This window comes from Diadema setosum, chromosome 7 (genome assembly GCF_964275005.1).
Source record: "Diadema setosum chromosome 7, eeDiaSeto1, whole genome shotgun sequence".
NCBI lineage: Eukaryota > Metazoa > Echinodermata > Echinoidea > Diadematoida > Diadematidae > Diadema > Diadema setosum.
Window position 1 is genome coordinate 23,787,799 of NC_092691.1, and position 72,089 is coordinate 23,859,887.

The 72,089-nt window shown below is 37.8% G+C and overlaps 2 protein-coding genes and 1 long non-coding RNA gene across 3 annotated transcripts in view; all 3 read right to left on the reverse strand.

The window, feature by feature from the left end:
- Nucleotides 1–33,331: 33,331 nt before the first annotated feature.
- Nucleotides 33,332–37,612, reverse strand: LOC140231018 (bcl-2-like protein 2). The gene is made up of 2 exons (XM_072311171.1): nt 36,620–37,612; nt 33,332–36,016 (listed from the first exon to the last, which is right to left on the reverse strand). Exons 1-2 carry the CDS (start codon nt 37,259–37,261, stop codon nt 35,897–35,899), a joined length of 762 nt encoding a protein of 253 aa, XP_072167272.1. The 5' UTR covers nt 37,262–37,612; the 3' UTR covers nt 33,332–35,896.
- Nucleotides 37,613–50,635: 13,023 nt separating this feature from the next.
- Nucleotides 50,636–51,588, reverse strand: LOC140230737 (uncharacterized). The gene is made up of 3 exons (XR_011901408.1): nt 51,496–51,588; nt 51,134–51,259; nt 50,636–50,711 (listed from the first exon to the last, which is right to left on the reverse strand). It is a non-coding gene; the product is annotated as an uncharacterized lncRNA (long non-coding RNA).
- An 18,376-nt stretch (nt 51,589–69,964) lies between these two features.
- LOC140230460 (integrator complex subunit 14-like) overlaps nt 69,965–72,089 on the reverse strand; it is a 13,241-nt gene continuing 11,116 nt past the window's right edge. Inside the window, exon 7 of the mRNA XM_072310614.1 lies at nt 69,965–71,092. Within this exon, the coding sequence (XP_072166715.1) occupies nt 70,868–71,092 (225 nt within the window). The 3' untranslated portion in view covers nt 69,965–70,867. The remainder of the gene's footprint in view (nt 71,093–72,089) is intronic.

Sequence of the window (72,089 nt, forward strand, 5' to 3'; positions counted from 1 at the left end):
GAGAAAGCATAGCGCAGTAAAAGAGCGAGAAAGTAATGATGTATATATAGTTTAGTGCTAAATCCAACAAAAGGACCAGCCTCTGGAGAAATAAACCCTCTTCTATTTTTACCCATGTAGTGCATCTGAGATGGCACGATATCTCGCAGAAAATACTATACTCTTAGATTAATCACTGGGATGTGGAATTATACTCATGGATAAACTTATATCTTTATTTCTTCCTCTTTTTTTTTTGCTAATCATTAACACTGCAAGTCAGTTGGCAACTAAATCAAGTCAAGTCAATCAAGTGTTTATGCTTTGCTGCTTCATTTTAGTCAAGAGCATGAAGCGCCTTTTCGGTTGAAAATGCAATTATGCTCCGTTTCTGCCAACATCTCATGCACTGATCACTACCACATTACTAGTCAAGAGAGAAATTTAACTATATCTTTCATGATGACTGATAATCTATTTGGAACCGCGATATGATAAATTGCACCTCATTTACTTCATCCATACTGAGTTTATTTACGTGAAGGGATTAACAAACCCTTAATATCCCCCAGAAGAAAATAATACATTGGAAAAAAAAACTTCACAAAAAGCTTTTACATGACGTTGTGACGCACGTAATGTGACGCCATTTGCGGAATGTAGGATGATGGGGGGGGGGGCGAATTGTTGGTTCCAGTGATTATTACCTATGATAGTGACTGTTACGGCCAAAAACTGTGGAAAAAAATCATGAAAAAAAAAGATATGTGACACAGGGATACTCTCATCGTTAATTACTATGATATACGATATAGATATACAACACAACCAGAGAACCGCGGGGCGGTGCGAGATCGCCAACACAATGTGGACCTCGCCGTGTTGACAGTGTATAACCTCCTTGGTATAATCAGGTCGCTATTTATCTCGCCTTGTTGTGTCAAAGTCCAACCATCTCCAAGCCAGTATGCAAAGTTTGCCCTCATCTTCAGACTTACACTGTGCCATTGTAAAATCTGAATTGGTGATCAATAGTCAGGTAAATGAGACAGGTGAATACACATCATTATGGGTATTATCAGTGAACTTTATCCCATTGCGAAATGCGTACATTCAGATATTTTATTTCGCCGAACGATAAGTTTGTTTTCGTTCATGTCTCGAGTTTCGAAGATTTTCTCAAACATGATGTGAAAATAGGCAACTTTATTTCCTTACTGATAAAATGGCCTACGTTTACTGAAACCACGCTCGCTTTGGGTAAGTAGTCCGGTTGTAGACACATGTGCACATTGTAGTTGACGATGTTGATGTAAATTGAGATAAAATATAGACTATACACCATATTAAACTCCTCAAAATAAGTTCTGCAATTAAAGTTTGATATATCAAAAATATAAAAATGAGGTGTCATTTTAAAGATGATTAATCAGGCTTTCTTATGATGTCATATTTAATGAAGATAATGCGGGTATAAGAGAAATATGATATGTCAAACTTTAATTGCAGAACTTATTTTGAGGAGTTTAGTAACTTGGAGACGAGTAAACATGCATGAACAAAATATAAAAGGGAGATAAAATTTTGGTTTTACAATTTTCTACTTCACACACACACACAAATACACACACTCAAACAAACAAACAAACAAACAAACAAAAGTACACACAAAACATGCACACACACATGCATATATAAATGTGTGTAGGAAGACTTGGTACCAAACTTATGAAAAACATTTCTAGCTATTTGTGTCGTATTACCTGATTGTAATTAAAAGCATTTTGCATTATTACAATTGTTTTGTTCATTTTGTAAACACCTTTAAAGGGAATTTGTATAAATTTCATCTGTAGTGCTCGGAATCAGAAATAAAGATTATACACACAAAAAAAATACCTGTGTTATTACATTGTACCTGCCATGAGGCCAAGGAAAAGGCAATATAGGTCTGGGCCGTGTTTCGTAAAGCTGTTCGTAAAGTTACGTATGATTTTATGAACAACTGGAATATGAAGTGCCAATATTAGTGCCCATTTTTCCTAACAAAGTATGACTGAATGTCAATATTTCATATATTGGGCAAAAAAAAAAAAAGATTTTAAAAATCGTTCGACAGGAAACGTGTGTTATGATGTAAGAATAGTCATTATGATCTGCAAATTTCAACTCTAGCTATTAAAATCAACAATGATTTTGTAGGAACTCAACTTTGCTTGCCATTAAGTCGTTCGTGAAGTCGTGCGTAACTTGTGTCGGTCCTTATGGACTGATAAGCATACCTGCAACGTGTTGCTATTAACAAAAGACATGTTAACAACATCATCACAATAATCATGTGTGTGTTCCCTGACATTTTAATCTGTCCAAGGAGCTCCTTGATCTGTCTCATTTCTCATGGTTGACAGAGTGACATTGAATATTGAGCGTAAACATCATACTACTGTATAGTTCAGACTGCCAGTTCACTGAGTTCGGTTCGATGATCAGATAAAAGCAAAAAACAAACAAACAAGTCATTAAAATACCTAGCTACAACCGAAGCGTGTAGTTTGTTTACAGTGTAACCTACATTGACGTAAATGAAGCCTATTTCATGCATATTTTTACCACCCACAATTATTGGTACATGTCAGCTGTTAGGTGGTAAATATATTCGCGTTAATCTGAAAACGAAAAAAACAGAAAAAAAAAAGGTTCGTAATTCCGAAGGTTCGTTACGGACCTTCTTTTCATTCTCGGTTTGACGAATCTTTGGAATAACGCCACAAAATTAATGTTCGGATTAATGGTCTTTTTGTTTTCATTTTCGGATTACGGAACATGTATAGAATAGGGAATTTGTGTCTGTGTGTGTTTGTGTGTGTGTGTGTGTGTGTGTGTTTGACGAACAAACTTTCGGAATAACGAACATCATTGATTTCGTTATCATCTATAGCCTAGACTGCTTAACCATCTCACGACCAAACCTCAATAATATCCTCGTCTACATATTACAACATAACAAAATGCGTCCCTTTACCGTGGTGGGAGCCATTGGGGTAAGCCAGTGGACAAAATGAATGTCGAAAATCAAGTCAAGACTCGTCAATGTCCACTTCGCCGGAGGTGATTGCATGAAATACTGTATCGACCTCATCCTTTTAATCTGGTCCGCCAGACCGCCTAAATATCCTGTCAGATAAAATTGTACGCCGCAAGGAAGACGATCATGTTCTATCTATCTATACCAACTAACCAACCACGCCTCATCAGATTTTGCCACCCAGACTCAATCCTCCCAACAACGAACAAAACTAAACTAAGCTCAACTCAAGTCAATTCAGAACTCAACTAAAACTAAACTTCAGTAAAACAAACAAAACAAAACGAAACCCTCGTATGCACAAAACAAAAACGAAAGAGCAGTGACCGAACAAGTTCAAGTTCATTGCCATTCCTGTGCCGAACATAACCATTTAAGACTCAATAAAAGACGTACATGTAAAGCGAAGGAAGACAAAACAGCCAAACACAACAACAATAAAACCCGCATTTCATAAACGGAGATACACTCGACCTTCACAGAACGCCAATATCACTAAACGTGCATGTAAAAACGAGCATTACTGAGGTTTTTAGGAAAGGTTTATAGTAACTGATTGATAAATTGCCCTACATCGACGTAAATAAGCACTGAAAGCTGCGACTTTAACCCCTAGTACAAACGCATCATTACATTAGTTTATCGGTGTGACGTCACTGATATGTGGAATTGGTTTATGAGCAGATGGGTCCTTGGCGGTGGTGTAATTGTTGGCCAGTTGCCCGATGCTTGCCCTCGAAATTTGCAAGGAACGTGATTATAGATTCTCATGGCGTATCTCGATAGCTTGAAGTTGAACGACTTATCAGCGTCTTGAAACTCATTTATCGCTGCATGGGGTAGTTAGGGGTAATACCCTAAATGAACTACAAAACAGCAACAGCAATGGATTGATGTTAGGTTTCTAATAAACATTTAAATAATCAGACATCGCTAGGTTCTATATATATGCACAGTATATTATTCAATGTGAGCCTGTGGCGGGTCATGGTCCAAGTGGGGGTCCGCATACTTTAATAACCTCAAAACCTCAAACAAACAGGAATCAACTGCAGCTGCATGAATTGGCATGAACTTGCTGCTGTCTTCAAGTTATAAAATCACATGTCACTCATTGTTATTCGATCATGTTTACAATCCTGTTTCCTGTTGTTTTCTATAATGAAGGAAATTGTCGTAATATTACTAAATTTGTTTTGAAATATACCAATTATATTTTCTACGATTTTTTTTTTCTTTCTGTTATGGATTGTGAGGGACCGTGTGGATAGTTTTGTATGAGATCGAACGGTCGTTTATATATAGCATGTATTTCCATAATTCATGCACATGGGCACTTGTATGGACTTTAATTTGGCTTTTCAAAGATAATTCAGCCTTTAGAGGTCTGATTTCCTGTCCAACAACATGTTTTTTGGTCAAAAAAGGTATTGACAAGTATAAAAAAGGCCCTGTTAAAGTGCCTAAAGTGTGGATGACGTACTGACGATTGTGATTATCAAGTTCAAGAACAGATTTCGCTGTGGTTCATTTTCTCCGATAACAGTAAAACTCATGCCAGATTCGATAACATTCTTTATAACCTGATTATACATGCGTTAGATTCTCTTTTCTTTTCCCTTGCAATTAGGGTTGTACGGCCGGGGCCCGGGGATTCCCCAACCATGGAGCTACAACAGTGGCTCCACGCCCCAACCAGGTGAGCTTCGAGTTCATCGAATTGCCTCTAGACTTCTAAAATATCATGGAACAGCTGGATTTGCTCGTGAGCTGGTTAGTACGAGCATGGACCTATAGGTCCATGGTACGAGTCACTACGAGTAATTCCGAGCTATTTTCATACCAAATTTCCTGCCAAGTGCCGATGACCGAATGGACGATGTGGGGGAGATATTCAACTTCAGACAACCATCATCAACAGCACTCGGCAGCAGGAAGTTCACATTGTCTTCTTCGTCGGAGGAAAAAGGTGATGTCCTTCACAGTTGTTGTTGTGACGTAGGAAAGCCTTTGGAAAACGCCGCCATTTAACGCCAGTGACTTCAAAAAGGTGTTAATCAGGTGATAGGTGAAAGTCACGTGACAATGCCAAAGGCATGCCGCTGGCGACACTCGCTGGTTGCAAGTCATTGCATGCACTTTGATAGAAAGTACATGAAATTCAGAAGAGGCTGGCCTTGTAACTTTGGTAACTTTAGTTTTGGGATATTAGCAATTGATATAGAAAGGCGAGATATTAATCAGAACATCTTAAGTTCACACAGAGCTTTGAAAAAAAAAAGTCGACGGAGCTGAAACGTTTCAGTTTGTGCAGATGTCAGAGCATTCTGTCAGATTGTCTTAAGCAAATTGTGTTAAGAGACGATGAGATGTAAGAATTACGAGTTGTTTGAAACAGTCGTTCATTCTAGAAACCAACCAACCAAGCGACCACCACCAAACAAACATAAAACCAGTAGAGAACAACAACAAAAACCCTTTATGTATCCCATAGACAGAGCCCACCAAAAAAAAAGCGATTTACATAAAACAAAAATTTGTGCATCATCATTCATCTTCCGTGATTTTCAAATTGAAAGAATTTACTTTAAAGGGGATCGATGGCTAGTAACCGATCAGTGGGAATCAGTGGGAATGCTGAGGGATGATTGTTCCAATCCTTGTGGGATTCATTTAAGAGTACATTAAATATATACTGTTGTGTGAAAATTATTTGCTTCAGAACGGTCTCATATTCAAGTAATGTGCAGATTAATGCCCCGTCACTGACCAGGCACGCTAACCTGGAAACATTAAACTGCACATTACTTGAATAAGAGACCATTCTCAAGCAAATAATTTTCACACAACAATAGATATATAATGTACTCTTAAATGAATCCCACAAGGATTGGAACAATCATCCTCCAGCATTCCCACTGATTCCCACTGATCAGTTACTAGCCATCCCCTTTAAATATGGTTTCGTGTTTTGTTTTGCTTTTGTTTTTCATAAAAGTACGGATTCCTTTGGCTTTGTACTGACATGTACGTTAAGTGTAATTACATGCCTTCTTAAATAGGAAAGTCTAGCGATCTTTCATTATGCTAGATTAAATAAAAGTACGTTGAATCTCCTTTCTATTTTGTTTAAATTGTTGCCCTATTATTGTGATATCACGAATCGTTGTAATTTAGTCGCTCTTCCCACCTCCCTGCTCTATTTAAACAAATTCCGCCAAGACTTCAAAGATTGCGCCACATAGTGACATACCAGTAATCGAGATGCGATTCGACAGGCGATGACAGTTAATACCGTCATCTCACCGACAACCATGGCCTTATAGCGACTTCGACATTGATTGGGGGCAATGATCGTCAATGTTCTCGGAGAAATGCAATGTGCCACGATTCTTGAACCTGCGCCAAGCCCCGTTGTTCGGGTGCGTATCTTGTCTGGTATGATCGGAATTCCACGTACTAACATCTGGCTCGTTAGAGCCAATGGTTAAGGATGGAAGTGAAACAGACATCAGCTGGGATTGTAAAGTTATTCAGCAAAAGGTTTCGAGGTTCGGAATGTATGGTGTCAGACGGTTGACCTCCCTTGACCCGTCTGCGTTCAGTTCAAGTTGACTGGGGTCTTTCTTGCAGGTTGGCATGTTTGACTACACGCATCTTTGAGAGGTTCTCACGCCAACGCAGTGTAAAGAACCACAAACAACAACGCTGAAAAGAGAAAATGTCCTCTTTTATGAGCTGAAAGTCTTATTCCATGACAAAAACAAACAGGAGATGGATCTTTTAAAAAAATCATGTCCATGCAAAGAAAATATGAAGGCAGTTTTATTGTTGATATAGAGATGGGTGAACAGTACACTCCGCGGCGCATCAACAATGGTAACGCCGATGTTGCTGTAGAAAAACAAAACAAAACAAAACACCAGAAAACAGTGAACCCCTAGAGGTCGAGTGATTGTGACATGAACTTAACTCAACTGGACATTATTTTAGGTAGATTCAAGATTTAAGATCCAAATCTATTTTCATTTCCATAAAATAAACAGAGAAATTGTATACAATGTATAAGCAGAGCATATTTGTAATAATTGCAAAAACGTTAATTGACAAAATACATGTGAAAATGAGTAACACTGAAGAAAACAAGGTATAGAAGAAGGTATAGGTCAGCCATGCCAGTCTTTGCTGAGGAATCTTGATATTGACACATCCATATATTACATCAGGAGCTACTTTTTGGTTGAAATATGTTTAATACTAAATTAAATTTCAACCCTCGCCTTCATCTTTGAAATCAACTGGACACCGTGAAAACAGCTTTGAATCTTCCTGACACGCAAAATCGTCTATCACCTCAACTCGGAATGCTTTCCTTCATGAGTATCATGATGACGTTAACTTACAGAAATAAAGTTATGAAAACAACACAATCGAGGCTCTCCGGCTCTCCAACCTTAATTGTGGTTACTGTCTGCACAGAAATAGACAATGATGGACTATTAGCAAAAAAACAAAAAACAAAAACAAAAACAAAAAACAAAACAAAAAATGGGCAAATAACAATTATGTTTGTTGGCCCGAAAATCTGACTGTAATACTAATATTATTGTAACACTTCGTAGCCACCATAATAAAGATCGAATTCAAGCATGGCTATCATAAGTGCATTGGGAAATACGTTTCATATTTATGTCAAGTTCATATTCGTTTCATGATGTTCCTTAACGTCAATGTTTTCAGCGATTGCAAAAGCAAACAGAGTGACACACATACATACAAACACACACACACACACACACACACATGTCTCTCTAATTCATGATCAGTCTTCCCCAAATCCTACCCTAAAACTAGCCTCTTCCTCGCCTTCCGTTCGAGGGTGTTCACCCGTGTGACTCGTTACATCTGACGAGAACGTTCTAGTCTAAATCCAGGCGTCGACAGGAGTAGAAGTCTTTTATTGATTGTCTAGGGGTGCCTCGCTATCACCCTCTTGTTTATTTGTTTGTTATATGAATTCTGTAATGCATTCATTTAACAATTTTTTCATGGATGGCAACATTTTACGATTGCATCAGTTGCAATAACTGCAGTTTCTATGGCAGCAGCCATGCTGCAGCAAGTCGAATGTGAATAACACTAGTCATCACCATGGTAATTGCAATGATGGCAAGATTCGATTATTGCAAACCCCTTTATAAATAGACATCAGATCTGTTATTCATATACACTAGTATTTGCTCACATATCTTATATATTTTCACATGCCTAGTTCCTAAATGTCTCTCTGAACTTCTGATTGTTGTAAATATACATTATATCTGCCAGCTATTCGTAATTCATTCTGTGCGCGCTAATATTCTCTCTTACCCCCTTACCTATCTTATATACAAGATTGAGTGTTGGCCAATTAATTGCCATGGCTTTTTCGAGGAAAGCAGTGATGTTAATTGTTTATCTTTTATAGAACAAAATAAAAAGGACAGCAAAAGTTTCATTAAAATCTAAACAAATATGTTATGCAGTATATCATAGTGGGACTTTTGATATGTCAGATGTTTTTTTAGAACAGTAACATTTCCGTTGGCTGACATAAACATTGGCATCTTCACCAAATTTTCTTTGCTGAATATGAATCTATGTCAGTCCTGTAAAGTTGTTACAGAATGGTAACGCTTGGGCAATAATATATCCATTTATTTTTTTTTTTCTGCTAGGAAACAGGAGTTAAATGTTGTGAACTTTCGACAAAAAAAAAACTGTGTTTGTAATACATCTATAGGCCTTATGTTACAAAGGGAGAGATAAAGCTATGACTTGGTTGCCGCATCTAATTTGTGCGGTTTGTGACGTGATGAACAGCATCACCACTTTTTTTGTGTGTGGAAACTTGTTAAAAATTCAAAATGAATTCACTTTTGTGTGAGACTATATAATAACACGTTCTCAGTTTTGTTTGGTTCTCATCCTCGCCTTGTTATACAGTCAACATGAACAAGGAGTCGAGTTTCCCTTTAACAAGGGCATCGCTTGCACCAGGAGGTGTTTAGTTAAGCTCCATTACCCTACACGATGCTGACAGACAGCTACATTACCATTTATGTTCAGGCTGTTGCTTCCAGTGGGAGTACAGAAGCAGAAGACTCAGAGTACAGTTCGTTATTCCGAAGGTTCATCAATTCGAAAAATTAATGAACTAAGGTTCGTAATTCCGAAGGTTCATTAGTATAATAGGCAATATACGCATCGTCTTTACATGTTCAGATGGGTTAATGAACCTTTTCGAAATAACGAACCTCATTTCATTTTCGGAATTACGAACCTTTGGAATAACGCCACAAAATGTTCGGATTGAAGAATCCTTCTTCACATCCAGATTGACGAACCTCTGGGTATAAAGGGAATTTGGAATTAACGAACCTTCGGAATAACGAACATCGTACGAAAAGAACGCTTGGAATGTTGTTCAAAACATGCAAGAAATCCAAATTGGATGAAATCAAAATGGGTTCTGAAATCTTCCTCGAATTAAAGCTGATCTTTACTAACACATACACACACACACACACGTACACACACATACACAAAGGAGCATGCACACACATTTTCTGGGGTTTTTGTTTTTGTTTTCGTTTTTATTTTAACCAACTTAACATGATGCAGTCATACAAAAATGGACAAGTATTTTTTTTTCAGTTTAAATTTTCACAACAGAAAAGATATCAATCATTCCATGTCCACCGTTACACAGAAATCAACTGAGAAATTCAAAGGAATCGATGAATATCCAACATATCATGGCGAAACGCTGAATGAAATATTTTACAAAAAATCAACAACACACATAAAACACGAAAACCTCCTCCCCTTAGTTCATCCTCTCACTCTTCGCCATTCCTCCCCCTGTCCCCTCTCTCAGTGTCTCTTATGAATCTTCATCCTATCTATGGTGGTCTGTATCCCCCTCCCCACCCTCAATATTCATCATGGTCATCTTCTCGCATCAAAATCTGTAATCCATATGAAAACGAACAAACGTGAAAAACAATATACCAATCCGACAAAATACCTTAGGTTATATCGTAAGACACACACACACACAAAAATCAATACTAATTTCTGACTTTTAAACCATCTTCACTCTCCAACAATATTAAAAAAAAATATCACAATCTTAACTGTTAATATTGCATATCGAAACTCTATCCCTATCTTTAGATATTCCCATTTCAACAAAATAGTTGATGTTCACACATACACAATCATACAAGAACACTCTACATACACACACATTATACACAGAATCATGGATGAAGCACAAGACTGCATGGATCGTCCATTCCACAGCGCATACATCGCTCTCCCTCCATCATCCATTATGGATCAGACTTTTGGCATCTTTTAACTGCTTGATGAATTCTTCACGACGAGTCTGTGCGAGAGGCTCATTAATTCCACGAATATTTCATGTCTTTGACGTCACTTCATTTGCATATCATCAAAATTTCATCGATTCGGGTCGGCATAATCACCCTTGGCCTTTGTATGGTTTTGTTTCAGTCCATGTAACTCCACGGGCTCAGGCCCTCACCCCATTGTGCTCGCTCTTGAGGTAATGAAATTTTGGGAGAAGAGCGTGGGTATGATTAAAATCCAAGGCGATTGAAATCTTCAATATTTAAGGATAGGAATTCTTGTATTGCCGCCTGACTAACCATAATAAGCAAATGTCTTGTCTATACTAGAGTCGTCGATTGTATTTGTAAAAGTTATGACTTTACTCCGTCGTCAAGACTATAGACTGTACGTACTACTGGGGTATCCGTCAATCGATTTCACGATATCGATCAAGAACATTTCGAAGCATTGCGCACGAATTGTCATGATCCATGTAATTTATAGGATATTGCAACTGGAAATACGGCAGCGTATATATAGAAGCATTGTGAATTCAGTGTCATAATCATGTGCTTTCATGTGTGTTCGTTAATTGAATACAAATTTCAAAAGCACAAAAACGACAACAAGTGCAGTGATTTAAAGTGATAATATAATTTTACCTACACAAATAGATAAAACAATAATTAAGCAATATAGAATATACGGAAACATGCAATGCGATTATTTGTACAGTATTTTCCATTAAATAATATAGATAATTGAATGATTAATCTTAATGAAAGCATCATATACATTTCTTTCTTCTTTTTTATAGTATAAAAGCGCACAAAGCATGCACTCTGTATACAGTACATGAGCGTTTTTCTCAAGAATTGTTTACAACATAACCTAAGACTACTGGACTTTTGTGCACGTATTACATGTATACTTTTATCAGGGATTACGATCTATCTCCGAGAAATGTTTATAGTAAGTATATAATTGTTGCCGATCCTTATCTGAGCATCAATCCGGATTGCTCAAGTTCCGTCATTCCTGCTAACACAGATGGCATGAGATACTCAATTCTTGCAACACTCTTTCGCAAAGCATCATGGGATCGCGTGGACGACTCGATCTCTGGAGAGATCTGCCATTGACTCGTTATAGGAAGATTCTGTGAATTTTCGAGGATTTACAAAAGAGGGCAACTGTTTATGCCTATGAAAACAAGCTTTGAATCAACAGAGATATTGGACGGAGAAAGCTACTTGTCAGTGAACGAAATTTTTGAAAGTTTGAACATCTCTGATTATTCAATGGCAAATTGCCTATTTTGTATTTTAAAGTGTAATGTTTCTTTTCTTTTTTTCTTTGAGGTTGCCATCATATTCAAGCGCTTGCTTAAAGATGGCAGGCCCAAGTGTATCGTCAATTCAATCCCATTGACCAATTCCATTGATCTCATAATAGTCGTTTAAGCTTTAATGATTGTTTTGATTGTGAATGTAACACTGTTTTTTTTTTTCTCTCTCTGTTTTGTTGTCAGATATACGTGTTGTCATTTTCAGGTATTATTATTATTTTTTTTAAAAATGCAGAAATAAAATCAAGCTACTGAAACTGAAGATTATCAAGCCTTAAACGCATCGCGCGCGATGTCAATTCCAGTGTATAGAAATGTAATATTGTATCATTGATTTTTATAATCATTATCATTTTATGGCTTATTATTATTATGAATATGGTAATTGTTATTATTCCTTTTCTCATCATTGTCTCCATTATTATCAACCTCATTTCAATTGTCACAAAGTACTATAGAGCTATATATTATAATGATTATCGACGGTCACCTGATTCTACGCCTCCTAAAAAAAAAAAAAAAATGTTCCTTGTTCTGTACACAAATTAAAAGCAAAACAAAACAAAATAAAAACAAACAGAAACAAATGCTCAAAAGCAAAAACACAAACAAAAAGCACTCAACTACTATTACTATTTCCCAAAATAGGACATTTTGACTTCGATCATAATCATATTGATCGCAGTCGTGAATACTATTATGTCCTTGTGTGTGCGTGTCTGTTTGTGTGTGTTTGTGCGTGTGTGTGTGTGTGTTGTTATCAGCCATTTTATAGTCATGGTCAAAGAGATATCGAGTTCTCCGCAAGTTGCGTCACCATGACCTATACTTCGCCAGTGCTGAGATGCCCGCAACATTTAACGGTTAACCTAACGACTTTTTTTTTTCGTCCTAAATTTTATTTTGCTCAAAGAGTCATTGAACTAATCTTCTCATTCCAAGGTCCTCTTTTGGAAGAGCTTCTGCATTGAGAATTGCAAAGGAGTCTCCAGAAAGTATACAGATAAGGAGTCAGAAGATACCGTTTCTTGGAGCTTGCTTTGACCACTACCTTGGTGCAGGCAATCCTCTTTGACCACAGAATCAAGCTTAACTCACCCACACAATCCATAACAGCTGACCATGTTGTTGACCAATCGTTATTTTTCTCACGACATCACTAAAACTTGCGCAATGACCTGGGGCATGATTTTATTTTCATGGACACACAAGACGAAGTGTTCAAAACTTTCCAATGTATGAATTCCGTACAATCATGTTATTTCGGTATATTGCTCTATAATATTATCTAATACAAATGGACCGAAGCTGAGAAAATTTGTGTTCAAGACTCATCTATACCTTTCAGAACTATCGCTTTCTAGTCGAAATTGTGCCTGATGCCGTGTTCCTATAGCACGTAATGTTTATCAGTTTATACAACAGTTCTATCAGATCCCAAAATGTATACATATAAACAATTTTCGTGAAAGTGTTTTTCAGAAACCATTATCGCTGATTGCAACATTTTTATGCTGTTACAGTATTTCATTATAAAATATTTGAGTTAGGATATCTACTGAACTGGGAGAGGCAGAGAAACATGCTTATGAATTTCGTCAACTACTACAACTCTGTTTAGCTACCTGTTTTAACTATCTGTTAAAAGTCGTTCTAAATTAAATATTCGGACATCGTAATTTTTGGAGTTTAGACATGATAAGCTGCAGCGCAACACTCTCCCAAAATGGGCCAATCAGAGTACTTAGTACGGATTATGGCAGTTTATGGTAATACAACAATACGTCATGGTAGAGTGAAATTCGGATCCTTCTCTGACGTATAGTCGTTCCAACGTCAGGTCCGGGCGCGTCCGACACTGACTCGTATAATTTCCGTGGATCAAGGGCGAGGAGAGGCCCTGTGGCAGGCACTGGGAATGTGTGCCGGTGTGATGGGTCACGCGTTAGTGATTAAACCCTGTGCCAACATTGACATTCACAACTTCGAGGCGGTTACCACCGACTTTTTTGTTTTCCATCGGCTTCTGAGAACTTCATTGATGAGTGTTTGTCAACAATCAGTGACGTCATGCGTGGCGCATTTACACGGGTAGTATTGTTTGTGTGTGCGTGCGCGTGCGGGACACAGTGCGAGGCCCCTTCCTTTAATGTTTCATAAACTTCAATAGCTTTCAAATCACGTCACTATCAAATGCAGCTAAATAATTTCTGATGCAATCTTGCCACATCGGATGATTCAGACAAGTCAGGAGAGGTGATGAAAAAAAAAAAGAAAAGAAAAGAAAAGAAAAGAAGAAGACATATCTGGAGGTGAAAGCGACCACATGCATGTTGTAAGTTATAGTGGCATATAGTCACGATTACCTCTTGAATTAGTCTCGCTTATGATTAGCCAACTAAAAGATGCATGAAACCATACAAAGAAATTGATTGATATTACTGGAGAGAAAAACACTTTGCTATAGCCGTATCTGTGCTTCTTAGCAATGCGTATAGAAATTCTGAAGCCAAATGCGATTTCTTGGCAAAATCTCAAAAGTTAGAAGACCTGAAAAGGATTATAGCTATTACTAGAAGTGATGGAAATTGTTGTTTGTTTTTTTTTTCCCTTCAGAATATGACTGCTTTAAAATGAAGGGACCAAGAACGGAGAAAGTCGAAATTTTATAGAAAACGGTTTTCAGTTATACCCTATTACATATAATTTCATAGGTCAACATTCAGTGTCAGTATTTGGATTTTATGAAAATATTTCGTTGATTTATGAATAAGCACGTTTAATTATAGTGTTTGGAATCTAAATGACTTAAACGTTACTCCAAAGGAAAAAAGAAGTGTTATTTGTGTTTCAGTGGTCATGTGAGGCCTTCAAACAATGGTAATGGCATTCCTCTTCACAGGTTGATACTCAAGGGTCTGGTGACCGTCCTCAAGTTGATTCACTGCCACTGGAAATATCGTCATGGGACAAGGCACGTGACCAAGTCATGTGAGAACATCTTCTACAGCAGTGGAGGAATATAACGAAAATCGATATCATGTTTACAGTATACCTCCGTACTCTTTCTATTAATTTTGAAGAAATAAAACCCATATTGTGCATGCACCAAAGGGAAAAAAAAAAACCCATAGTCTGACTTTCTGGCGCTTGTAAAATGAAAGTATTGAAGCAAGAATTATTACGACAGGGTGTTGCGACAAGGGTTTGAAATTTTGTGTGAGGTCAACTTGAGGGACAACATTTCCGAGTGTAGATTTCGTCCTGGTCAGAACCATAAATCTAACTTTAAGTTAATAGTGATAACTTCTCTTCTTTCTGAAAAAAAAAAATCAAACTTTTTAAAGTGTTTGAATTGGAACTCAGGGAACGTCATTTTGAATATTTTGCTGAATCTAAATCAGTATATAATTATTTCATACTTTGTTTTCAAATTTGTGAGACAAGATGACAGTCAGATACTTAGTATAAATTGTATTAAAAGAATATAGCCTTATTTGATGTTGGTACCATATTCACAAAGAGTGACATATCACACACAATTTACAAAAAAAAAAGAAGAAGTTCCTATTGTAAACATGACAACTTTATTTAGCTTGATGGAAGCATAAGTTTAGACAAGATAATATTCATGCAAATAAAAAGTTCATATAAAATATACTGCGTCACGTCCATTTTGTCATAAACTATGTCCTAAGTGTCATTGCAACACAGTACCTCAACTAAAATGGAGACTTGATAGAACGAATAAAGACTGAACGAAGCTAGACAAATAGGAAATCAAGAAATAATTGTTGATCAAGTGATGTGTCAACAATATTGTTCAAAATACACGTGATTATTATCCTAACTCTGTGATAGTACACTGTAAAAACATCGGTGTTAGATTTAACACCACTGGTGTTAAATCTAACACCGATCAAACTTCAATAAAGGACCACACCCACAGGTGTTAAAAATGCACTGTGATGGTGTTGAAAAGTGTTCACCTGACACTTCGTGGTGTTAATTTGACACTGTACCTGGTGTTATTTTGACACTGTACTGGTGTTAATTCAAAAATGACACCACATGGTGTTGATTTGATATTTGCTGGTGTTAATATCAATGGTTTAACACCCGTCCAGCTTCAATAAGGGACCACACCAGCTGGTGTTACTTTGGTGTAAATTTATTTTCACATTTTTTCAAAAATGTAGTATTTTAATGTAAAATTCTTGATCGTCTTGTTTAAATAAAAAATCAACAAGAAGTGCAGTTACTAAGAAACTCTTCAAAAAACAGTTTAAAATTTGGAAATGACACCCGTAGGTGTTAATTTAACACCATAAATGAGCACCGAAAATTTAACACCAGCTCGGTGTTCACTATTTAACACCGGACTTTTTGCAGTGTAGTACAATCACGTGATATGAAAATATGCTAATAAATGTATCGGAGCCATGTCCTCAAGTTTGCATTGTGGTTTATTACAGAATTGTGCATCATGATACGCAGAAATCCATAATATCCAAGTAGAAGGGCGACTGTAAGGTCATTTCATCGTAAGATATAAAATATGACATTGCAAAACTTTGATAACCTCTCTTTGCACACAAACTTGGCTCTGATGAAAGGAGCGATACGTAAGTCTCAATCAGAACACACTCATTGTGACCTGAATGAGATTCTTTTTTTCTTTACACTAATATCTTTCGATGTTCATTCGTCATCACTTCCGCTAGAATGAGCGTTGCCCTTGTCTGTATTTGTTTTTCCAAGTGTTCTCAAAGTCATTTTTCCCCGTTCAAGTCAAGAAATTTTGGCATATAGTTTAATAAACATATCTCCTCTAAGTCTAAGCAGTATTTTTTGTATGAAGAGTGGTTAGACAAAGGAATTGTATATATTAGTGATTTACTTAATCCTCCCCACCCCGGTTACAAATTATTTGAAGGACTTATTCTTGATTATGATATTAGTAAAAAAGACAGGCGCAAATACAATTTCCTATTGAGAAATAAACCAGATGATTGGCTAGTCACTTCCGACTTAACCCCTGACAATATATTTGACGACGCTAAAAGCAAGCTCTTGAAAACTCCCAATATAATTAATTCCTCTTATCAATTGTACGTAACACAAATTCATAATCTATGTTATTTTTGTGTTATCTACTTTTAATTTTCTTTAAGAATATATCGTATCATTTTGTTATACATAGATAATATCTTGTATGAGACAAAGTGACTGCTTTTAAAGCACATCTAGAACTATTTGCTATTACATGGGTATTGCTGTCTGTTTTTTTCTTTTTTTTTTATATCTCTCCTTTTCCCGATGATTGTTCTTATTCACATGTTCATGTATATATTGATTTGTTTTTATTCCAATAAAACACTTTAAAGAATTGGCATTCTTGATGGACTATATACGGTCTTTTTCTGTCTACCACATATTTGTCTCTTTATTATCGTCTCAGACAGTTTCCGTCTCTCTTTCCCTTCTTATGTGTTTTTCCTGCACGATACATTTCTTTTTTTCGTTTTCTCTCAAGTCTTTCACAACGATGATTCCTGAGTAATCGTTTCTGTGTCCATGAACACGATTTATACTTATACTTATGATCACGCGGATGATAATCGTGACTATTTGGGTTCGAAGTTCACCACTGAACAATGCTTACATTCCTAAACTCCTAAACTCATTTCTGCGGCTGGTGTGTCAGTATTGTTTCCCTCTGATAAGATAGGGGTCAGACATGCCATATCCAAACCATATTTGGCTTTATCAAGACTAACTCGAGGACGAGGTAAAAAAAAATATAAGTTCAAACAATCCCGCTTAATGGAGGCGACTCATCACACTCAAACAGTGGTCATTGTCACTCCTCATGAAAGTAAAATCTTTTCATGTCCTTATTCCCTGATATTAAACACGGAAAATTTTTAGGACTGAAATGCATGTTGAAACAAAGCCTTGGAGGAATATTAAAACTGTCATTAGCAAAGACGGTGTTGTTATACGAGATACCAATCAACTCATGGTCTGACACAGACGATTGCTCAGCACTTTGACACACTTCTCGATAGAAATCTGGAATACGCCTTCAGGCGGCAAAACATGTCGTTAATAACACTTCAAGATCTGTAGTTCTCTTTGCTCGACAAGAGCCAAAAAGGCTGGTGTCTGTTATTTTTCGTTCAACCATTACATCTAGATGAATGGGTTACGAATCTTGAGATATTTTTACTTTTGTATTCAATGCAACACATTTTTTTTTATCGTTATTATTATTAATATTTTAAAGCAGCCGAGTCTGGAAGCCAGATTGATTTTGAAAAAGCAACAACAAAAACAAAACACAACAAGTAGAAATCCAAACAGAAATACAAACGAAAAACAAAACAGCAAAACAATCATCGATGTGAGGATATGTAAACTATCGTACAATGGACGGTCGGAGGAATGTAGCGTATTATCAGAACTTCCGCCAAGGCATGATTTTACACTCATTTCCTATGAAAGGAATTGGTATTTGTGTGATGTACATGATTTTTGACGGGTGCTGTAAAAGTGATGATACTATTTAGACACAGCATAATTATGTTCTAGGAAGTTCTAGGAAGTGGTTTAGTATGACACAGGTTCCTGTACTGTGAAATATCTGCCTCTCCGGAGCCAAATCATTGTTACGAATCTAATTTTCTGAAAACGGCGCACAAAGTGACTCGCAGCAATCTGCTGCGCACGCTTTTGTTTTTCGATGATCAATATGATACGGAAAGAATTTATTTCTTGATTTCGGTGCAACGGTTTATTCTGCTTCTTATAGTAGGCCTATGTACCACGGCACGCCCTAAAGATGTTGTATAACCGTTACCAACGTTGGAGTAGGTCGCGATGTTACCTTGATTGCGTAACACGAAATGATTAAAGAGTTCATGCAAATAGACACAGTGACGAAAATGTAAACAGGCACGGCCATAACGAGTTGTGGAGGAGATATCGAGGTGAAAGGTTAGAAAACTTAGCGCCTTGAAAGATAGATGGCTTGTGTAAGGACAGGCGATGAAGAAAGACAGAAGAAGTGGAGGAAGAGAGAGAACATATAGGAGGAAAGAGGGTATACGAGAGAAATCGAGATGGAAGGGGGTGGATAAAGGGGAGGAAGGGGCAAGAACAACAAGAATTAGTATACTACCTTGTTACAGGAATTGTGCACGATTGTATAATGCAGGTGTAACATGTATAAGGAATGCTCTACGGTAACGTTTTTGTCTAATTATTTTTTTTTTCCCTGCAAGAACGTGAGATTGTGTCGAAACACACTGCAAACAACTTAAGTGAAACATTTGTGACACACCCTATATATCCGCTTGTAATCTGTATGATTTTTGACTTATTGATACATATTTGTAATATGAATGTTATAATCCACTGTGGCTCATTTTTTTTTTTTTTTGTTCTGAAAGCAAATTGGACTAAATTTCTGCTCCCACAAGTATTAAGTTCTGAAATAAGGCTCGAAGAGATGAAACTGGTAAAGAGTCTTGAGTATACATACATTCTCTAAGTTCAGATTCTAAATTAAATTTAAATCATTTTGGCTCACAATAATAATATTGTTGATTTTACAAAAATCATATACTATAGCAACATAAATCGAGGGAAAAATCCATGCTTTTGTCATAAATGCAGCAAATCAAATATAAAAATACAGTTGATAACGATCGTGACCTTTGCTGCATGTGTATGTTTGAAACAAATAATGGTTAATTTCCAATTAACATCAATCCTAATAGCATAGAATAGATCTTCTTGGTTAATCGTGGTCATGTTTGCCCAGGTTAACCGCTTCAGTATAAGCATTGCTCTTCCAGAAGGTCCTTGTATTACTAGTATCACCCCAGAATTGATATGATCTCATTACCATATATATATTGTGGATAAAACGCCTCATCCGAGGGTGCAAATACCGGTTCAGGACCTAGACAAACCAGGGAACCTTATACGCATTGTTCCCATCATCATCCGCATCGTCGAAGACAATATGTACATTCGTGAAAACAGTACTAAATTATGTCCATAAGCCCAGAAATTCTATACAAATGAAATCAAGCTTTATTTCCAATATCACATTTTTGTCGATACAGTTACAAAAAGAATGTAATGGAAAAAATATATGAACATATATTTACGGAAATATTTGTTGTGTTGGTGCTAAAAAATTTCGAGAGTAACAATGGGATTTTTTTTTTGAGATGACTTTTTTTCAATGACATCATCGTCATAAGACGTTACTAGGCACAAAATTTATATCCCCATATACATTACAGTCATGTGAGTATGCATAACATATAACACACACACACACATACTCACACACTCACACACACACACATGCACCATAACATTCATAATTTTCATCTCGTGACTATGATGTCATTTGCCAAATCGGTGAAAGTGTTTTTGCTCTCTCTTTTGTATCTTCTCTTGGCACAGCGAAAAACTCCCTCTTGACCGTCGCTTTCCTCCTATAACGGAGACTAACTTCTTTGCCAAGTTACGATTTCATCTCAATCATCCCTCCTCGATGGGCCAATGTCATTGCTAATTTTGCCGCCTGCAGTTGAGATTACTCTCACTTATTATTATCATTTTTTAACAAAGAAATAAAAATTGTCCCTGTGACGATAATACCAACAAAAAAAAAAAACAAAACCCAAAACCAAAACCAAAACAATGACAACAACGAACGCTGGAGGATGCGAAACCAGCGCGACCCCTGAGCTGTGTGAAATCTTCGTGTGCAATACTACGAAGTGGAATGTTTGGTATCCTGCTCATCTTGTCCGTTTATTTTGGCCTCTCTCATCGGGGTGTCTGTATCTGGTCATGGAGCTTGGCATCTTGTTCAACTTTCGTCCCGTGCAAATCCTCTGATGCCCGCTACTTCAGAGAGAGAGAGAGAGAGAAAAAAAAAGTCTTTCCAAGGCAAGAAAGACACTATACCTGCCGAAGAATTGGTAACAAATATTTCAAAACAACTTGATCACGGGAAGTTGCGAAATATCGCAAATTTTACAAATAATGATTATCCATACAGCAGACAAATACCAGAATGACACAAGACACAGATTGATGGTGTAAATGTAGATGGGGAATATCGTCTATTTTCGAAAAATCCCAGTGATTTAAATTGCCAATATTTTGGTGTTCAGCAACATAATTTGCAAAATGTCATATGCCTGTGATGTTCTGTCTTCTTTCCCTATTTCTCTTGTTTTATAGAAGTACTCCAAGCTTAACTGCACAGCCAATTGAGGGCAAAATATGTAAATGAAACAGCATTCTTTTTTTAAAATAATTTATAAAACTCCCTGTATAACACTTCATGGTGGATATTTCAGTAACTATATCAAACATTAACTGTTGAAAGAAAAGGTAAAATATCGCACTTTCGAAGGACAACTCACGACGTTTGAATCACAAAAACTATTGATAAACACTTAGTAACAAGCATTACACGAAAAACCAAAAATCCAGTTTCCCATTTATTGCAACTCATGACTATAAGTGCTGAAAAATCGTTATTCCACGCATCATGTCCTGAAATTTTCCCCGAAGAAGAATGTGAACTCATCCCCTCCTTCGCTTCCTCAATGGATGGAAAACCAACACAAAACAAATGTAGGGAGGAGAAAGAAACTTCGGCATATACCCTGACACGCGAGCAAATCTGGGCTTTTATTGTCTGTTCACTTGAAAAATTTGATTTATATGACGTTCATTGAATGTTTATTTGTCGTTAATATAAGCCTCGTCTTTACTATGTCTTAAATCAAATCATTCTTATTTTCATTTCGTTATATCAAAACGTATCTGAGTGTCGTAGTCTCATTAAAGATATTGTGCAGGCGCTTCGTTCATTGGAAAAAAAAGTCTCAAACTGGCATGGAATTTAAGTATGTAAATATCTAGAGTTTTTGCGAACGATTTGATTTCAGTTCTCCGGGTATAAGTGATGCAGCCAGCCATTTCTTTCTTCTTCTTTTTTTTTTTTTTCAACTCGAAGAGACAGTCTCTAATTGAAGACGGAGGCGAAGACTCGATGAGGAGAATTTGTCTGAAGATGGTGATTATTATGATTATTGTGAGCCATTCATCAAGTAAATCACGCCCTGTCCTCTGGGTGCCCCCTCTCACCCCTGTATGACAAATCCCCCTCTGGAGACAGAAATCTATGCGTCATAAATTCTCATCCATTCAAAATCAAAGAGCTCATCCCATTTCTCGACCCCCCCCCTTCCTTCTTTATTTTTCTCTCTTTAGCCCCCTTCCTTGTTGCTATTCTTGTGCAAGAATATTAACCCAGATATGAAATATGCACGCGTTGATGCAGCTATCCGCACATACCACAAAACTAACTGCAGACAATCAAATCTACACGCACATAAGGCGATGCATGAACAGTAACTGTTATTGATTGGAACAATTCAAATGATTGGTATATTTCGCAGCCCCCTTATACCGCAAACGCATGATTCACTTGCTGTAAAAATATGTCGCTTATAAATTTCTATTGCCACTATGTGTGTGTGTGTTTTTTTTCTTTTGTAGAGCCTTATGTTGAATGGAACAAAAGGATAATTAATCCGTGTTTGGGCGTTGCAGAGATATAGTAACAATCTGGACCAATGAATAGAAACAGATAGATCATTACATCTATTATTGTGTGTCCACAGCTTTTCTTGGAAATTACGAATACTTCGTGTAGTAGTAATAGCATGCCAATGGCACTATAGGCATGCAGTTATGAATTTTTCAATATCAAAGTGCTATCAAATATTAAAAGGGAGGAATTCGGGATGATCAATTCTGTTGAAAGAGATGTTTGTCCAGAAAAGGGTCTCTGATTCAGTTATTCTTCTAATCACGCTTGATTTGGGATAATGTTGAGCGTGAATGATGGTTTCCATCAGACGTTAAGAATTTGTCCCACCAACAAAATATTAACCTGGCGGAAAACCAACACTGATTGTCTTTTGGTGAATGTATTTCAAGTCTTTCAGAGCATTCGAGAAGGCTTGAGAATGAAAGAGATTTCGCCTATAATAAGGACTAACATTAGATTTCATACCGTACTCAAGTTGACTTCGATATGAGTAAACTTGGACAAACAGACTGGTATAGAAATTAAATTGAAATCTGACATAAAACAAGAAAATTGCGGGATCTTCACGTACACAAGTTTTTACTGAAAATGACATTGTGAATCACACACACTTGCCAAATAGAAGAGGCGTTTAAAGGACAAGTTCACCTCATGTGGATTAAGTGAATGCAGCAATATTATTAGAACACATTCGTGAAAGTTTGGGGAAAATCGGACAATCCATTCAAAAGTTATGATTTTTTTAATTATCTGTGCAGTCACTGCTGGATGAGAAGACTACTACAGTGTATGATGTCACATGCGTACAACGATATAAGGAAAATATAAAGAGAATTTCACAAAATGTAACTTTTTGAAAAATGTGCACATTTCTTCAACCTGTCACTGATGTATGTTAAGGGAAATGTTATTCTTCCTCCCTTCTGAAAGAGGCAAGTCAAGCGTTCTTTTATTATGCGAGAAAAATGAAAATATGTTGAATATTTCTGATGTTTTTTTTTTGTATCGTTGTACTCATATGACATCACAAGCTGTAGTAGTCTTCTCATCCAGCAGTGACTGAGCAGAAATTTCAAAAATTCGTAACTTTTGAACGGATTGTCCGATTTTCCTCAAACTCTCATTGATGTGTTTTACTAATATTGCCGCATTCACTCAATCCACATGTCTATGAAGGTGGACTTGTCCTTTAAGTTTTTATACTACATGTATAACAAAACTTTTACAGTAACAGAAAAGTAATGTTTTAATCAATAATTTTAGCAATTACGTCCCCTTTCCTCTTTCAAACCCAAAAGATGGATAGATAATTGATAGACTTGTATATTGATAGACGTGTATAGAATGTGTTGCCATATGGTTGATTCACATAATTATATGTTATTAAACACTGAAGCAATCATAAAAATATGCCAATAAAAATTCATAGACGCTAAAGCAAATATGTAAAAGTGAATCGGGTAATTTTCCAGGCAGGTACTCAGTAGACAGCAAGGCAAATAGCTATGTTAATTATAGAAAGACAGGTATTTTGTAAGATAAAGGGAGTGAGGCAACTTGAGTATAATGCGTGAAAAATCAAATCCTCCCGTATCGTGGTTACATCTTTAATATACGCGCATCCCGTTCATTGCAGGGACTGTTATTTTGTTAACCAATATCCGGGACGACGAATTCCCCCTAACGTTGAGCATTACCGGTGTTATGTATTAGCTAGGATTATGCACGGTCTCACAATGAAATGAGGAAGAACAAAAGGAAAAGTTTAAAACTCCGGAATCCTGTTAAGGAGTACCGGGACTGTTGCATAAGTTTCAATAAGAATCAAGCAGACTGATCTTGGTCAAAATCACGCATTTGGGGACTTTTGGTGATTTGAATGTTATGATAACATCCTTTTAAAATGTATGATACAGTTTACAGTTTTTCATCTTTCTCTATCTATCACCTATCTATCTATCCATCCATCCATCCATCCATATATCTATCTATCTGTCTATCTGTCTATCTATCTTTATCTATTTATCTATCTATCTAACGTTACATGCACACACAAATCTATCTATCTATCTATCTATCTATCTATCTATCTATCGTTCTACATGCACACAATCACAAATCTATCTATCCACCTATCTATCTATCTATCTATCTATCTATCTATCTATATCTTTATCTATTTATCTATATCTATCTAACGTTCTACATGCACACACAAATCTATCTATCTATCGTTCTACATGCACACACACACAAATCTATCTATCCACCTATCTATCTATCTATCTATCCACCTATCTATCTATCTATCTATCTATCTATCTATCTATCTATCTATCTATATGCACGGACACATATCTACCACAGCAGTGATGCTGTATGCAGAACTCGGCAGTCCTGGTGGATAAAGTAGCTCGCAAGATAGCCAGGTTTGAACCCTGTACAAGACCGCCATAACAAGGGATTATGAGGAGGCAAATAGTTTTCAAGTTAAAGTTCCAAGTGGGAGAGGGGGGGGGGGGGGGCAAACAGATTCGGTTGATGAACTCGAATTCCGAGAAGGGATTCAGTCGGAGGGAGATGGATGTGTGCCCGGGGACAGATTCCTTGAGCTGAAGAAGGATCATCGGCTATCTACTTTCACTGTCAATACCTTTCATTGCGAAAACATTCTACACGCCAGCGCACAACACAGATGGGATTATTAATTCTTTCGTATAGCAAGAAGCATCATCGGCATCATCACTCTCAAATTAAAGCATGATCGCTTCAAATTCGCGATGACGAGGATGATGATGACGGTGGTGTCAGGATAGACTGGGACACTGAAAGTGCTGGACATGCATGCATACAAGGTTTGCATGCAGTTTTGGAGGGAATGCACCTAATATAACAACAGAACGAAAGTAACAAAACAACATTACTGAAATAGCGAAATTCGATGCGATGCAACAAAGTCAGGGAGTGAGTTCATATTTTGAGTAAGAATTTTCCCGCGTTTAATGTTGTTGTTGTTGTTGTTTTTTTTTTTTTTTCAGCAATCCATAATACGATGTACGGGATTGGAGTTGCAACGAGTTGCATCATTAAAAACCGAATTTGCTCACAAAACGTTTCTTCGAGCACTCATTCAAGACAGTTCAACTATAAATGCCATCAGTCTCTGTGAGTTGAAAATGTATACAAGATGGCTTTATTAAGATGTTACTAGTCTGATTTCTCAAGATAAGTCTTGCTTCAACGATAAAAATAAAGTCTTGCCTCAACGATATAGAACAGATGTGGAGAAAAAAAAATGAAGATGTGTTTCCAGTGTATTCCACGCTCGACGCCTGACCATTCACACGCCATGCAGCAAACTGATGCATACGGGAATTGAAAATTGAGGTGTTGGGATGCTGTCGGCACGTTATTTTCCCTCGGGACTGCCGCTGTCGAGAAGTCGCCACGCGAACGAAAAATCGATGGGCGACATATCCCGGAAAAAACACGGAATGATATCGGATACTGTATGCATGAAGACCCGTTGGGGAGCAACGAATTCTGCAAATCTTCATCCTGATGTGGGGATGAATACTGACAGGACTTTGGTGAACGTACAGTGTATATGGGAAGATTGGGGGTGGGATGTTGGGGCAGAGATGGAGGGTGATGGGAAAGGGAATTGTGGGGTTGGGAGGTTACGGAGCAAGTTGATGGGGTGTTCCGATGGGGTCTGGTGGGTTAGAAGTGGGTGGTTGATGCGGCTGAATTATACTATTTTTACAATAGAAAAATAATAAATCATAAATTAATCATATATATATACACACACAGACTCTGGATTGGTTTCGATGTTGACAGTCCAAAAAAAAAAGACTAAAGTTCATACACGTGTCAGATTGTTTTCGTTTTCGATGAGCGCGCGGGATATGTGAAATGAATATGAATATGATTGCATTTAGCAGCTTTCATCACTGATATTCTTCAATCTCAGGTGTTATTGGTATCAGGTTCGGACAAAATAATGATATTACATAAATAGCACAAACACACACATAACCACACATTCACTCACTCACTCATAACTGCTTTTATAAAAGTAATCCAATATTTTTAATGCATAAAAATATTGGGGGAAAGCATAACTCGTTATGCATTTTTTTGTATATAAATGCCAAACAAAAACATAAAACATGACAATCCAAGGACGTCCTATGGCTCAAAAGCATTAACTCATGTAAGAATCAACGTTCCTCTTTTTTATTTCACTTTTAGCGGAAATCAACTTGCAAAACCATTTCCATGAACAACCACTAGCTTCACAAATGCACACGACCCCAGTGCGTTCTTGAGCTGCATTGCGTCATACGGCACAATGTACTAATATACCGTATGTCATGACTATGTACACCACGCGACTGATAAATCGAGCGATGACATCATTTCACTATCGTGATCGATGCGGTATCGATCTTATGTCTTACGTCTTGTCGAGTACGCCTTTCGGGAGAGTGGGAGATTTCTAATTTACATAGGGCCTAATAGGTTCCCACGGAAGAATGTCCAAAATAGCGTGATTACCCGTCGTCGCAGCTCTGCTTCGAAATGATCACTGGTGTAAACTTGTATAAGTGAAAGGGCTTGTACACAAGACGTTCCTGCCTGGCAATATAGTATACAGTGGAAAATTACTGGTCTAGAATTGCTAACTGAATTAGAGATTTGGAAAAAGAGACATATTCTTTCAGAAGCTGTACATAACTATGCTATTGATCCCTGGTAAATGTAGCAGGGCTACTGTAAATATCCGATTTCATTATTGGAAGAACTTTCTGTTATCCTTACGTTTGGTTGGAAATATTGTCTAATCACTTGTCCTAACTGACCAAGAAAAAAGAAAAAAAAAAAGAAGTCTATTCTTGGATGAGGAATAGTAAATTCATATCGACAAGAAAGAAATAGTTGATTTGAGTTCCCGTGCATGCAGTCAACGTTTCACATTTATTGCTGAAGCCTCGATCAATCAGTATCTGTTCGGTGCAGATACTCTTATTGTTGTTGTGTTCATCAACAACAGTACATTTACGTCCGATTTTCAAAGAAACGTTGATGTATTTTACGTACAAGTATTAATATAATAAGGTTATTTAATAGGTAATATTTGCCTGCAGGCCTGCTCAGTGCGTATGCTATACGACTATAATCGGGGATGGCATGTTAACTTTACACTATGTAAATATCCATTTGCTAAAACGAAGGCATTTGTCCTGTGATTATACATCGTGGTCATGACAGTTTATTTTTGAAGATTTCTAAAGAATGCCTAGGCCTACTGTGCCAAATGTGATTTGTTTTCACGAATGAGGAGCTGGCAATTAATGAAAAATAGGGTGCCTAAATGGTATAACGTGTCACACATTGGTTCTAAAGGACCATTTATACAGCGGCGCGATTTACTGGTTCTCGCCTAGCTTGCCCCTTTAATGTCCCCATATGGCTTTAGGGCTTTTCCTGTGATGCTAATTAAAGGGTTCCCCGCATAAATTATGCACAAATCTCGCACTGATTGCGATTTCATGCACTGGCATTTGCCACGGTGTCAAACTGCTCATTGTGCGCTCGCAGTACCGCGCGTCGAGTGTTGAAAACACGGGCTATGTACTCAGCCCACACTGCTAACAGGGGAAATACGATGCTACAACAGCTACAGGCGCAGCTACATAACATTCCATGTAGGCCTACAGGCGACTATAGTAAAGATAAGACAAAGCTGAAGCATCGAACATGTAGTTCTGTGGTTCAATTACAGTGTATGTTCATCTTGCTTTTGATGCCCCCCCCCATTTCATTGTTCTTCTGACAATGAAAACGCATAACATCGACCTGCATGCGCCCTGTGTATTTCTCTCTTGATGTAACTATGCTATAAGCATATACTTGTACATATTTAAATATGTATATACTGTACTAGTATTCACCTCTTAGAAATATGCAACCTCATTCACAGGCAAGATCATAATTATGCACTCAATATGTATTACAAAGTTTGATAAATCACACTCCCATAGTGCATGATGTGTTGCTCATGCATGCCACTCTTCAGAGGATATTGCACAATCTGAAAATAACACATGAATCAGATAATAAGGCACAAAAGAGGTCTGGGAATACTGTAAGTATTCTTGGAATATATAATATTCATCTTTTATTTTACAGATTTTGATACAGCATAAACAGCAATTACAAAATTCTGATGACAGTACATCACTCATATACATACACATTATAATATATGCCATTGTATCTGCAAGAGTTGTAGGGAAAATAACTCCTCCAAATCTACTGTTCTAGACCGACACTATAGCATTCCTGAAAAATCATAACTTTTTTTCTCAATCATAATACATCAAAATATCTCTAGTCATACTCATTGTGCACATTACACATACACCATGTATTTTCTATTCTCACACTCAAAAAAAAAAAAAAATTAATAATACATTTCTTGAAGACCCTGAAACTCGTCAACATCAAACTCAACAGAACTGTTGGAAATGATTCCAGTAAAAAAAAGTACTTAAGTCCCTCAAAATAAAAATCATGTTTACTGGTACAGCTGTAGCTCTTAAACATTTATAACTTTGATTCACATACCAAAAATAGGCACCATGCACAGGAATGACCAACCTTGAATACTTTGCACAGAATTACAACAAAGACAACACACACAGCAAAAACAAAACTGCCCAACTGGAGGAAATGATTTGCGGTACACAGAAGAAACATTATTATCTTGCACAAAACTACAATATGAAGCACATGCTCCTCATATTACACAGACTGTGGATAATGTTTGTTCATTGCCATCATTCATATCGTCTTTGCAGTATTAAAAATAGGGCTATACACTCGTTCAATGTGTGAAATTTGTCAAGCCTGCTCCATTCTGAAGTTTGAATAATGTATGCCTTAAAAGCCATTCAAAACACACACACACACACACACACACACACTCACGCACACAGTAATTTGGCCCAAAACGGGATGACTTATTGATGTGGGCAATATCTACAGTAGTTTCCCTGTAGCAAATGCAACATTCTGCATTCACATGACTTGGCACACTCACACACACAAAAAAAAAGATGATTTTTTTTTTTCCTTTCTTTGTCTTTTTCTATGAATAGGCCTACTTATCAGTTACGGATGACTATTTAACTTAAATGTGACTCCAACTTTGTCAAGTTGACTCAGGATCTATCCAGCCTATACCCCCTGGGTCCCCAGCATCTACCTCAGCCCCCCCCCCCCCCCCCGCCCCAACACCTATTATTATAATGCAAATACCTTATTGCTCATCCATTTTGCATCATATAACCTGTATAATGGATATAAAAGGAGAGTCCAAACTTTTGACCAAAAACAAGAGTTGGAAAGGACTGTGGAGTTGCCATGCACATGCTTTGTATACCCCCAATAGGTTGACTATACACTTACATGATGCTGAATGGTATTTTTAAATGCCTGTAAACAGCACTCAAGACTTTTTAATTCATGAACAGCCTTGGAACTGTTTGTGTAAAAGTCTGATGCTCACTGTACATTGTATGTTCTGAATGATCAGTGTTGATTTAAAATAGCAAGAAAAAAAATCATACTTAGAGAAAAACGCTCGTACAAGGCATGTAGGTAAGTCCAAGAACAAGATATACCAAGGATTATGCTAGGCCTACATATATAATAAATGGTACGATTAATCTATAAAAATGTGTTTGTTTCTGCTTTTGTTTTTTTTTGTGTTTTTTTTTTATGGCAAGTGATTTAATGGCAACAATGCAAGCCTTAAGAAGCATCAACACTTTGAGATAAATTGAATGCTCTTATTGGACAATGGGTTAAATTTCTGCACACTAACTTCCTTCTATGAAAACAAATCCATTTATCAACAAGAACATTTTAGGCAAACTATTATAGCTGCATACTCCTACACACACATGTTATGTGCATATTAAATGACAAATCTACTTCCCTCAATTCCTTACCCTCCCTCCCCCAGGGCATTCCCTCTCTAATTAAAGGAAGAGGAAGTGATAACTTCCTAATAGAGAAAGAGGAAGAAGACACTTCCTCTTTATGCAAGAGAGAGAAAGAGAAGTGTTGAAAAAGACAGAAATTTAGCATGCCATTTTGTGAAGCTACATACATATAGATGAATATCACTTATTGTTTGAGACGAAGGCTTTAAAGAACAAGTTCACCTTCATAAACATAAGGATTGAGAGAATGCAGCAATATTAGTAGAACACATCAGTGAAAGTTTGAGGAAAATTGAACAATCGATGCAAAAGTTATGAATTTTAAAAATTTTTGTGTTGGAACTGCTGGATGAGGAGACTTACTAAGATTCGTGATGACATAATGCATTATGAGTACAACAGTGTAAAGAAAATGTAAAGAAAATTCAACATATTTTCACTTTTTTTTAATGCATAATAAATGAGCACTTGACTTGCCTCTTTCTAAAGACAATGCAAATAATATTATCTATAACATACATGTATGTTAGTAACGAGTCAAGGGAATGCGTACTTTTTTCAAAAGATGAAATTTTGTGAAATTCTCTTTATATTTTCCTTATATTGTTGTACGCATGTGACATCATACACTGTCTTCCCATCCAGCGGTGACTGCACAAAAACTTCAAAAATTCATAACTTTTGAACGGATTGTCCGATTTTCCTCAAACTTTCAATGATGTGTTCTACTAATATTGCTACATTCTCTCAATCCTTATGTTAATGAAGGTGAACTTGTCCTTTAATACTCAAACCATTACCCAGTGGAACAAGGCATACATGTACCAGATATTCAGTACAAGAGATATTGTAGTTGCACAGATGTTTATTGATGCTACATGTACCGTACATGTATATCCTGTGTTGCATTACATTTATAGTCAGAAAACAAAAACCGAGAGGGAAATGTCCTTTTCAAAAATACGATTTTCAAAGAAGGTTGTAAACTTACTGGTACACAGATATAGATCAGTGCATCACTTTGTAACAAAGGGAAATTCACCAATATAATCCACTGTACTCAGAACTTAAATATATCAGTGCTTGGTTGTTGTTGTTTTTTTCTTCTTCACAAAGAAGAACACTATAGGAAGAGAGAAACTGAAACCACATCTTTGTAAGTAACATCCCTTGCAAAGAATTCTGGAAACTGCACCAGGAAGGCGACTAAAGTAGATGGGGTCCAGTTTCATTTTGAAACATAAGACATGAAACTGCACTCGAACAAAAGTGTCTGTGTGACGAGTGTGTATCGGTTATCATTGCGGACGAAGGGGAAGAAAGGGGAGGGAAAAAGCCCATTTGAATAGCTATTAAGAACTTCCTTCTTTTGCTCTGCTACAATACTCCCATTCATCAATGGAGTGATATGAAATTGTGTTTTGCCCCTCGGTTAATATGACGGAACGCATTAGCTGCTCCTTTGATGTCATTTCGATAATAGCGGAGCAATAAAGCCCACTGTGGTTTATAAACTTGTCCTCTTGAAACTTGAAAGTATTAAGCGATGCAGAATGACTTACAAGCTGGACATAAAGAAGAAGAAAGAAAAAGAGGAAATGAGTGAGGCTTATCGCCATTTATCAAGAGCCCTGCATGTGCAATGTTATCTTTTTGGCCATTTTGAAGTCTTATCCATAGTATGATACAGAAGTCATGTTGGAAAGACAGTGCGGAAAGGAAAAGGAGAGAAAAGAAGTGAATAAACACACTACATTGTAGAATGTGCAGAAATGTGGGGGACTGCTGTGAATGAAAAACTCCACTCTGTAAAGTGTAAAAACACCAGTCCAAGCACATGTACAAAGTCCACAGCATCATGGCAAGGTTAGGACGTGTGTACAGCAACTGCTACGGTAGGGCAGCAGATGGCATTCACAAAATCACACACCATGCACACGGTACAGAAGGCGCTTATCTCCCTCACTATTGACACGGGCTATTGTGCAGTGTGCGGTGGCTCTGTAGCTGCAGTACCAATACACTGTCTCTACTAGCAGAGGACTGCGGTATGTGTCTCGTGTATACAATGTACCCAATCCTTATATGCACAAGGCACAGTGCTTTCCAGTAACTGCATGAATACTATAGGACAGGATGAGTGTACATGCATAGTTGTGCAACAGGGCCAACCCGTCCATTGTGTACTTACTGTCGATACAGACTACTGAACTAAAAGGCACTGGGGTTTGGAAAAGGAAGTTGTAGCCCTATGGTCATGTGTTTCTGTTAACTGTAGTGGCATTACTTATAGCACATCAATTTCCTGATTCACTGATTAATCAGCATACAAGTGTAAATTGTCAAACCATGCACTACAACATACAAAATGTAGTTCCTCTTTTGGCAAGAATTTGTCAAATGATGTCTAATGGATATTTCTGTAATAATATTGTATGCACATTTTCTAAACCAAACCACATGTCTGCTCATCTGTTATATAGTTGTACATGTACAATGCAAGTTTGTACACCTGTAGTGTACATGTACACCATATACAAGGTTGTACGTGTACAATGTAGGCCTACATGCTCATACATTGTATACACCCAACAAACTGCAATTTACCTAAATAAACGCTGTACAGTGCACTCCCGTTATAACGAACACGGTTATAACGAAATTCCGGTTATAACGAAGTAAAAATTTGGGCTGCAATGTCATCCACTCTATGTATTTCTATTGTTTATTTGTTCGGTTATAACAAAATTCCGATATAACGAAAGAAAACTGCCGGTCCCGAGGACTTCGTTATAACGGGAGTCCACTGTATTTTGATCGCTAATGGAACCTTACAGTACTTTACTGATTTACACGTACAATGTAAAATACCATTAGAGATGTACATAGTATATTATGTGTTTTGGCAGTCAAATGATATAAACATACACACAAAGTACCACTTTTTTGTTATTTATATATTTATTCTCTTATACACATTAAAAATATATCTTTGATAACAGGATTGTGACAAGTCTACTCTCCACTGGATGCATACCCTACAATACCTTCGAGCATGTAAATGAATGTACGTACTAATGATGTGAGCCATGATAGGAGAGTGAAACAGCTTGGTACATGTACACGGCTTTGATGTTGTAACAAGCACTTGGAACCTACAGTAACCCGACTCATTTCACACTTTGACCAGGGTTACAAGCCAGTGGAAAAGAGCAACAATGGCATACAAACTGTACCTATAATATCATCACTTCTTGATTCAGTTCTCTTGTTTCTGTTTGTCGGACAGGAAGTTGCTATTAGATGAAGCACAGCTCATATAAAGAGCTAAGATTTATTGAAGAAGTCATGTGTACAAAAGAAAGCTTTCAGACCCACGCGCCAACTTTGTACCACAGGCAATTCAAACGTGGTATAGGCCCAAGTACCAAGCACATGCAAACAATGAACTTCAGTGCTGGGGCAGAACTGGAACACAAATCTCTTTTCTCATTCATTGACAATGTGATTGGTAAATCAACCTGTTGAGGAAGAGTCACGAGTATACTCAGGCAAGAACCTATGGCAAATGCATGTTGTAGCAACATCAGCCCGTCCTCAATGGGTTAAAGAGCATGTCTTAGAGATGTACCAACATTATACCACATAAATTCACTACACAGCATACATTCAGTTTTGTTGATTTGATGAAATCCATACAAAATGCATGTGTGATGTCAAGCAACCTTTGTGTAACAGACTAATACAAATTTGAAGCGCATACATTGAACAGACAAAACCAACTGAGTTTTCACTACCTGGACATCAAAATGGAACTTAAATTTTTAGAACTGAAAAAAATGAAATCTCACTGTGTGTTTCACTGTAAGCTGACAGAGTACAGGGAAATCTTATCATCACTGAAAGCAAATGGTACCAGTTGCAATTCACAACTAAAAAAAAAAAAAAAGGAAAAATAAATCAAGTGACTCCAAAAGCTGTCAATCAGAACTTTTCTTGCAAACTGAAAGGATGAAGGGACCCAATGCCAATAGTAGATCTGTATTACAATACAAATAGTAGAAACAGAGCTATTCCACTTGTAGAGTAGAAAAAAAAATTCTAGTCAACACACTCCTGCTGGGCAGATGATGAGCAAACTGCACACAGACACAACAAAAATATTTACGTGGAGGGAAAACATCACATCACATCACACTTCACAACATTCACTATCAAAACATAATATTCACTGTTATCATATTAAATATTTATCATCAGCTGCTGGAACATTAGCTCCTTTGGTGTTAAAGAAGCATTTTTTTTTCTATTTTTTCCCTTCTGCTTACTGTTTTTGATAATTGCATCATAAGCCTGACAACTCAACAACTTCTTGCATTGTTTTACAAAACAAAATGTTTGGCAAATGCACAGCATTGACACTTAGCCAAAACAAAGGCGCACTTGTAGCTGACTACACAGATGAGTCACAAACTCTCTGTGCATAAATTTTATGCGATATTTCAGACTTATCACACTGACCTCATTTTGGCATGCGAACCACTGTCCGAGAAAGAAAAGCAGAAACAGTATTTCTGTTTGTCAATAAATCTTTACAGAGCACAGCAGAATACTGATAGATTTCACTAGTCCCAAACATTAACTCTCGTTGAAAACATGTACAATGTTATAGGTGGAACTGTTCTCACTGGCCAACTTTGTCATAGCTACAGTGATGCAAGTACAGCTGGCCAACATATCTGTAGGATAATGGGCAAAGAAGACCAAGGTGACCACTACAAAAATTACACTGTATGCAAATGTAGATATTTGCTACATCATGCATTTGTATATTTTCAGCCACTCTCTATTCATAAACAAATTTACTGAAAGGGATATATCAAGGTCACCAATGAACTTTTGATTCTACAATGATTTTCATAAAATGAATTCACAACCAAATGCGTAGCAAAGCACAGTTCCAAAGAAAGCTCTCATGGCAGTGTATTTTGTATTATTATAAATTACTGCATTACAGACTGTTGATCCTACAAAAGTGACAGGTACAAATTACAGTAGAGTTCTCGACAAATTTGATGAACACTTGGTACAGGTACTTCTGCAGTAGGCAGTTGAGAGTTTAATGTTATTTTTAGTACTGTACACTTAACAGAAATTTATTGTCAGTCGCTGCTCTAGTCGGTAGGTCTGTGCCAGAAATGTTAGCTGAGGGCCACTGCATGAGCAGAAGTTCCAAAGTTACATCGTCATGCTTGATTAACTGCTTATTACATGAGAAAAGTGGTCATGTGAATGTACTGTACACCCAAGAATTGTGCAATGCAATGGGTTGTCTGAAATTTGTCACAAAAGTTCGCTCATAGTTTGAATGTTTTTCAGTTATCTTAAAAGTCTATGGGGCAGACGTGTCCCTATTTCATGAGTAATCTCAACGCTGCAAGACCACCAAGAAAGGCTCCAGTGACAAGAAGAGAATTGAATGCTGCCTTCTCCTTCCAGTCCTTTGCTTTGAAGCTTTCATTGAAGTTATCCTGTAAATGAGACAGGAAAAGACAAGGAAATCACATTTGTTAGTACAGTGTGTACAAATACACTATAGTGTAAATGTTATATGACAGGTAAAACTCCCCAGTTTATCATTTAGCTCTATACAAGTTGCAGAGTATTCGTGGTGTATTTTGTGTAGACTACCATTGAGTCTAGAAAAGAATAGAAAGTAACCCAGAGTCTATCCCATGTTAACAGAAAGTCACCTGATTTGGTTCTTGAAAGATTAATCACACACACACACATGACTGACAAAACTAGTAGTAGTACATGTAGACTGAGTAGATCTATTACTTATAGTGTTGAACTTGAATGGCTTACAATTACAAGACAAGAGATTTGTCAAAATATTACAGTGCTATTCACCACAGACCACGCATCATGACCAATTTTTGAGTAGAGAGAGGAGAGAGATTGGAGAACCCTAAGGCCTAACCACTGGTACATGTCATTGTTATCTACATGTACCCAGTTCAATATGCCCTTCAATATCTACACTGTAGACACACTGAAGAAAGGTAATGCAGCTCTCAAAAAGACCCGCCCCCAGCAAGGAAAAAACACCCGAATGTCAACAAAATACCTACCCATCCTCCTTGCTTATTAATCCATGGTGTTAATCGAGTTGCAACGTATCTCCCTGCAAAGTCTGCTAACTTTCCTACGTGATATCCCTTTCCGTGTTCTTGGCAATATTTCGCGAGACGAGCTGCAAAGACATAAACCATCACTACACGTCCCCAGTTACATGCACCTTCTTCGAACATGGCATTCAGACTTGCTGAAAATGCTTCCTCGCCATCTTTTTCCGGGTCATATTCCAAATTATTTACAAGTCCATTCAGCGTGATGGCATATCTCTCCTCGACTTCGTCCCCAACTCTCCTGAGTGTTTCTGCATGCAGGCAAGGTGGACGACGATTTTTTGCTTTTCCAACTTTGTAGCCGATGTAATCATCCCCCAACTGTCTGGCGATAAACCCCGACTCGCCTTCTTCATGCGACGAGGCCAAGCATTGACCCCCATTCAGTTCAGTATCCGGACTAGGCGGCTGTTCCTTGGTGACGCCACCGCTGAAAAACAGTTTAGAAATACTGTTCTTTTGAGGGGAAGGGTGTCCAAGAATTGATTCCGACATGGCTGTTGGTCTTTCACATCCACTGGGCCATCCAAGACAGCACCAAATGCCTGTCTGCTCTCCTTCACTCGTACGATTTTCCTCGCACATTCAAAAGCCGCAAGCCCTACCCAGCAACCAAACAGCTAGTCAAACAGCGACACAACCCTCCTTGTGCTGCCTCGCCGATCAACTGACGGTTTATACGGTCGACGCCGAGTAGGGAGTTAGCGGAGGTACGAAGTGTGTGATACGAGGCCAGAGTGCGATGTGGTTGTACGAAGAGCTAGATGGGAAGGTACGTGTACGTAGTATCCGAGGTTTGTGGATTCAGAGGACGGTGACTAAGCACTCAAACAAGCTTTCCTCTGTGCTGTTAGTTACCGAGCTTCACCGTACAATTCGTATTGCAAAATTCCCAATGCTTCACTGACGCAGTCGTGTTGTAGTCAAGTCTTCTTATCACGAAAGTGAATTCGGAAATAATCGTATTGATATTCGGCCATTCGTGTCTATCACGAGTCCCAACGAAGGGCCAGAGATGACTAAAATTTACCGATGACGTCGCTATGCTGTGACGTCACAATAAACATGCAACTGGATTGGTCTGGCAAAATTTACTTCTCCGAAACAGGATAGAAGATTCCATTTACTGATATAGGTATATCGAGAAACTTCTTGAAGGACGTAGTCATGTGTTCATGTTTATCGTACTTTCCAGATGTTTAAAGTGATTAAAAAACAACCCACAGCATATTAAAACAACATTCTTATGAGGAAACTGACTGTGTATGGTAGAATTCACACTATGCTATCTCGAAATACATTTCTTTTACTTCAGCATGCTGTCCCCGTCCCCGGGCCTGCTGCTGTCCTATGATATGGAACGTGTCTTTCTGCACGAGACGGGAAAATCCCTTACAATTGTGTTGTGCAATATTCGGCAAGGAAGTTGAAGTGGTGGCAGAAGTTTGGCAAAATTTTACTGGTTTCGAAGCGGTGAACACTCCATGTTTTCTCTCTTGTACCGCTTAAAATTGTGTTGATCAAGATAGCCTCTTGTTGAATTGTTATTTGGTGGATTTGAGAAAGCAGTCGTGAGTACTTATATACCCATGTTCTAGTTCATTGAGAGTGTACGTAATGTAGAATATTTTGTAATCGCCACGGTAAAATCTCGTGTGGTGAATGTAAAGTCTCTCTGATTTCGTTGTTCAGTACGACCGTGTGTAATATGTGTATGGCATACACTTTGCAGAAGCTCTTGTTTAAACACTGCTTTATGTGTTGCCTTTGTGTCTGTGACTCATTGTACTCTCGTAGTCGTACTGTGCACTGCAGCAGATTTAAGCATTCATAAGAGTTATGGTAATTTTGCTATATTTTGTTCACCCCCAACAACAAAAGAAATGGTTCCATGACATTCGCGCCATTGATAATTGCTCCCATGGAATATCTGCACGCTAAGCCAAACATAATTTCTACCCACAAACATAACCCTATCCCTAATCCTAATCCTCACATCAAACGAAACCTAAACCCGAATCACAACCCTTTTACCCTAACTCAGCGTCCTTGGAGAAAGTAAGACCGGAGCAATTGTCACAGGAGCAAATGTTGTTTTACAAAGAAAAAAAAAGTTACTAAATGTTTCCCAGAAACCTATAATGGCTCAAACAGATCTACCTACTCTCAAGTTTTCATAGCCATTACTTTTAATTGCATTTGCATGCCACACAACACCAGGATTGTACATTCTGTAGCCCATGGAATGCATCACAAACAAGGTCTATTGGACACATTGTTGATGTTAATCAAAATTTGTCCCAAGCATGAAAAGTCACATACAGTTCCTTATCCAGTTCTCTTCTTGTCCTCTGATTGACCGTCAGGTATACAGGCTGATCATATATTGGTGTTGGTACCGTTCAGAGAAGAACGCACCTGCCAGCCTTGACCAAAATGGTGCATCAGGTTCGAACAGACGGCTTGACATCATCATCATCGTTGTCAAACTCTGGTCATCTTGCGGAGCGTGGCAACCAGATGACAACAAGATTCAGCCATCACGAATCTTCATTACAGTGCAACAGGACTGATCATCCATCAGAGCGAGTTAGTGGGACCGAGGAGGACCTTCCCCACTACTTTCGCCACGACACAGAACACCGTCCCTGCCTTTCACGAGGGGGGCCTAGACTTACATGTGTGCATGACCTGAGCAGGACTGTGATCCCTGGAGGAAGGTGGACCATTTTCCGTGAGACTGGACTGGGGCTGGGCAGGATCGCAGATGAACTGGAAAGGAAAATGTCTCGGTTACATCAGATGGCGGAGGCTGGAAGAGGGTTGCAAATATTGGCAGACGAGTTCTGGGTAGAGCTGCATCCCCCGCCAGATTCATTGACAGAGGATCAAGAGATAACAGTCAGAAAAAGAAAAAATTCTTGACGAACAGAAATTGAGTCCGAACTAGCTTGAAGTTAACAATCTTCTCCCCTGACGTATTACAGACATTATAAATGGCCATGTTTTTTTTTTTCTTTAAAGGTCTGTGCATCTGCAGCTTTGATTCGTTGTAAATGGCCTTCTAAAAGAATCTATTTTGCATGACAGCTACCGTGGTGAAATACAATTGTAAGTCATGATATAGTAGTCTTACAGATGATGTTTAGTACTTACTATCAAGAAACTCTAGTCTGCAGAATACTGCCAAAATGTTATCGTTTGTCAGACAAATTGAGATGTACAGATATTTTCATGTGAACAGAAAATTTCTTGGGAATATCTGTATACAGCATACAGTACCAAAAGCTGATTTTTTTTTCTTGTTGATCACTTATGTAACATGAACTGCTGTATCCTAATAGAAATTTTCATATAACAGTAAAGCTTCGCATTCATATTGGCATTTGTGAGACTGATATGAGTGTTGATTGGTGGGATTGCATACTAAGCAGTGATTTCATACTGTCTTTGGGAAATCTCCAAATTTTTCCATGCTAATTATCAGATGTTGAACATGAAAGCTGAAAGTCACAGCTGCAGCACTTTGCAAAAGTTCATGATTTACCAGTGAGCCATATCACATACAGCGTAAACTAAAATGGTCAGTCCAAAGGGATTTGATTCAACCCTTTTATACCAATGAGGCAAATGTGCACAAATTTCACATAAATACCTTTGGACAAGATTTTAATATGGCATGCAGAGTTTTTCCCTTGTTGAAGACGAGTCCCGATGTTAAAAGCTTAGAGAGTTTTTTTTTTTTTTTTTTTTTTGGGGGGGGGGGGAGGGGACTGCTATCTTTACCACTATTTATTCATTTGATTAGTTATACATATTATTCATAAGTCTATACACTCCCTTCATCCTTTTGTTGCTGTATTGTTCCTAAAGCAAGTAAAGCATATCAAGGCACCCCAAGGAATATTTCATGTGAATTTATGTGATGCATTCATTTTTGTTTGAGAACTCTGAAAAGTGGCACTATGGCATAAAAACTTTTGTGAAACTAATTTCCCATAATAGCCACTTTCACTGAAACTTGCAGTAGTACTCACATTCTTTATTTCTATAGTTCTGATAGTACACATAATCTTTGATTTTCATTACCTACATTGTACTCCCAATACCTCCTCCAACGGTTATCAAAGCCTGGAGTCAAGCGTTTTTGTGTGTATATATGCATAACTGATCAATAGGTGGCGCTATTTCAGTAATGTCTCTGAGACTACAGTTGTTATCTACTGCACAGTGCTTGTACATGTACAGCAAATTACGGTACATTGTACTTATTAGCACAGAATTTTACTTGGTCACACACCCTGTCGGAAAACCACTTCGCAGCGTAAGATTTAGTTGATAATTTTGCTAAAAGATACATTTAGAAATATATTCAGTTGCTATATTTTCACTCTACCCCAGTAATTTAAGAGTGCATACGTGCAGATACACCTTTGCCAGAAATGACAAGAAATTGCTACAAAAATACTGAATGTCACAGAAGTAAAGGCTCAATGGATTATCAGTTTGCCGATTGAAAATATCGACCCCAAAATCTCCCAAATGCCAAAATGGAATTATAAGGCGTGAAGTGCAAATAGTTTGTTGATATCAGTAGCCTGTTACACGTCTGTCAGGGTGATGTGAGTGGTAAAGTTGGGTATCATTTTCGTCATTTATTCATGATAAGTTGCATCTTATGATAGCAATAAATCTGTAGCTTATCTAGTTTCCCTGCAATATTACTATGTTGCTCTAGCATCTTTAAGGGTGATTTTTTCCTTTTCTTTCTGACAGCACATTAGCAAACAAAACCAGATTTTAAGTGTATGCATGAAATGATATCGTGAGCATAGGCATGGATTATGAAATAAGAAAGCGACGGGTAACGAGAGAACTCATGTACAGGATTGTAATTTGTTTGTTTGACCTGCCATCCCGTTTCTATTCGCGTGCAGTTGGTGTTTGTGTATCCTCTATCGTTGGGTACGTTTTCTGCTACCTGTGGGGTTTCTGCTGAGAAATTATGTAAACTGAAGTAAACTACTTGTAGGTTTTTCTTATTATGCTGTATGTAATCAGATTCCCATTGTAATGGATTATTTCAGCTAGTTGCACTCACAAATCTGGTGACGTCTTTCAAGATTGATTGAAAGCCTCTATTTTGTGCTTTTAAAATTCATCTTTGAAGTAACGTGCAATTTTTGCCAGTGACAACAAATCTTTTCAGATGCAGTTTATTTGTTACAAAATTTTGAAAGAAAGATCAGGTGGTACCCTTTGATGGACCACAAAAAGTCAGAATTTGAGAGTCATCCCATGATCCAAAAGGGGAGAAGAGCAGTACGAAATTTGTCGTGAGTGAAATATGCCAGATCATGATAACGTGCAATTATTATTGTTTTGTTGTTTTTTTTTTATTGTAAAAAGATAATCACAAACGGGCAGCTGCAAATGTCATGTAACAACATTATATTATGTGTGATTTATAACCTTAACTCTACATGTTGATTGAAGTGTGTGAACGATGTCAATTTTGGCGACGATAACCTCAATAATCAGTCTTTCATTTGTTTAAGTGTGAGGGATTATAATTAATTGATCACAGAAATATGATCACGCACTATATAGTCTTTCATATTTTCAGGGGTATAAAATTATTTCACCCAAGAAGAGAGTGGACTGTACATACATTGTAAATTTGTATCATAACTGGAATTTTTGCTGAAAGGGTATTTTTGTATAGATGCTATGAATAAACAAAACATGCCACTGTTTGATGATACAATGTAAATGTTTGTTGTTATTCTTGTTATATTTCCTGACCACAATGACCTTATATGAAAATTAGTAATAGAGGAGTGTGTCGGTGAAGTCATTACGCTGATTGATTTGTGTATTAGTGACAATGTCGGATATTGTGACTCTGAGGCTTCCCCCCCCCCCCCCCCCCCACCGAGGAAGCATTACATCCTGGAACATTGTGTTTGTGTGTGAGTGAGTGTGTGCGTTACTATGGGGTGAATCTATACTTGTTCACTCAAACCGAAGATATAATCATTCCATTACGTCATTTCTAATGGCAAAGCGGAAATGTGTTTGATCTCTAAGTTTAGACTTTAATGTCAATGTATTTTGTCAAAAAATCCACAATTGAGGAAGTAAACATAATGGTTATGATGATGAAAGATAAAGCTATACACTTACAGAAGATTACCTTCGGCATCAATTTATGAACTGCATTTTCATTCATGAGAATCAAAATACTCTTTAAATCCACTTGTTGTGAACAACACAATCTCAGTGGCTGAATTTGATGGAATATTTAACAACTGCAACACGGGGCACACATGTAGAGGTTGATCAGTATTCATCAATTTTAATGACATCTCAAATGCACAAGTACATGTGTAAATCAAAATTTTGATTCATATAATTCAATTCAACATGAGGTACATCCGGTCAGCGCTGTCATGCTTTCGTATACATTTCAGTTCTCAAGAACTACAGATTCGTCTGCTTTTTCGAATAGGTTGATTGCAGCAATCAAACTGTTTGTTTGGTTTTTTTTTTTCCTTTCACATTTTTGTTTACTTTTGTTTGTTTATTTTTGTTTTTTATTTTTTTTTTTGTAAGATGGAGACATTAGCATTCATTAAACTTTGCTGTTGATTTCAGGTAGCGGCCGATAATTTGATTGATACAGTGTATCGCGCTCTTGACCATTTTTTATCTTCTTCAGAATTTCAAAAATATACCGGTATCTTTTTTTTTTCATGAGGTTTTAAACATGACTTCATAATGGCAGTGAAAATTCAGATATCGAAATAAAAATAAAAGCACCGATCTGACTTGTTTGAAGCTAAAATATTATCCTTATAGCTTCGCAAAACCGAGTAGATTAAACTCACTGCCTTCTTATTTTTCAGGGTGCGCAAAAGTTATGAATACTTAGCAGAATGTTATTTTTTCTCTCTCGTGAGAAAAACAACAAAGATACTTTATTTTCCCTTAGATATAAATAAAATCGACATTACTATTCCTGGCATTTTGTCCCAGGGGAAGAGGGGGTGGGGAGGGTTACTCAAAAAGGCCCATGTCATCATCTTTTAACTATGTTTATACTTTTGTCGTGGTTCTATCGAACCACTATTCGCGCCAAATTCCTCTTAACCGAGTCCTGGCATAAGTCGAGGAAATTCGTTAAGTATGCCAGAACTTCCGACCACGTGATCTCCCAGTTTCCTTCCCGCCTTGAAAACCTGACCCCGAAATCTGCCCTTTTGTCTACTTTCAAGAAAGTATCAAAAAGGGCTAGATTGGGACGAGATTTCCTGCAGTACTAAAGAATCTGGCGAAATCACTTTCATAGGGTGTGGTCAGACTCTTATCTTAAAATTCGCTTATACATGTATTTTCCCATCATTGTCCTACCACATTTCATAGCCGCTCCACATAGTAGTGATTATCAAAAACCCCTTTTCACGATTATTATCCCCGTATTTTCGGAAAAGATCTGTATAGATGGTTTAAGGGAACGGAGCGCCATCCTAAGAATGTCGTAAGAATACGGTTTGACGTTCCGTTTTGACGGCGACGACGATATAGTTGGGGGTGTCACGTTTTTACCCGCAAACTCTTTTCCATAATTATTCTGAACAACAACCGCCACGTTCACCATTCTTCGTGATACTAGTATGTGCAGTCACAAACGCCAGTAAGAAATTAGTAAATTAGTAAATGATTAAGCCATATATGTGGCGCTCCGTTCAATTCTCTGTCGGCTTGGCCCATGGTTTATCAAGACACACCTTTTCCGAGAATATAGGGATTCGAGAAAAGACATGATTATAGCATTTCACAGGGGTAAATGATTCAATTCCTCTCCCCAACCCCCCTCTCCAGCGACCTTGAAGTCACCTAACAAACTGTATGTACATTAAAACTAAATTATGTGTGACATTTCTGCCGAGCCCTATGAACAGTTTTCTCAATGTGTCTCCAGGCGGGTCTGAGATGCGGCTTGGAAGCCGTCATCTCCGTGGCCAAGTGCCGCAGAACGTCGTCGCGAATTCGGCGCGCGATCAAGTCCAGCAATTTCCCGAGAGCATAGATGTCCGTCTGGATTGACGTGGACTCCTGACCCAAAATGTACTCTGGTGCCAAATGCTGATAGATGGTCCCAGTCTTGTACCCTTCCAGCTCATCTTTGGCCATGGCGCGGTGTTTGATGGGGACGATGATGGTGGAGACTTTGCCCATGTCGATGATGACTCCTCGCCAGCGCTGTACCTCGTCGTCCCACTTCATGAGGACGTTGTTGGCTTTGAGGTCGTTGTGGAGAAGACCTTTATCATGAAGGGCTTTCATTCCTCGCATGATGTCCAGGACGATGTCGAACCAGCCGTCCTTCGAGACAGACTGGCTTTGGAATTGGAGTGCCTGGCAGAGCGGGAAACTTGTCCCCGTCATCAAATCACCCACGAATTCTACGACGAGTGACGGGCAACCCTGGGCATCGGCCACGCCGAAGAGCTTTGGGAAGGATGGATGATCTTGGAGGACGCCATGGACGATGGCCTCCATGGTGATGCGAGCGTTGTTCATCTTCTCGCGACACACCCTCTTAACCTCGTCGTCACCCATGTCTTGGAATTTGTCATACGGCACCTTCACCGCCACCACGTCGCCTCTGTACCGCTTCAAGAAGACTTTGCCGAAGGAGCCCTGACCGATAGGAACTTCGTCCTCCCCGTCTTCCGGTTCCTGTCCGTAAGGTGAAAGGTCATCGGGAGGAATGGTCTCGACTTCTGCCAGAGATACAAACTGCTGGACAACGGCTCTGTCGATGTACGTCATGTCACCGTAGAGAGAACCTCGCTTTTCCAGGACATCCTTCTGGAAGCTGTAATAGATCACAAACACACAAGTCAGTCTGATAAGATGATGTGCATACTTTTCTCCCTTGACTCTGCCCTTTGAGAGTTTCATGCAGGGCAATTCTTTAGTTATACTGGATTCACTGCGTCTTGATTTTGATAAAAACTGATATTTTTCTCTTATCAATTACTTAATGGAACGGTGTTTCAAAAACCTAGAAATAAACACATTACTACCATATCTTCTCTGAGCATTTTTTTTTTTTGCCTTCAAGTATGAAGTTTTCTAGAGTTTAACTATATTTAATTTGCAGCAGTAATAATACAGAGGCGAAAGAGGATATTCTGATGAGAATTAAAGACATTCCATATATTCACTCTATGCTTCTAAAACAAGTCACTTGACCAGTGATCTAGACTCTTACAATGATTAAGAAAAAAAACCCCGAAATAAACCAGCAATTTGAGCTACGCAGAGTTGTACATCAGATCAAAGACATTCCACGATCGGGATAAATTTTTAATGGCGTATTGAAGCGGCAGTAACGTGGCGCCAGTATTAACCTCTTAGTGCACGAAGAAATTGGCATGAGGCTATATCTCTCAGCGACATGACTCAATGTGTGATGATAATGTCTGTACCAAAGAGTTGCCAGACTCACCAGGTCACCTGGTACCGAAGTTTCTTGATCATGAGTTCTTGTCGGTTGGTCTTGAACCTGAGAGCGTCAATGGTCTCTTTCAACATTGCCATCCCTTTCTTCTCATAGTCTCTGTGGGACAAGGAGACGAAAAAAATTATATTTTCATTAGGTCGTCGTCATTTCTGTCGAGTCTTTTCTGTTTGGTGCAATACAGTATGATATCATCACCACAAAGAAAAGAACTGCTACGATGAAATATTAGTTTTTACCAAACATACTGCCTAAGACATGACGGTCAGTTTCGCAAACATTAATTTGATACGTGTATATTTGTTTCTAAAAATGCATATACATGGTATTTAGATGAATAAGCAGTAAGTCTCAATGATGTAATTTATATAATATCGTTTGGAATCATTTACTTCTCCTGTGATGGGTGGTAAACAAAAATCTCATTTATATTATTAAGTAAAGTGAGACAATGAGCTGCATGAAGTAATAGTGGAACCACTTGCACATCTAATCCAAATTAACTTCTGTTATAAAGTTGATATACACTGTATTAAATCAATGAACGGAGTCTTTTTCTTTTTCTTCATCATCTCTCTCTCAAACAAAATACTAAGTACATCTGAATTTCTTACACTTCATCGTCATCGTTGATATCAGCACTATCAATGGTCGGAGCACACATCTTCATCTGTTAAGTTGAGAAGGAGAGAAATAAAGAATGAGAGAAAAAGCAGGCTTAGGCGTGCAATGGGTTGCAAAGGGACAGATATGAAACAGCGGTGTTTATCAGTTTTTAACAAAGTATGGAAATAAAGAGAAGGGAACAAAGTGTCTGGACTGCTTCGGTTTGGTCAATTCTCAGATGTGAATGATTGAATCGTTGCTGTATCGATAACATGTTGTCATTGAGGTCTATATTAACAATTTTCGGCTGATGAGCATCGAAACAATGCATTCAGTATAGAATATCATATAAATTTCCAGTCTCATTTTTAATTTCATATGCGACGACACAAATCAAGACCAAACAAAGTCTATTAGTGCCATCATGTATTAACTAGGAATCTCGATGAGAAAAAGTGACAAAAACAAAAACGTGTTGCAATGCGAGTGAGTAAATGTGTCATGATCGGCAAAAGAATAGAAAGGTACCGTCAGCGTTCTGTTTGACGACAGGCATAAGATGATATCTTATGCCTGTCGTGATAAGTTTGTGGAGCATTTATATATTATTGAATCTTATGCCTGTTGATGATGTCTTATGCCTGTCGTGATAAGTTTGTGGAGCATTTATATATTATTGAATCTCACACGCCACCTGATGTGGAAGGCAGCAAAGGAAAAGAGTGAAAGAGATTGATATATTCGTAAGTAATATTCCTTCATTGAGAAATATTGAAATAAATTGAATTGAATTGAATTGAATTGATATAACTGTCTTAGCACTGACCATCTCGTCAAAGAGTGCTTTGGTCCTCTTCAAGTCATCCAGTTCACCCTGCATCGCCGTGCAATGCTGCTTCATCTCGTCAAACGAGCGGCAGAGGCCCTCCACACTGATCGTCTCCCCCACTGTAGACAGGAGGCCGAACTGGATAGCAGCAGCCGTCATCGACGCCTTCATGTTCTAAGCCGAAAGACAGAAATTCAAAAGCACGTCAGAACCAGCGACTGAAGGAAGACACGTGGGTGACGAAAACTATTAATTTTATCCGAGAGACCGGCACACACATCACACGACTGAAATTTTCAGTGCGCCCGCAACGAAAAGAAAGAAAGAAGAACATTGAGAAAAAAAAAATATGCGCATGGCATCGAGGTGTACTTTGAATAATTTCCTCACCAGCTTATGTTTGCTTTCACACTAAAATCCTTATCAACAGTAACAGTACGTCATAGACACGCTGTTACTACAACTGGACAGGTATAATATCCTAAGTATACACCTTTTAAACTACATAATGATATAGTAGACTTCCACGTTGGACGTAAAAAAAAAAAGTCTGTGAAGGAAATGAATTCTCACAAACAATGAAAAAAGTCCTATTTCATCAACAAGGAAGACATTTATTTCATAAAGAAGTTGTGGGAACATCGTAAGTTGGTGAGTTTCTTATCTTTTCTTATATCATACCTCAAGTTCTTCGGCCATTTGTTGCTCCCTTGCCTCTGCATGGCTGGTCCTCATGTCCAACAAATCCACCATCTCCTTAAACATAGCCACCTTCTTATCCGCCTCCTGATGTTGTGTGGATGACGTGAGTTTGACGGGGGAAGAGGAGAGACGATGTATGACAAGGGATGATTAGATTAAGCGATGGGAAGCATTTTAACTCCGTCACTACCAGTATAGAAAGTAAACTGCATAGAACGTCAGTGGTATCTATGACTGGCAATCGTGAAAGGGTTGAATTTATTCATCTATTTTCAGGTGATAATGCGATAAGAAAGAGCAAGAAGTGTGCATCGTTTTGTGTAAATTGAATAAAGATAGATTACATTTGTTCCAAAATGTCGCATTAATCTATGTTAAAATGAAATAATACAGTGATAAACACGGATGCACAGCATTGTATTTCAAGTTCTTCTTGTGTTGTACATTATTGCCAACTCTTTATCATAAAGTGTATCTAACTAAGACACATGAAAATATTCTTACATAGCTGAAAAATAATCATTCAAAGGTACTAATGATAAAATTAATTCGTCATATAACCAAACTGACTTAACTTGATTCATAAAAGAGGTGACAAAATGAATCAATCAGTATTATTAGGCATTCTCTTAATTCTTATCTAAATCGCCTCTGTATAAGCTTACCTCACATTGCTTGGTTTTGAGGTCGACCTCACTTTTCCACCCATCGATTTCCACCTTCAGCTGGGTGACCTCATGCCTGAAGTCTCGTGCCTCCGCAGTTAGAACTGCAACCTCGCCTTCCACAGTTAGAACTGCAACCTCGCCTTCCACAAACTTTGTTGATGAAAAAAAAAAAGAAAGAAAATTGTGAAGCGTAAGTACGCGTTTGAGTTCAACAGATTAGTTTTTGTTCTTTAAAAAAAGCAATGAGAAGACGTTACTGTAATAGTCTTAAGAAAAAAAGTCATTTAACAGTGATAATATGTTTAAAAGACTGTTAGCAGTTTGTGAAAATAATATTTAGACCTGTATTGGTGTTGGAAAATGATAACAGTTATCATCACTGAATTTTATTGACACTTTACGTCTCTGAACAGTCATAATGATTCTTTATGCGCTAATTACTGTATTCATAAGATGTTATCAATTCTAAAAATGATGAAATTAAAACACATATATATTACGATTATAACAAAACGCACCACAACGATGATGAAAAGAACAATTTTGAACGGTTGTTAGTCTCTCACCAGACGGGTTTCTTTTTCTTCTTTGAGTTGTTCTCCAAGATGATCTAGGGCAGTCTCCTTTTCTTTGATCTGAGTCGCAAGCTTCTCACCGAGTTCCTCCGATGTTCTCAACTTGACTTCTGTCATCTGCGGAAGTAATTTTTGACACAATACTGTCGAATTTGAGGAGAATTTGATCAACATGTTTGGGTGTTTTGTATTTTTCAGAGATTCATAAATTGACATGATATTTTGGATCTTAAAGCGGCATGATTTATCTAACCAAGCCGGAAAGTCTGGAAATTCTGAGATAACGTCCTTACGATGACAGTCTTTTGGCGGCTGGAAATGGAGTTTAAAAGAGGTTTAAAACACTGGTCCAATATCATCTCTGACATAACTTATTACTAGTATCTGTCTATAGAATTGAAAACAGCTATAGCTTTCTATAGATTGTCGATTGTCACGGCGATATGTTTTTATTTTGCCTGTACAGATATCAAACGCGAGTCGATAACCTACATCAACTTTGGCTTGGGTGACACAGAGTTGTGTTGAAAGGTGCTCCCTCTCTTGGCTCAAACTGGCAACGGAAGCTCGAAGGTTCATGTTCTGCCGAGTCCTCTCACTCACTTGCTGCATGAGATCCTGTCGGTCATAAAGTAACGTTTTACAAGGGTAGCTTATAATGTTCTCTTCACACTAGAATCATTTTGCTCATAGCAGGAAGCGGAGGAGAAAAAAAAAGTGAGACGGAGTTACCCAACAGGTTGACGTTTTAGCAATCTCCTTAAGAATATATATATATATATATATATATATATATATATATATATATATATATAGTAATTATGACAAGATCGTACTTATCAGCCATATCTGTAGTCATGATGATAAATCTCACACAAAATACAATTGGTGTATCATTGTTTTTAAACTGTAAAATAAAAGTTGGAATAAACAAAATTGAAATAAAATTTGGGCCTATCAACGTTATCATTTGCATGATTTGACATGTCATTGATACCTGGAGTTCAGAATCGTTCTTCGATAGCTTCTTGGTCATAAGGTCATTATCCTTCTTCAAACCGGCAACAGTTGTATCGAAGTCGTCACAAAGTCTGATGGCTTCCTTCAGTCGCTCACCGAGAGTCTACATGTTTCATTAAAAAAAAATGCATTAGAAGTCACGAGTCGCATCAAACAAGTTTGAATATGACGACATCAAATATTTGGTTCATTAATGACGTGAAAGCTTTATTTTATTTTGTTGTTGTTGATGTTGACAACTGTCCATTATATCTGACGCCTTTCGGCAGAAGGAAAATATATGAGGGAGCACTACAAGAGTAATAAAGTAAGAAAAAGAACCAAGGGAATATGAAAAAAGAGGGATTGAGAGAGATAACGAGAAGAGGAGATTACAGCAAGGTAACAAGAACGAATGAAAGTAAATTGTGTAAAGATCGTGAGATTTTCAAGTCTTATAATCACTTTATCATTCGACATTGTGTCTTTCATACCTAATATACAGTATATATCACATCAGTTTTATCCACATAAATCAACACTTACCTCAATCTCAGTATTGCTTTTGCCAAGTTGCTCCGAAATCTGAGCCTTATCTTTCTCCAAGCTGGCAATGGCATCTTTCAGGTCCTCGTTTTGTCGAGCAGTATTTCTAAGTTGCTCGGTCAGCCCCTGTGAGAATAGAGTTAGAAAGAAACGCTACAACCCAGAAACCATACAGACTGGAATAAGACTACATTGCGATTGTGGTACATCATTATGTATTTCGTCATATTTGATTCCAGTTCACGTCTTCGTTAACACTTTGGAAAGATATAACGCCAGTCTATACATTGCGTAATTGAGAGGAGCTACGCAAATGAAACAAGTCTCCGGATAATCTCACAATGATTGGTCCCTTTCCTTACCTGCTGTTTTTGGCGGGTCCTCTGTTCACTCTGGATCACCTCGTTTCGCTCGCTCTCCAAGTTGGCCACTTGGATTTGAAGTTCTTCAGTCCGCTGCATCGCTGCTAGGAGCTTCAGCTCCATTTCCTAAGAATGTATAATATGATTCAAGTCCAAGTCAATTTATTGGGGTATAGAATATCGAGACTAAGAACGATCGATGTGTTACCACAAAGATTTGAGACACACATGTATCATTATTTGCAGCAAACATCTTTGCCTACTCAGTACTACAACAGAAGAAGATAGATGATGATGATGATGATGATGATGGTGATGGTGATGATGATGATGGTGATGATGATGATGATGGTGATGATGATGATGATGGTGATGATGATGGTGATGATGGTGATGATGGTGATGGTGATGATGGTGATGATGGTGGTGATGATGGTGATGATGGTGATGATGGTGATGATGATGATGGTGATGATGGTGATGATGGTGATGATGATGGTGATGATGGTGATGATGGTGATGGTGATGATGATGATGGTGATGATGATGATGATGGTGATGATGGTGATGATGATGATGATGATGGTGATGGTGATGATGATGATGATGGTGATGATGGTGATGGTGATGATGATGATGATGATGGTGATGATGGTGATGATGATGATGATGATGGTGATGGTGATGATGATGGTGATGATGGTGATGATGGTGATGGTGATGATGATGGTGATGATGATGATGATGGTGATGATGGTGATGATGGTGATGATGATGGTGATGGTGATGATGATGATGATGGTGATGATGATGGTGATGATGATGATGATGATGGTGATGATGATGATGATGATTAGAAGGAGGTGAAGGAGGAAGAGGATGAGATGATGGAGGAGAAATGAAGGAGAAGAAGACTGAAGAAAGAGAGGAAGATAGATGAGGATGGGAGGAAGAAGAAGAGGAAGAGAAGACAGTAGACGAGAAATCATGGAGGAGAAGATTGCAAACATTTTATCTTCGTTCTCAGCACTCGTCTACCTATCAAGGTGATGGAATATGGCGATGTTACCGTACCTGTAGCTCTTTGCAGCTCGCCTGATGTTGTTCACTGATCTCATTTCTTTCAATGGTCTTCGCACTGACGTCAATTTGCAGAGCTTCGATCTGCCGCGCCGAAGCTGCCAACTTGGTCTCTGCGTCCTGTCGAGTTACATTGGGAACAGGTCACTGTAGTATGACTGTTTGTGAACTCACCATTAACATGTAAAGCGATATTTCTTTTTTTTTCTCCTCTCATTGTTGATTTATGATTGCACATAAACACATTTTATGTGTATATAGATTTTTGTGAATGCATGTACGTTTGCTTGTTGGTTTGTATTGATGTACGTATAGGAGCGCGTAAAGTTTTGGCACTTAGTTCGACGACGTTTTTTCAGTGTGTGCGATTTGAGCTTGTTAACAATGCTAATAATTTTAAGGTATGAAAAAAAACTATTTTGACAGAGGCAACACGATATGTTTTGCCACTCTCAAAGTTTGCTTACGTAGGGCTTTGTTTACCCGTAGAATCACTATTGTCGAACAAAAAAAAAAAAAAAAAAAAAAAGAGGAAGAAAAACTGAACATGAATTTTGATTAAGTTGGAAGAAACAATGTGGTCTTAATGAATCCGTGACAGCCTTTAAAAATGCTCAAGTAGAGTGTTACCTCCAAGTTGGACTTGAGATCTTCTTGCCGAGTCCGAAGCTCCGAGATTTGGGAGGCGTGGTCGGTGGCAAGACATTTCTTGGCTTCCTCTGAGATCTGTCACATGACCAGGTATTAACCATTAATTAAAGGAGGGGTGTTAATCTGAACCTAGTCTGTGAAGATGATATCGTGTTGAATGTGATGCATAACTACACTTCTGTGTTTGTCAAACAATAATGAATGTGCTTGTGCTTAATTACTCATAATTCTCGAAATTCTTCACGAGTGGCATGGACTCTTTATCGTCATCCATCATTATCAATTACCGTTATACGTTGGTTTATAGTTACAATTCGTTGGTACAGCATGATGCTGTTTGATATAATGTCTAGAAGCTACAGTCGATAGTGTAAGACAATTGGTACTGTTAAAACTTCATGATAATCCGCTGTATATGAAAGAAATAATTGGAAAAATCTTGTGCAGATCTTTGATGACTTCCTATATTCCCAAATCTTGTTATTCATTGCAATATAGACGTAACATATAACCATGAAATCACTGTAAAATGTGAAAGTAAAGCAGTATTCAGAAAAGTGATTTCAAGACATAAACATTGCTTCGCAGATCTTACCTTTAACTGGTGTATAAGCTCTTTGGTAAGTTTTTCCCATCTTGCCGTCTCGTTAGCACACTGGTCGATGAGGGTATGTGATACGCGATACTGGCTAATCACACTCTGTATAGAAGACAAAATCATTAATTTAAATTTTATACGCTTATACAGTGAATGATCTGTGGACATACGAAACCAAGGTTTGCCATATAGTCAATTAAATTTTGAATCACGTGCTATTGATTTGTTTCTCAATCCAGTATTTAGTGGAAACAGAGCGAGAATTGTCTTGACAAATAACATCACCCATTTTTTTTTTTAATCTTGAAATGAAAGATGTTATGACTGTCTAAATAAGTTAATCAAAATCTATTGGCACTGCAGTATAAGAAGCATGGGATGCTCACCACCAGATGTGACTCGAGAGAATGGTTCTCTCTCTGCAAATTGGCAACGTCATCCCTAAGCTCCGTGACAAGCTTCTCTGATCTCTCATTCTGTAGTCTCAAATCCTGTCAAACGAAAACACAAAGAAAAGGGGTTTTGTTTGTTGTTGTTTTAAACTTTGTGAGAGACGCGACATGGTATACGTATACACACGGTCATACAACCACTAGGGTATCCTATTAGAAAAATGTTTCTATTTTCTATACTGCGTTTTGTCTATAAATATACATCATGATGAGATGCAGCCTTTTGATGTTATAATAAAAGCAAAGGGGAAAGTATTCCTAATCAAGAATTGATTAGTTATTCATCACTACTCACTTAAATAAAATGACACTGGACGCTGATAGCTCGGGCTGCATTAGTTGCATGTGAATAAATCTCAACAACGAAAATGACACTGAAGGAGTTGAAGACACGGTAACATAAGAATCAAGATTATTTTGACTCTTTTCATATCCCACGATATGTACTTATGTATAAATGTTCGGTACCATTTTCTTCAAAAAGTACCTTGAGCTCAGTTTCCTTCTCCAGTTTGATCTGTCGGATGTCAGAAATTTCCTTCTGGAGATTCGAGATCAGCCCCATCACCTTGCCGTTCTTTTCTTCCAGATTCTGCGCAGAGAACAAAATCGAAACGGCTAACAGGATACATACTAACAGGATACATACTAGTATTTATATCTGAGAAGACCATCATTCATTGAAATGTTATCTGACGTATAGAGGTCTAGCTTACCGTGTGTCGAAAGTATGTCACTTGTACGAAAGTGGAAATCTGATGTAAATTCACTGAGAAGTGACGTCCACAGGAATGAGAAAAGCAACTAATGTAGGCCTAAAAACCAGGGGACAACTCCGAGAGAGTATAAAAGGCAGGAAAGACAACAAAAATGAAATGGAGGAAGAGGAAGAGGAATGATCGGAAGAAGAAGAAAACAGATTAATAACAATGAAGGTGAATGAAAATAAAATCAAGTTGAAATTGAAGCTAGCACAGGAGAGTAAAGTGGTGTAAAAAAGAGTAGAGATATAAAAATCATTCTGTCCTGAAAGTGGAAAGCAAGCTAACCAGGAATTTGAAGTCAAGCTCTTTCTTCTCCTCCTGCAACTCGGCGAGTTCGGTCTCTCGCTTCACGACCAGCGCCTGGGACTTGCGATGTTCATCAGAGATTTTCTGTAAGAATGATAATGGCAAATAATCATTCATATTTTGAAACATCCATGAGAGTATGTTGGATTGATACAATGTCCTGTTTCGTTTCTTCCCGACTCGTACGTCAGGTGAAAATATACAATCGGCCTTTCTCCCGTCATTCTTATATGTCATGATTGTTTTGAATTTATCTTTAACATTGATAACGCTGAATGAAACTAGTATCAAAGTAAGCCGTAAGAATAAGAAGTAGGAGGGGGGGGGGGGGGGAGAGAGAGAGAAACGGAATATACCAATGACGAGAAAAAAAAAAAACAACCCAAACAGCTGCACCTGCATGTAGCACTCTACATTTATTTTTTCCTTATAATTAGCTACAAATATAAAAGATCAGAAACTATACCACACTCCTGTACATAGGCGCCGGAAGTGGGGGGCAGGGGGGGGGGGGGGGCGGCCGCCCCCCCCCAATCCAAAAAGTGGGGGGGCAAAACGCATTTTTGCCCCCCCCCCCCCCAAAAAAAGCCCCCCCCCAAAAAAAAATAACATAAATAAATAAACAAATAAATAAAAATAGATAAAATAAGATAGATATGTATATAAATGAATAAACGCGAAAAAACATAGCTACAAACGGCAGTTTTTGGACTGTAAAATGTCAAAATTTCCAAGCTCGCTCGCTCCGCTCGCTCGCATTCAGTCGCTATGCCATTCTCCTAATGTTGCTGCCAGTAATTGCCAGCAGTTGCGCCTGGGCCGCCCCCCCCCCACCCCCTTAATTTCCAAAGCTAAAAAAAAAAATTATATAGCTACAAACGGCAGTTTGGGGACTGTAAAATGTCAAAATTAATCGTCAAATTTATTCGTTATGCCATTTTCCTAACGTTGCAGCAAGTAATTGCCAGCAGTTGAGCCCGGTGCGCCTCCCCCTTAATTTCCAAAGCGAAAAACATAGCTACAACGGCAGTTTTTGGACTGTAGAATGTCAAAATTTTCAAGCTCGCTCGCTTCGCTTGCTCGCATTGAATCATTATGCCATTCTCCTAATGTTGCAGCCAGTAATTGCCAGCAGTTGCGCCCGATGCGCCCCCATTAATTTCCAAAGCGAAAGATATAGCTACAAACGCCAGTTTCGGGACTGAAGAATGTCAAAATTTTCAAGCTCGCTCGCTTCGCTCGCTCGCATTGAATGGTTATGCCATTCTCCTAATGTTGCTGCCAGTAATATTATTGCCAGCAGTTGCGCCCGATGCGCCCCCATTAATTTCCAAAGCGAAAGATATAGCTACAAACGGCAGTTTTGGGACTGTAGAATGTCAAAATTTTCAAGCTCGCTCGCTTCGCTCGCTCGCATTGAATGGTTATGCCATTCTCCTAATGTTGCCGCCAGTAAGTTAAATTGCCAGCAGTTGCGCCCGATGCCCCCCTTAATTTCCAAAGCAAAAGATATAGCTACAAACGGCAGTTTTGGGACTGTAAAATGTCAAAATTTTCAAGCTCTCTCGCTCCGCTCACTCGCATTTTATTGTTATGCAATTCTCCTGATGTTGCTGACAGTATATAATTTGTCGTTTCACACCGTCATTCGATAATCCATGTAAGGAAAACTTACAATGTTGCTCAATGACTGCGTTGTTGAATGTATCACATTCCGTAATGTATTGTAGTCCCATTATTGCGCACGCACACACGCACATGCTACACACCGTCAAAATTACTTTTCCACAAGGTGCCCACCCCCAATGTTTCGACCCACCGTACGCCACTTTACATATATATATATATATATACACACACACACACACACACACACACACACACACACACACACACATATATGTATATGTATATATATATATATATATATATATATATGTATATATATATATATATATATATAGATGTGTGTGTGTGTGTGTGTATGTGTATATTGTGTAACATATGTATAATGGTCTATCGTGAGCCCCCTCCAATATTTGCCCCCCCAATCCAAAACTGCTTCCGGCGCGCCTGATGTGACGTCCCATCACTATGCTTGATCACATCCTTAATCATCAGAAAGACATATTGATATGGACTGTACCTTTGATTCTGAGTCCAAGGTCTCCTTCTCATGGCGCAAATTCGCAACTTTTGTCTGAAGTTTGCTGACAAGATGGTCGGCCTGGGAATAACTCTCGAGCAAAGACTGAAAGAGATTTTGAATCATCAGAAATGTCAAAAAAAATTGAAAAAGCGATAACGACCATCATAGAGAGATAAATAGAAAGATAGACAGATAAACAGAAAGACAGAATGATAAAATAACTATTCAATATTTTTTCAGTGAAAAATAAACAAAGTATGCGTGTTCATCTTATGAGTGTCCGATAATAATATAAAGTTACAATATAATATATTGTAACTTTACATCATTATTGGAATTAATATTGTTAATTCATTACGGTGACAGTTAAAGCGCATATTGTGACGATACGCTACAGTGCACGAAGAGTCATAACCAGAACTACAGTGACGGCGACAATTTACACCGTCTGAAATTAATTTGTCATTTCATTTCATTTATTTCATTTCTAAGATGAAGTAAAATTGAAGCATAACAGTCACATATACATATAGCTATACGAAATCAATAAGCTTATTTCTTATATTAAACAAGGGACAAATAGTGTAAGGAAATATAATCATATCATGTGACTTTTCTTTAAGAAAATAAAAAGTTGTTTGAGTTTTTTTTTTATCCTTCTCTGAACCCACTTTGTTCTCCGTCATCAGCTTCTGATCTTTCTGCTGACTCTCGTCCAACTCTCCCCTCAGATCTTCGACCATTTGACTAGCCTGCTCGTATCGCTGCAGCAGGTCCTGCGTGAGGGACAGGGTGTAACGAAACAGAGACAGAAGAGTGACGGAGAGATGGAAGAGAGATATAGAGTAGAGAGAACGGAAGCAGGGAATGTATAAGATAGATGGATAGATAGATGGATTGGCAGATAGATAGATGACATTCAGTGAAAAACAGAGAGAGATGGAGAGACAGTACACGAGCACTTAAAATTGAAATAAGGGGCAATCAACAGAGGATAAAGCACCAGGACAGCAAAGGAAAAATGGAATAAGGAAGAATGAAGGTCTGCGGTGGAGGCAAAATAAGGAAGGGCGATAAGAAAGAGGGAATGAAAACAGACGACAGGGAAAAAAAAACAAGCATTAGAAATCACATAAACGATTAAAACATTACATTGATATTCAGTTAAAGAATATATAGTACTGTAGAAACAAAAACAAGCAAAAATTTGCATTGGATATAAACAAAAACAACGACAACAAAACTAACAATAACAGCAAAGGAAAAATCATGGATATCAAACTTTTTGGGGCCTTCATCTCACCTCCATCTCACAGGTCAGTTTGTCATTGGTCAGTTCAAGGTCACTGCACTTATTCTCACGATCGAAGGCCCGATTGTCTGCTGCCAGAAGCTTGCCTCGAGATTCCTGGGGTTTAAAAAAAAAATGGTTTCTGACTTAGTCATCACTATCTTGTTAAATGAAATACATCAAACTATTATATATTGTGCATATGACTTCGAGATAGAAAAGGACTCATTTAAAGGTAAGATGGTGCCAGACATTTGGAGAGTGTATGCCTTCAAATCTTAAAAAGATTTCTTGAGCCGATAAAAGATAAAACGAATTCATTAGAATTGATATATGTATGCATTAAAGACTAGAAGAATCCCTATTTTGAAGGTTGTGTAAAAGTAAAACGTAATGCGAATTAATATCCTTGTTTCATTATCTTATCTTTGTATAATCTAAAGGTTTGATCGAGAGCTGCATGGCATTTCAAAGGTTACCTTGAGATCTCTGGTGAGATCCTGGTTTTTGGTCGTCAAGTCTGTGATGGTGACCTTAAGATCGGCAAGCTGTTCGTTCTTAGCTCTTTCGCCGTCTCGGAGATCCTTCATAATTTATGGAACGTAAGACGAAGAATGTAACCTCTCAACAAAATGTGAATGACATGTCAACCTCGCATGGTTAGTCCAAGAAGGTACGACTAAAGAACAACACAGATTGAAAAAAAAAACAAGAACAACGGAAGACATCAATATAGAACAGAATAAAAATCAGTGTTAATTGCACTATAGTTTCTAGACATTTTTTGCCAAATTATAGTTTAAAAAAAAACAAACAAACGAGAAGTTTTGTATCGGGACTACCGATACATTTACAGTACTGTATCTTAACTATTCCCTTGTGAATTCACTCCTGGTCTATGTGGTTCGTCTTCAGAACTGTTTTCATTGCTGCCTCCATACCTTGATAAGATCATCTTTGGTTTTGATGACGTCATCACGGCTGGTGATATCAGCCTGGAGAGCCTCGAAGGTGACCTTTAAGCTGGCCACCACTGATGAGACTTGTCCGTCAGATGTATCAACACCCATGGCCCGTGCAAGCTCCTGTTTTGTATTTTATAATATCGTTTTGTTTAATGTTTGTTTGTGTGTTAATGTTGTTATGTTTTAGGGGGAGGACACAGAAGAAAATTAAAAGCGTTATTTTCCTTTTTCCGATTTCTGCTTAATTGATTCCTTTTTTTCTTTTTTTTCTTTTTTTAGTGTTTCGAATGTTGTCGGGCATTATCTTTTTTTTTCCACGGGAACGATGGTGTATTCATGCCAGCTAATATATGCTTGAAAATCCTCAACAGTTACACAGAGTTTATTCTCGGCCCCCCGCCTCCAAGCAAAAAAAAACAAAACAAAAACAAAACAAAACAAACCAAAAAACAACAAAACAAAACAAAAACAAACAAAACAAAACAAACAAAAAACAAAAACAACCCAAACAAAAACAACCTAAACAAACAAACAAACAACAACAACAACAAAGAAAAAAAAACGAAAGAAATAACAAACAGAGAAAGTTATGTCATACGATTTTGGAAACAGCAAATTATATACGTGTAGTCGTTCCTTATTGTCCCTTAAAATTAAGAGGTCATAAAATTGCAGTGGATGAATCGCTATATAACTCTCCTCTCCTTTTGTTTTATATGTATTCTTTTGGTTTGGAGGAGGTTTTCTGTAAAGATAACTCATAAAACTGCACGATAGCTCACCATCAATGACTTGTTAGGTTGTACTGCGGAGTCCTTCTGTGACGGAAGGTTGTTCTTGTCCTTCAGGTTCTGAAAATGACAGGAACATTGGAAAAATACCGAAACAATGCTTTTTCCTGGACAACGTCAGTAAATAAAGGAACAAACTTTTCTTGTGTACATTTTTTCTGTATATCACATCATTTAGTTGCCTTCTCATTAACTTTGCGAAAAATTGCAGTTCATATGTGAGAAAACCAAATCCCAAAGCATCAACTTGATCGGTTTGTTTGTTTGTTTGTTTTTTTTTTCCTGTGAGGGGAGGGGGGGGGGGGGAAGGGTTGTAATGATTAATACTTGTAAGGATTAAATATTGAACACAATGTCCTTTTTTATTCGTAACTCAGAAAGATTTTGTTACAAATTGTACATTACTTTGTCAGACGACCTCTTAAGCTCTCGCATTTTCTGGTTCACTTTTTCTCTCACTCTTTCTCTCGTTTTTCTTATTTCCTTGTGTTTATAAGTCATTCTTTGCTTCAATAACGTCCGATTGTGGGATTATTATGTGCTTGTTTCATGTATATTTTTGCTGCTTCCATCTCTTTCCATTCATCTTAAGGTATACCTGGATGGTTTCTTGCATGCGGGCCAAGGAGTGCTGCTTTCGGCTCCAGCTGGAGCGAAAGAAGTTAGCAAGACCCTCGGGAGCATGGTAGCCGGAAACACCGGCAATCTCCTTGCAGACCTGGAGGAGGGCATCGTTACCCTGGCAACGCAAGCCAGAATCAGAAAGACAATAATTACAAAACCAAGAATGAAATTCAAACACACACACACACACACGCACACACACGTGTGCACAATATGTGACAAAAGTATCAACAATCAAGTGGTTTTCAATCCACGAACACGTGAAAAGACATAAAAGAAATGTTTTCGAATTGCTTCACGATGAATCTGTTTAGGGATTCTTGTACACAGAGATATTATGTACTGCTCATAGCAATGTATAAGGTGACATAGATTGTTAAATCCACGAGAACATTACCAGTAAGAAGGCTCATTCATGTTGTTTCAGCACATTATCATCGGCAGTTGATGTAAAGATCACAGCGGTCCATTGCACTTTTTATTCAGTGAAATATAAGCGGAGAAACAGGAAACTAGCTTTCCCTTACATAGAAATCTTTAAGACATAGAGTTACTATTCTGTTTCGTCTCACCCAAGTTATTACCTTGATGGTTTTTTCCAGTCTGCTGATGAGATCACGTGATGTCTTCACGTGACTCTTGAGGGCGCGGCTAACTTTGACAGGATTCACTTCCGGTCCCAGATCTAACGCCTCTTGAGCCGCAAACAAGAGAACGTCGTGGTCCTACCGATGCACACAGAACAAAATGGAAACAACATATAACATGACAAGGTATAACAGATGTACTGATGATACAATGTCTTTTGTTTCTACTTAACTCTGGCACATTATTCTGATGGAAAATAAAATAGGATGTTCTTTTGATATCATACCATATCCATCATCCTGTATGCAAGTATATTAGACATAAAATACAGAAGCTTTGGTCGATGTCTATAACTAAAAAAAAAAAATCCGCTTTCTATTTCATTTTTTTAAACATAAGGAAGTGTCCATCTTTTTATTTGATATTATTGTGTTTGTTTGAGCATGGGTTATTCATTTCAGTCTGAGTAACACTATATCGACATTACCTTCCAAGTAAATGAAATGTGCACTGTACATGTATATATGAAATATACGTCTTCTTTTTTCTGCTCTTTGCAATACGAAGGTATAGGATTACTTTTTGATGTTAAACACGGCAGATATCTCATTTAGAGGTGTTTACCAGAAGTTTTTCTTTCATCTGCTTGATCTTGGTGTCTGCTGCTGCCATCCTGTGCTGCAGCTTGCAGACCGTGTCGGCCGGGCTGGTGCTCGGCGGAAGATCGCAGGTTTCGCGAAGGAACTTCAGCAGCAGCTGCATGTCCTGAAAAATACAGATAAACAAAGAAAAAAGCAGATCAAGTCTTCGAAAATACAAATCTAAATATATGAAAGAAACGACGCATTTCAAGAACAAATTATGGTAAGAATGTTTAGAAAAACGAACAAATGACTTAGCCAAGGACTGTTTATGTTTTTTTTTTTCAAACCATAATCGGTTTAAATATTAACTTTTAAACTGCTGTAATGTTACTTTTTAATTCAGCTTGGAGTGCTGCTCTCCGTTTTCATAAAATGGTAACAAAATTAAAGGAAAATAACATTTGCCATTTCGCATGTGACATTCTCGCAAACCAGGAATATTTAAAAGAATACAATTACGGTGAGATTTCTTTTGAATTGCTTTTGAATCTTTTGTGCCATGTCATGGAAGGTGATGCACTAGCATAATTCTTGCTAGTGGTTGGATCAGCATCGTGCATTTTTTTTTTTTAAACAGTAGGCCTAAGTGACGTTATTCACAAATATCGGACCCAATTATTACCATGATGCTGAGATTTAAATGTTTATCATTAGCCCACATCCAAAACATCCCACGCTGTAATAATATGTATTCTATCCATCCGCATTTCTATTTCTCCATCACCTTTACCTCTTCCCGGATTCTCTGGTTCTTGAAACGAGTGTCCAGGTCTCGAGCAACTGCTGGTGCCTTCAAGGCGGGCATCAGGTGAAAAGGTGCCCTGGTCTTAAGCCTCCTCCCGAGAGGGGGAAGTGTGCCTGCTGTGGCTACACTACTCATCCCACAATAAAAGATATCTGAATAAGAAAGAAAAAACAACCACAAAAACTATAACAAAAAAACAATATCTTATTAGAGATTGTCAATTTGACAATGAGTAATCAAAATGTTCCTTTATGTGTATCAAAATACGCGCATTAAGTTTTATGACACAGATTCATGCAACTTTTTTAAATATGATTACCGGCTAAGGGCGCTAACTACTACAGTCCACATAAATCCTGAAAGGCCTCAAAGCAACACACATACAACCGGGGTACATTCTTCAAACGTAATGTTAAGAGAACAAGAAAAAAGTCATAATATGCAAATACAATTTATCAACCAAGAGGCAATATCCCTAAAATTCGCCTTTGAACAATGTTCTATAACTGAATGGAATAAACCCCCTGAATGTGCCATGCTCTCAAACTCCCGATTTTTTAAGTTTTATGTGTACAAACTTGAAAAACTCACCTGAAATAGTGGGACCTACTCCTGTCAACTGGATTCACCAAATTAAAAGGAATCTGAAAATTTATTTCAGGTCTTTCAAAATCTCACTGAAAGCAAAATTGCTCCGAAAAATCAGAGTACTTAGCTAGTAGGCGTTCAGTAAGCGAAATGTGGGGAGGGCTAGGGTCGCTATGCACTCGTTGATGTAAACATTGATGCGCGCAACACCTCATAGTTGCGCCTACGTCACAATTACCTTTTGGCCAATGAGAGTAAGTTTGCTGCTTGCCAGCGGCTGATCCATTGTGCACGCTCGCCTGACGTAACAATTGATATCATTGTTGCGTTGAAACTTATCATTCTTTTGACTTCATGTACTTACCACCGAATTATACACGACGTGGTTCTACTTCTTTAGCGCGCGCAACACCTCGTTGGTGCGCCTACGTCACAATTACCTTTTGACCAATGAGACTAAGTTCACTGCTTGCCGGCACCTGATCCATTGTGCACGCTTGCCTGACGTAACAATTTATATCATTGTAGTACGTTGAAACTTATCATTCTTTTGACTACAGGTGGTTCTACTTCCTCCGAATTACAATACATTGTACACCTCTCCCTTTCTTTTGTACATAAGAATACTTACGATTATCCTGATAACCAATAATTTAGCAACTATAAAACCACTTCCTTTTCACAGACAAGATTCCTTTATCACAGCCCTTCCGAATGTATTTTCCTTTAAAAAGTGAAGATTTTTGTGAAAGCAAAGGACAATCTTGTGTAGGCAGAAAATCATCCTCCCATCTAGTTTACATGTGTGAATCTTATCCTCGTTTCATGAGAACATGTGAAACTTGAGTAGTTACATAACTTTCCTTTTAAGCGTCAGATTTTGATGTAGCTAGCGACTTCTCTCTTTGCTTGATGCTATTCCAATTTATCAAAATGAACATGAATACCAGTAAGCCAATGTTTCTCTACATAATCATATCAAAACACTCGCTTTAATCATTTGACACGAAGTAAAACACTATTTTCATGAAACGATTACTGGCTGACGGATGATAAACAACGGCCCATAAAATCCTAAAGGCCTTATTACAACAGATTGTACAACCGCCGGACTGAACGATGGCATTTTTCAAACTCACAATTCAAATAAAAAAGATCAACCCAGAGATAATATCGCTAAAATCGCATTTAAACTATGTTTTATCCCTGATCACAGTGGCTAGTTTTTTCGTCAAATTTTCTATGTGCTTGTAAATATCTGTAAATAAATTGTATTATAATGTAAATAGCACCAGTCTGCAAGAATCTTCAGTCTATTGAAGGAGGCAGACTTAATCAGAAGAAGAAGAAGAACGGAGTAATAACCATTGTAAAAATATGTCATGCTCTCAAACTCCCTATTTTCCCAATTATCCCTGTAGAAACGTGGAAAACTCACCTGAAACAGTAGAACCTTCTCCTGTCAATTGGCTTCGCCAAGTTAAAAGGAAGTTGAAGAATTATTTCAGACCTTTCAAAATCTCACTGAAAGCAGACTGTTCCGTAAATCCCAACATAAACATGCTTAGCTAGAAGGCGTTCAGCAAGCAAAATGTGGGGAGGGTCGCTATGTACTCGTTGATGTAAACACATAATGCGCGCAATACCTTTTTGTTGCGCCTACGTCACAATTACTTTTTGACCAATGAGAGTACGCGTGCGGCTCGCCTGCTGCAGCCGATCCAGTGTGCATGCTTGCCTGACGTAACAATTAATTTTCATATTTCAATGTTCCATTGAAACTCATCATTCCTTATATTTGACTTAACACGTGGTTCTACTTTTCTGAATTACGTCTACATAACATCGACAACTGAAATGTTTTATACGGTACTAAGAGAATTGGAGCACAGCAAAATATCATTTTAAATGGAAATCCACGCCATGTGATAAACACTGTAAAATCAGATGAATGGTACAAATCCGTTGGATCATTCCGTAACCGACTGACGGCTAGTCATTTTTGTTCAAATTTGTTATGTGCTTGTAAATATCTGTAAATACACTGTATTCTAATGTAAATAACACAATCTACAAGAATCTTTAGCCTATTGAAGGAGGCAGACTTAACCAGAAGAAGAAGAAGAATCTTAAAAGATCGGTCCAAAATAATGAAATGCGAAAACAGCAGACAGCCCTTCCGAGTGGATTTTCTTTTAATTGGTGAAGATTTGTGAGCAAGCAAAGGATAATCTTCGATAATATTAAAATCTCACCGCGTTTAATGTGCGACTCTGAGAATTATCATCGTTCATGAGAACATGTAAAACTTAAAATATTTCTTATGCCAAATTTTGATGAAATTGGAATCATTTTGTTTGCTTTAGTTTGATCCATTTATTACAATAAAGGTGACTGCAGAAGGGTGTTCATTTCATCCCTATGTGTCATCCTGATTCCCTGTCCATAGGTAGGCCTATGTGAGCGAAATATGTGCAAATTTGACTCATTTACACAGAAAGGGCTAAAATATATTTCAGTTTTACTTTCCTTATATCTTGCACGTTGAACTAAGCTTGTTGAAAACTGTTTTGGGCATATCTGGACGTTAAAAAGCTTGCAGATAGATACATCGCCTAACATAAAAGTCTGCTCAATTGAAACTGTTGGGGGGGGGGAGGATTGTACCTCATCTCCTATGGTTTTTCTACTTAAAAAATAAAAAAAAAAAAAATCCGTTTACTTCTGGACTGCCAGTACGTGCGGCTGAGGCGACACCCCCCCCCCCCACACACACACAAAAAAACCTCCATCCTTTTACTTGATATGACGTAAATATTTGTGATACCCATTACCCATTTACAATAATATGTCACAAAAATAAACTTTGAGTTTACAGAATTATAAAATAAGCAATGCTATTCATACCCCTACCATCTATTCTATCTAGACTGTGTAGACATGGTCTACAGACACAGCTGTGTTCTTAATTTCTCTTTTCTCGTTTTTCTACCATACTTCTCAGTCATCTCATTCCTTTCAACTAAACTCATGTAACTAATAGACACATTGCCCTTCATTGATGTAAAAAAAATACTCATAATTGAGTATTTTAGGAAATTGCCATGAAAAATGCAAACTCGAGCGGGACTCGATCCCACGACATCCCAAGTCCCGGTTCCCTCCCGAGTCGTATGACCACGATTTATTTTTTCTTTTTATCTTGGCGATGGCTCAAACACGGAATAATTGGTCTTTATTTACGTCGATGAACGGCAATGTGCCATCAGTTGCGATAAAAACAACTCGACGCAAGAATGATTAATTTGAATAAATTCATATTTCTACTTCTTTCCCTCATATGCCTTATTTCTCACCACCTTATCACCTCATATCTTCATTTCAAGGGAACTAGCTACGCTGTAATACACAGGGCTTCTCCCTCGTTTTCCATCATCTATTTCAACAATTTATACAATTGTAGATGTTGATTTGTATTAATGACCCCATGATTATACTTAGCCATTATTTATGCTTTGGTAATTGTTTGTCACTATTTTTACATCGATATGTAATTCTGCAAAATAAGACTACAATCTGAAAGTTGGGAAGCATCATTGATACAGCAGATAAGATAACCAAAATTGCTGCTATTTACGCAACATTTGTCATGATAAAAATCAATAAAAGCAAACCAGAAATTGTAAGTGTCAGCAAATCTTGCATCACGTAAAGGTCTTCATTGGGAATAATTTGTTGTCCCGAGTACCGACAATTTCATGCGATAACCTCATTCACAGCAGATACTTGTAATAGTTATGTTTACTTTATACTTGAGGACAAGAGACTTGAAACTTGTATAGACAAAGCGCATGTGAACACAAAGACTGAAATAGATATAATGCAGTGATAGAGATATATTACAAACACAAAGACAGAGACACACACACTAACACACACACATACACACACATATATAATATATGTATACATGTTATCTTTATTTATTTATGTATCATAAATTGACATACGCACACAGGAAAGTGGAATAAAGATGCATTTGAGAAGAGTACATATATTTCAAGAAATGGACACTTTTTTTTTTGCGGCCCTGAATTCCATACTTCCGTACTCAGTGGATGAAATTTCGGCCAAAAATAGCACAAGTTCTTCACAAAGTCCTGAAAATTACGACTCAAGAAAAAGTGTGAAAATTATTCACTCTAATTTTGGGGAAGTGGACTTCAAATATACCCCTTTCCCAAAAGTTGTATTTTAGTGCGGTGTAAAATCGCACTATAAATTCCGGACAAAATTTTCGTAATGGAATGATCAATGTCTTTTGCATCATGTCCTTGCATCAGAATCACAATTCAAACCTATGATTCACCGTACACATTCTTACCAAGTAGACGACAGAGAAAAAATCGGCAAATGAGGCTCAAATTTCATATTTTACGGTAAAATGTCTAACATGAACATTTTGAACAGTTAACGTCATAAACCGACACCTTCTTCTAAATCTGAGGTGAAATGTGAATTTGTTTGAGTTTTTACATTTTTGTGTCACCTTTATTTTCGATTTTGGTCCATACAACACTTTGTGAGGTTAGTCTACATAGTCCCACACGTACTGAATGTCATTAGCACGAAAAAATGTGCATGTCCGGAATTATCATGCTGTCCGGTACCATACCTCTATAATACAGACACAGACATAAGAGGCAGACACAGACACTGGCACAGACATTCATACAGACAGATACACAGGCAGATACACAGACACAGACAACACATACACACACATAGACACTTTTACAGACACTTTTACAGACAAATGCACAGACAGATACCCAGACACAGACAACACATACACACGCACACACAAACACAAACACACATTTCTGAAAGAGCCCTGCTGAATAACATTAGTTGAAGCTTTAATGCATTACAAAATATATGTCCATTTATTTTAACACTTAGAGCTGTGTGGACATCATTCAATCCACACTACAAAAAAATCTACATCATGATCAGTCTCAGTAGCGATATGTGAACAGGAATTAATGTACAAACCTGTGACACAAGGACCTGATTCACATTTGTAAATTAAGAGTGTTCCCTGTAGACTTCCCCTTCCATGCAAATACATGACTTGTACAGATGATCTCCCTATTGCATCATGGCCAGTCACACAGGTGAAATAGTCCTTGCAGTTGATAATTGTGACTCCAAGAACATTTCACAACATTTCAACTGTGTTTATGCAGGGCTCGACACTAACGGTGGCCCGGTGGCCCGGGGCCACCAAAAACACACGTCGGACCACCAAAATTCCAGAAATGAAGGATTTGGTGGCCTGATCGTGCCATCAAAACAGGTCGGATGTTTGCCTTTGGGCCACCAAAAATAAAAGTTAGTGTGGAGCCCTGGTTTATGATATAGGAACATGCTTTGCAATCCACTTTTACATGACTAGCAATTTCCTTGCAAATCTTACTCTCACGAATCAACACTATGATCTATCATGTTTTATTCACCATCATTAAGCCAAATGGCAATCTCAGCTCTATTCAGTTATGGACTGGTATGTCCTGCAACTTTGCCAAATGTATCAACAACAATATTTCCCAGTTTTTGAGTCTTGCAAATTGACACACTAAAGCTAATAAAGCTCAAAGCCATGTTTTCCTTTCTCATTGCAACAACGATATGAATCCATATGAATGTATCTAGAAATCCCTCTGCACCATGTAAGGCAAAACAAACTGAAGTAGGTGACAAAGAGTAACAGGCTATGTTGCTAAGAATGAGACAGGATTGAAAAGAAATGAAAATAACGGAATTATAACAGGAGAAATCCAATCTCTGGAGAAGTCTTCTCAACTTATCAGAAAAGATGGAATGTGGCAAAATCTGTTGATTTTGTGTCATCTTAACTGTCATGACAAAAAAATCCAAACTTTGTTCTGTTTTTTTCAGACATGCCTTGAGACTAGATCATGGATATGGCCACTATCAAAGCAGCTAATGGAAAAAAAAAAAAAAAGAAGAAAGGAATTTGGTATGTTTGCACTGTTTTGCTTGTCTGTTTTGTTTTTCTCTTTTTTTTTTTCTTTTTCAGGTTACGTACACCTACCACAATGTGGTTATTGTTAGGGGCAACCATTTGGTGACCAAGTTATGAATGAACTGGATTACACTAGCAACATTTCTTTGTGAACAACACAGATATGCTTTTTTTTTGGGGGGGGGTCATAATTTGTATCAATTCATCAATTTTTGCATTGTGTCATGCTTCAAGAAATGATGAAAAGAACACATTATTTGGAAAAGAAATCTGAGGACAGGTGCACATGGGACTTTCAAATATGAGAGAGATGTTGAACTTCAGAACTTAGCATCTCCACCATCAGTTTTATTATTTGGCAGATACCTCTTGAAGAGGACATTGGCACAGAGAATGCTGGGAGACCATGCCTTCATTCACTACTGTTCACATCAATTCCTGATGAAATGTTTCCTTCTTATAGGATTCACTTCGTGATGACACTGTCCTCACAGCATTGTAACACGGAAACAAATATTGACATCTAAATGCCGCATATCAAAACGTTGTTGGTGATATGTCCTGAAATGGATTTTCCTCTACTTCCGCTATTTTACTCTGAGAAAGACTGCTTTGACTTTGTTAGCCTGAAGAACTCCAAGTTGGCAACACAACATGGAGAATTCCGAAGCGGCATACAAGAGGAAGAACCCCATACTGGCAACACAAGATGAAGGACTCCACATTGGCAACACAAGATGGCGAACTCCAAATTGGCAACACAAGATGAAGAACTCCAAATTGGCAACACAAGATGAAGAACTCCAAATTGGCAACACAAGATGAAGAACTCCAAATTGGCAACACAAGATGAAGAACTCCAAATTGGCAACACAAGATGAAGAACTCCAAATTGGCAACACAAGATGAAGAACTCCAAATTGGCAACACAAGATGGAGAGTTCCAAATTGGCAATACAAAATAGAGATTGCTTTTTCCTTGTGAGCCGAGCATTGCTTTCACTGAGAGGACATATGAACCAGCATGTGCTACAGTTGTCCTCTTGATTAGTCAATGAGAATCACATGCCGTCGAGATGTCCAGCCCTCACGTCGCGCCTGAGAAATTGGTGGACAGCGGGACGATGTTGTAGCTGTACTCCTTGGAGACAGAGTTCTTGACCATCTTGGCGGCGTGCGTGAGCTGGAGGGCAGCGTCCGGATGGGAGGTTCCCGGCAGCAGCGTGCACTCACGCTCCAGGAGGCTGGAGATCCCCAGGAGCAGTTCCTGCATCCCAAACGAGAGGGCCGCTCTCCTCAACCTGTTCAGCTCCTGCAGTCACATGACACAGTCACATGATTATATTAAACAACAACAAAATGGAAAATCGCATTGCCATAAGACCAACAACATGGCACAGTAAAATGATAATCGTACAAGAATTGCACTCAGATTGTCATACCATCTGGTAACTACAATATGACACAGTGAAATGATAATGGTAATAAAAGAATGAAAATCACATCATCACAAGTACAATTTTCTTCTATTGCAACTTCACATGCAATTTGCTCAGGTTGAGATAGACTTTGAAATATCTTAATACTCTGAAAGGACCCATATGGCAGTAGTATATTAGTGCAACATTATTCTATACTTACAATGACAGCAGTACACTGAGCATCAAATTCTTAACTGTACAATCAAGCCACTACCATGTTGTTTGATCTTGCACTCTGTGTGCAGGAACCTGATTATAATTAGTTTATATTACCCTACCAGACAAGCGAGGCACTGCCTGAACATGCAACTCAAGTTTCCTGTATGATATGTATATCTCATACATGCCTATATGCAGTACCGAGAGTTTGTGGAGTTAGTTAGTTTGTTTGTTTGTTTGTCTGTTTATTTTTCTTTTTCAGAAGAGACTGAAGATGAAGTAAACTTGACTGCTCAAGTTTGGTATGTATCAGGCAATATTTCAAAGAATAGAGGATATCAAACAGTGCAAATTTAAAATCCTTCTCATTAAGATTGCAGCATAAATGTGGTCGGAAATTGAAATTTAAGCAGGTCATCAAGGTCATATTTTTGAAGAAATGGGCTAATAAAAACTACAAAATGATGTCTAGAACAAGTAACACAGAACTAATTTCATGGTCACATAGTATACTATACATAGATGACTCCCATTATAATGAAGTCCTTGGGACCAGCAGATTTCTTTTGTTAAACTGAAATTTTGTTACAGCTGAACAGAAGAATATATGAAGATATATAGACAACAATTTTGAGACCTGAATTTTTATTCTACTGTATCACAAATTTT

Bases quoted from the DNA above. Each gene is read 5' to 3' on its own strand.
- LOC140231018 (XM_072311171.1), bottom strand. From the start codon at position 37,261: ATGTGCGAGGAAAATCGTACGAGTGAAGGAGAGCAGACAGGCATTTGG. The intron at 36,017-36,619 runs GTAGGTATTTTG...TCTCATTTACAG, and splicing joins TTAATAAGCAAGGAGGATGG to GATAACTTCAATGAAAGCTT.